General features: G+C 33.2%; 6 protein-coding genes, 5 non-coding genes and 1 pseudogene across 11 annotated transcripts; 5 read left to right on the top strand and 7 right to left on the bottom strand.

The window, feature by feature from the left end:
- Positions 1-5,181: 5,181 nt before the first annotated feature.
- LOC142606701 (putative polyamine transporter At3g13620) lies at positions 5,182-7,196 on the bottom strand. Its single transcript, XM_075778036.1, has one exon. The coding sequence runs from the start codon at positions 7,054-7,056 to the stop codon at positions 5,611-5,613; it is 1,446 nt and encodes a 481-aa protein (XP_075634151.1). The 5' UTR covers positions 7,057-7,196; the 3' UTR covers positions 5,182-5,610.
- Positions 7,197-15,340: 8,144 nt separating this feature from the next.
- TRNAG-UCC (transfer RNA glycine (anticodon UCC)) lies at positions 15,341-15,412 on the bottom strand. Its single transcript has one exon. It is a non-coding gene; the product is annotated as a tRNA-Gly (tRNA).
- A 95-nt stretch (positions 15,413-15,507) lies between these two features.
- Positions 15,508-15,579, bottom strand: TRNAG-UCC (transfer RNA glycine (anticodon UCC)). Its single transcript has one exon. It is a non-coding gene; the product is annotated as a tRNA-Gly (tRNA).
- Positions 15,580-19,528: 3,949 nt separating this feature from the next.
- On the bottom strand, positions 19,529-19,600 carry TRNAG-UCC (transfer RNA glycine (anticodon UCC)). The gene has a single exon. It is a non-coding gene; the product is annotated as a tRNA-Gly (tRNA).
- An 81-nt stretch (positions 19,601-19,681) lies between these two features.
- On the top strand, positions 19,682-23,422 carry LOC142607687 (uncharacterized). Its single transcript, XM_075779275.1, has 3 exons — positions 19,682-19,861; positions 21,653-22,036; positions 22,418-23,422. Exons 1-3 carry the CDS (start codon positions 19,732-19,734, stop codon positions 23,140-23,142), a joined length of 1,239 nt encoding a protein of 412 aa, XP_075635390.1. The 5' UTR covers positions 19,682-19,731; the 3' UTR covers positions 23,143-23,422.
- A 633-nt stretch (positions 23,423-24,055) lies between these two features.
- On the bottom strand, positions 24,056-24,127 carry TRNAG-UCC (transfer RNA glycine (anticodon UCC)). Its single transcript has one exon. It is a non-coding gene; the product is annotated as a tRNA-Gly (tRNA).
- A 6,020-nt stretch (positions 24,128-30,147) lies between these two features.
- On the top strand, positions 30,148-30,218 carry TRNAG-CCC (transfer RNA glycine (anticodon CCC)). The gene has a single exon. It is a non-coding gene; the product is annotated as a tRNA-Gly (tRNA).
- A 1,736-nt stretch (positions 30,219-31,954) lies between these two features.
- Positions 31,955-38,765, bottom strand: LOC142606476 (alkaline/neutral invertase CINV2-like; annotated as a pseudogene).
- Positions 38,766-39,881: 1,116 nt separating this feature from the next.
- LOC142607934 (LEAF RUST 10 DISEASE-RESISTANCE LOCUS RECEPTOR-LIKE PROTEIN KINASE-like 2.4) lies at positions 39,882-43,270 on the top strand. The gene is made up of 4 exons (XM_075779619.1): positions 39,882-40,755; positions 41,152-41,187; positions 41,711-41,740; positions 42,010-43,270. The coding sequence occupies exons 1-4, from the start codon at positions 39,978-39,980 to the stop codon at positions 43,140-43,142; spliced, it is 1,977 nt and encodes a 658-aa protein (XP_075635734.1). The 5' UTR covers positions 39,882-39,977; the 3' UTR covers positions 43,143-43,270.
- A 5,704-nt stretch (positions 43,271-48,974) lies between these two features.
- On the bottom strand, positions 48,975-50,422 carry LOC142608243 (putative alkaline/neutral invertase D). The gene is made up of 2 exons (XM_075779983.1): positions 49,869-50,422; positions 48,975-49,396 (listed from the first exon to the last, which is right to left on the bottom strand). Exons 1-2 carry the CDS (start codon positions 50,149-50,151, stop codon positions 49,272-49,274), a joined length of 408 nt encoding a protein of 135 aa, XP_075636098.1. The 5' UTR covers positions 50,152-50,422; the 3' UTR covers positions 48,975-49,271.
- Positions 50,423-57,223: 6,801 nt separating this feature from the next.
- LOC142606477 (uncharacterized) lies at positions 57,224-58,478 on the top strand. Its single transcript, XM_075777819.1, has 2 exons — positions 57,224-57,533; positions 57,676-58,478. Exons 1-2 carry the CDS (start codon positions 57,224-57,226, stop codon positions 58,476-58,478), a joined length of 1,113 nt encoding a protein of 370 aa, XP_075633934.1.
- Positions 58,479-64,692: 6,214 nt separating this feature from the next.
- Positions 64,693-67,651, top strand: LOC142606478 (LEAF RUST 10 DISEASE-RESISTANCE LOCUS RECEPTOR-LIKE PROTEIN KINASE-like 2.2). Its single transcript, XM_075777821.1, has 4 exons — positions 64,693-65,474; positions 65,562-65,572; positions 65,970-65,999; positions 66,389-67,651. Exons 1-4 carry the CDS (start codon positions 64,693-64,695, stop codon positions 67,519-67,521), a joined length of 1,956 nt encoding a protein of 651 aa, XP_075633936.1. The 3' UTR covers positions 67,522-67,651.
- The last annotated feature ends 4,438 nt before the right edge of the window (positions 67,652-72,089 follow it).

The following is a 72,089-nucleotide window of genomic DNA, read 5'->3' on the forward strand; positions in this document are numbered from 1 at the left end:
CGTTGTGAAAAAAAAGGAGAATCATCATGCAATAGGAGTAAGTGTAGTCTGAAAGCAAGAGCTACGGCAATAGAGAAAGGAAAAAACCAAAATAGGAGCTTTGTTAAAAAGTCAACAAAAGTGGCTCCTGACAACTTTTTTTTTTAATATATCTTTTATATATCTATTTTTAGTCATCCCGTGGTCAGTCATAATTGGGCCAAAAGCACAAAATAACATCCAATTAAAAAGCTTTAGGTCAATCCTAGGAAGTTGGCTAGCTCAAGTTTTTTTTTTTTTTTTTTGTAAAATATCATTTTCGTCCCAAAACTTTTATAAAAGTTTGTTTTTGTCCTTGAACTTTCAAAAATTCATTTTTTATCTCTAAATTTTACAAAAATTTTTCTTTTCTTCCTTCCATCTACGTCTGTTAGTTTATGTCCTATGTGACATAACAGAGTGATGATGTGATGTCTAACTTAGACCAAATTATTTCATTTATAAAATTATGGACACATGGCAAAGAGTTATGTTCACACATGGATTAAAAATAATAATAATAATAATAATAATAATAGTAGTAGTAGTAGTAGTAGTAGGTCAGATTTTTATGTAAGAATTTATCAAGAATTAAAATAAAAATTTAAAACACCAAAATCTCTAATTTAAGCCGACTATTCATTTCCTCCAATCTCTCGTTGTCTGCACCACCCACCCATGTCCTCATCAGTTTCATTTCAATCAATCCAAACGTTCATCTTTTTTGCCATGATGACGAGCACTAGAGAAACAAGAAGGACAACACTAGAGAAAGAAGGAGATGATGACAATGACAACAAAGTAGTGGGTTTCTTAGCAACCAATAAATAGTGGCCTTCACAAATTACAAAGACTTTCATCCTTGTCCATAAAAATCTGCCCTCACTTGTACACCAGTCTATGCTACAAGAAGATCAAGTTTTTTCTCAAAAAAATAGAAGAAAGATCTGGGAAGTTTTGGTTGAATGTCATTGGAGATGGACTGCTTGAACTGGATTTTTTTTTATTATTTATTTATGTTTTGGTGTTTTAAGTTTTTGTTTTAAATCCTAATAAATTCTTAACATAAATATGAGCTGGAATTTATTTATTTTAGATGCCTCGTCAGTTTGTAGGGATGTCATGTCATAAAATATTTAATCCATGTGTGCCAATAACTCTTTGTCATATGTCCATAATTTTATAAATAAAATTGTGGGGGTACAAGCAGGGGTGGCGCCATGTATAATTGAGGGTGGTCACAGGACCACCCTCAACTTGGAAAAAAAATAAATTTTATACTTTAAAAAAATGAAATTCTAAATTAATATGGGTTGTGGAAAAAAAAACTTGACCACCCTAAAAAAAACTTGAGCATCCTAATTAAAAATTTGCCCATTATAAATAAAATTTCACTTCTCCAAACTTTTGGTCCATTGAAGATTGAACCAAAAAAATTGCGAGAAATGCTTTTTTCACAACATGTCCTCAAAAATTGTCAAAACAAACAAATTTTAAAATTCTCAAAAATTGTCTAAACAAACAAATTAGCCTAAAAGCCCAAATCAAATGTTTAATTGTGATATTTTAAATTGTGTTTTCAAAAGACATATTATAAAATTGCTATTTTTTTAATAAATAAATGCATATTTTCCAATAACTAGTCAGTTAGTGCTTGCTTTAGTCTTTAGCAGAATTTATTGGATTTATGTGATACATCTTGTACATACACATATGCACTAAAATAATACCTCAATACTTTATTGAACATGATTAATGTAACGGTTTAATGCCTAAGTTGAATATGATGAATGAACTTGTAGCTTACCCTTTATTTTTTTGTTAGCACTATGGACAAATTTCTTACAAGGAAATCACTTTTTATTGTAAAATTTATCTTCTAAGCAAATTCGTATTCACTTGAATAATCTTTTTTTAGATCCTAGGCTATGAGAAAAAGTCTCATCATTTCATCCTAATGATCGAGAGAAAAGAAAAAGAGCATATTTACAAAGATGTTCTTGTCAAACTCTTAGCCATGATTACCCTAAATTAGAAATTAGTGGAGCATTGCATTGATTTAATCCTGATTAGTTTCAAGAATACAAAATATTGGTTGGAACATATCATAAAAAAGGATGATGCATTTTGTTTATATTGTTAGTTATGCAGGCAAGAAGTTGGTAATTGAAAGGGAAATTAGTAGTTTAATGATTACTTGGTTGATTATATTGAAAAAATGTGGCTGATAGCATTATTAATGACGCTATCATACAACAATTTCAAATATGAAAAACTTGTAGAAGGAAAATTTAAAACTTTATGTATATGCGACCGTTTTTTTATGTTAATATATTCAAGTTTTATTTTATTTAAATTTTGTTTAATTTAAATTTTTTAATGACCACCCTGAGCAAAATTTCTGGAGCCGCCACTGGGTACAAGGATCCAAAAATAGGTAAACAGGTAGTCAAGGTTATCTCTGAGGAGCTAAAATCTGACAATTGATCTAGGGCAATGATCTCATGGTTTGAAATAGATTGGGGTAACATACCCAATGAAGATTCTGAGGACATACCTCAAACCTCAGAGAGACGAGCACTAGTTATATGAAAGGCATATAGCTAAACAGCTAGAAAGGAAAGAAAACTGACTTGGCACGGAATAGGAGAAGGATGAAGAAAGAAGGGTATAAAAGTCATCCCCTTCGCATAAAATACAAAACAACCACTTCTTTGGCTACATTAATGAGGAAGTGACCATGAACAGTGATAGCACAGCTAAGATTTTAGTGTAAAGCTTGTTGATATGTTCCAGATGGGACAAGAGTCCTAGGAGTGCGATCCCAGGCCTCCAAATGTAGGATCCAGATGCGTTGAAGCTAGATATATAAAGCAAGAAAAAGATCTGGATGGGGGGAGGGGGGGGGGGGACAGAAAAAAGAGTGCAAAAAAGAAAGAAAGAGAGTTCATCCATCTTGTAACCTCTTCCTCGGAATAGACCCGAGGACCAACACTAGTGTTTTTTCCTTACTCAACTTACAAACTAAACATCATTGAAATAAATACCATTTCTCATTCAATTCTGGGACATAAGCCTTCGTAGTCTTTGTATTGGATATCATAAAACAGACTTAACTTCCCATCTCTAAAGAAATTAATTGTGATGGCAAATAGTAAAATCATCATTTAAGATATAAAGTTGATCTTTCACTTTTTGCCTGCCACAAAAATCATTTGGTCCAAGTCAGATACCATGTCATCATTCTATTAGGCCACATAGGACATAAATTAACGAACATAGACGGAATGATGAAAAGTAAAACGTTTTGTAAAGTTTAAGGACGAAAAACGAACTTTTGATAGTTTAGAGACGAAAAACAAACTTTTATGAAAGTTTAGGGATGAAAATGATATTTTACCCTTTTTCTTTTTTTTTAAGTCTAACCAGAATCAAAGATTCACATCACATTGCGAAGAAGGGAACTCATCTTATAGCAAACTTTGTATTAATGATTTGTGTCACATCTGTATCGATGGGAAGCAAAATTAGTAAATTGGAAACCTTTAAGTGAAAATTAGTGTATGAAAAATCGTTAGAATGGTTAGAATTGTATAAATATTTATAAGTATAAACTGTAAACGAAGATATTCAAGTGAATCATAGAGTTTAGAAGCTAACAAAGTGAGTGATTTTATGCCTCTTTCCCACATGCTGTTGGTTTATTTTATTTTATTTTTTTATTTGATAGTGACAACAGTGGGGATGGGAGATTTAAATCATAACCTTCCTTGTCAGTAAGTTACAAGGCTTTTAATGATGTTGCACGTTAATATATGGAACTCCAATGTCCTAACTTGAAAGTTAGCTCTTTTCAATTTTATTGTGGCTGAGCTTCTTTTTCTTTATAAGTTAGTTGTAACTTGTAAATTTGGTTCCTTTCCTTAGCAGGCAGATGCTTCTATGGTAATGATCAGACAAAGTCTTAGTCCTCTACCTTTTTTTTGAAATTGAAAAACTTTTCAGTTTTCACATATAATTTGAGGAGGCACTCAAATATTTATGTTCTACCTTCAAGAGAAAATTATTTGCACAAAGTTCCTCAAATAGATTAGAAGAATCAGTCTTAAAAGAATCTAGAAAAGAATAAAGGAAAGGAGACAAATCACAGGAATATGAAGGACTGATTATTGAACAAAATTAATATCAAGTATCAACCTTGAAGTAAAGATGAAGGAGACTTTATGCCAAATACTTATGTTAAGGGCATATTTCTATCTTCAACTCAGCTATTATTCCTTTTCTTTTTAAGTATTGTTTAGGAGAAGCAAATTTGGAGGTAATCTTCAATTTATGTAATCAATAATACAGTCAACTCAACATGGAATCTTTTGCTAATTTGTTAAACACTCCGACTTCACTCTAATGGAATATATCATTTGTGTACACATCACACACACACAACTATAGAAGGCAAGGATATTGCGGAGAAATTATTATTTACACTGAGAGGACTGTTGATGTGGTTTTTACTAATAAGATAATGTCATCTATGCAAATGTATGTGTGAGCTTCCTAATCAGCACAAGAAATAAAAAATAAAAATTACCAGATAATGTCACATTTGCATAAATAACAGCATTTTATTAGTTGAGAGGACCATGTCAACAGTCCTCCTGGTAGACTTAATAATTTCTCAATATTGTGGCTCAGAATAGTCTAAGTACATTGTAACCTTCATTTTCTTTTTAATATATAAATCCAACCTCTATTTCATTCAAATCTAAATGTAATTTTCAATGCTCTATATGATACAGTTTTGGGGAATTTTTTTCAAGCTGACGTGAATTGGTGAAAGCTTCACAAGGCAATCAGATTCGAGAATCCAGCTAGGAATTCAATTATTCTATTGTTATTCAAAGTTGGCTTCCATACATTTTGTCCAACTCCCATGACCAATGCATATGATGTTGACCAATACTTAACAATCTAAAAAGATTTTTGTTGCCTCAAACTGCACTGCATGTCCAATAATTGATCAATTAATCAGGTTTAAATTATAGCCACAGTTTCCACAGTATCTGCATCGTCAAATGTGAAATATCATTCCATTCTATATGGCTTTGTGTGGACGCATGAATTAAATAATTGCAGTTGTAACTGGACGGCTACTTATGCAGACAATTTGCCCCAAAAAGAAAGCACAAATTTTTATACAAGAGAACACAAATTTTACAACAATGAGTCAATTTACCTCAACCTTTTTTTCTTTATCTTACTTTACTAACTCACACAAGTTACTTCTCAAAAAAAAAAAAAAATCACAAAAGTAAATCCAGGTTTCCTTATAATTGCTGCTACCAAATTACATATGGACTGAAGGCTCAATACCTGCAAAGATAGCAAGAGAGTACTAACACTCGTGATGACACAATTTTTTTTTACATATAACCTGCAAGTAGAATCATTCAATTGTGGATCTCAAATTTGCATACTCAAATCCAAGTGTGTGCCCACACTATTAGTTGAATGTTGCATTCAAAAAAGCTTCAATCCCAGACTTCAGACTTTCAGTTCTTTCTAGTGGAATGCACGCCGTAAGTGTCAAGTTTGTCATAAATGACCAACCACCCTATCCTGGTCGTTTTCTACTGCACCAAGTTCACCATCAATGTTGAATTTTAGCCACTTCTTTGACTTGCAAAGTTTCATCAAGAAGTACCATCCAATACCAGCAACAGTCATTATACCACTCACCAAATAAACTTTTTTTGTAGCAACAGCCATTATCACCACTAGAAAAGCACATGGTACCAAGCACATAAACACCAGCATCGGCAGCCTCAATGGGACCCGGTAAGGCCTCTTCAACATTGGGAACTTCCTTCTCAACCATACAAATGAAGAAAACTCTAATAACATGCTTAAACTGTACAAGAAATTGGCTGAGGATATAATGTCTGTGAAATTCATGTATGAAACCCCTAGTGAAATTGAAGTTGATAACAAAATTCCAACCCAAGGGGTATTGAACCATGTAGACCTTAGACCAAAAAACTTAGGCAAAGATCCAATATCAGCCATACCCAAAAGTTGGAAAGCACTGCTGCTTAACTGGGCTTCAAAAAGCCCAATTGCTGATAACACAGCACCAACTTCAAGAAAGATTTTCAACCATTTTCCAGCAATCAATTCTGCAGCCTGGGCCATAAACCCGGCTTCCCATTCAGTTTGATCCACAGAAAGAGCCCCAGTGACAGCCAAAAGTGGAAACAAGTAAGCCAAGCAGGTGAAAATCACAGAAATAAAAAGAGCTTTTGGAAAAGTTTTCTGGGGGTGATCAACTTCTCCAGCCAAAGTACTAACATTGTCCCAGAAATTCAAATTCCAAAAAAGGGTGTTGAAGAACAAGTTCCAATCTTTCTTAACACCCTGCTGTCCCAAACTGAGCCACCTATGAGGCCTAATCTTTGGGAGTGCAATCAAGGTGATGAGTATAAATGGCAAAAGTGAAATAGCAGCAAGTGCCACAGCAGCATAACCAACAATTGTCAAACCAGTATAGTTAAGAAACGAAAGGCCTAAAGTTGAACCAAAAATTGCAAGGTACCTAGGCAAGCCAGACTCAAGAGCAGGAATAAGCTGCTTCATATAGTCTATGCAAAGAACAGGGAAAGCAGCAACATTGATAACACCACTGAGGAATTTCCATGTGCCCATAAGTGAACCCCAGAACGGACCAAAGGCACGGTCTGCCCATATAACAAAGCCACCGTTTCCAGGATAAGCGGTGGAGAGCTCTGCAGTGACAAGAGCTTCAGGGACACTCCATATGAATGGAAACACCATGAAACCAATGATAGCCAAAAGGGGTCCCGCTGCTTGAACTGCTGGCTCCTCTCCATAAGGCCCGCCTGCTACTTCAAAGTAGATGAGAAATATGAGTGGAATCAAAGTTAGCTTCTTTGCGTTTGGGACCGTGGCTCTCGCTGTGGCTGTGGCGGTTGTGACAGGGAGTTCTTGAGCCATGTCTTGTGATTTTGAGGATGTTTTTTGCATTGTAAAATGACTTCTTCTTCTTTTTGGTTGGTTTGTGTTGAAAAACTGTAAACCTGGTTTTGATGTGTCTGTTTGTGGTTGTGTTTGTGCGTATCTCTGAGTTCTCAAAGATTATATATAACTGATGTTTTGTGAAACGGCATGTGAGACAGCTGTTTCTGCGAGGCAATGCAAATATGGTATTTATTATACACAAATTCACTATTTTATTTTTAATCGTTTTAATTAAATAAATATTATATCAAACTACACTATTAATAACATAATTCTTTGCTTAAGTTTCATTATTTTGCTTACTAAAATATCTTCACACAAATTCTTAAACTCTAAAAAATACCCATATTCTTTAGTTAAATAATTTTAAATTTAAAAATACAACCTGGTTAATAGAGTAATTTACTATTTTAAAAAAAATCATAAGTTTTAGATTCTTTCTTTTATCTTCTCTTATGAATTACCACTTTTTATTTTAAAATTCAAAATTTTAATGAGGCTATTATAATTAATAACAAGATTTTGTTTCCAAGTGGTTCCAGTTAGCTCAATTGGTAAAGTCTTTAATGGTTGTATAAGAGATTTGGAGTTCAATCTCCGCCTACACCAAAAACTGATTGGTATCTTGATCTGATGATAAAGAGTTATCATCAGGAGCGGACGCCATAAATTAAAATTCTCTATAAAAAAAAAAGATTATGTTTCCAAAAAAAAAAAAAAAAAAAAGAAGAAGAGATTCTCTATTTGGGTTTCAACATTTTGAATACTAAAATATCCTCAACACAAATTCTTAAATACTCTAAAATACCCTTATCTTTTAGTTAAATAATTTTAAATTAAAAAGTTTTAGACTTTTTCATTTATCTTCTTTATTTGACCTAAAACTTAAGACACTATTTCTGATTCTCTATTTTATTTTTAGATATTATTCGGGCATTACTTTCATAAAAAAAATCACAAAATTATTTATATATCACTTTTAAACCTTATAACTATAAATAAAATAAATAAAAAATTGCATTATTACATGTGCAAACATGTGTAATAAGTTTTATTATTTTATATGTTTTTATAAATAAATGGTAAAAGAACTTTAGCCCTACTCAAAGGGGTGTGACTAGTCAAAATAGTCGGTGCTCGTATTTCCTAACACGTTCACATAGCATCTATATATTTTTCAAATATCTAATATATAGCAATTAGCATGTGGCTACCCTCTTAATTGATATTTATATTTCTAATTACAAATATCAGTGGGTAGATAGAGGAGGGAATTTTTTAATATATTTATTTTGTTTCTTTTTTTTTTTTTTTTTAATATTGTCCCATGAGTAACATATGATATATATGCGTAACTATTGCAAAATAGTTGACGTTAAAACGGCATGGGACTAGGTATTTGTAGATTTGTGACAAGAGACTAAAAGAATGGCGAGGATTGAATTATCGTTAGGAATGGAGTCAGGACTTGAAGTTAGGGAGGGCAGTTTCGCTGTTGGTTACATGCAGTGGCTCTAGCTTCCGGCTCAGTTGTTTAACAGTTAATGATTTTTTTTTTTTTTGTGTTTTTTATGTGTGCATCTAGGTATGGACAAAATTATTTTGTTTAAAATTTTTTAAAGGGTCACGTTGTTTGTTTTGCGTAAAATTGGTTAATTGAGTTTAATTTTTTTTAACTTTATTATTAGTAATTTTTGTTGTCGAATAATTTTTTTGGGCTTGTTTATTTTGCCTTCAATTTTAGATCTGGCATTTTAAAATGAGGAAAATGCTAGAATTAAATTTTTTTTTTTTTTTTTACAAATTATTAATGTGGCGAGTGATTATTAGTAAGTAAAAATGTGATGTAAGTAATTGGCCTAGATGAAAACCAATAAAATTTTACTACCTCAACAATTTGTAAAAATATTATAGAAAAGTTTGTGGCTAGAGTAGTACTCTTAAAAAAATCAATAATAATATTAAGGGGGCAAGGTGTGATTTTATAGAACAAAATTGATGTGCGTGTGTGTGTGTGTATATATATATATATATATATATATATATTAATTTTAAAAAAAAATTAGGGGGGACCATTGCTTCCCCTATTCCAAGTCTCCCTCCATCCCTATTTGTGGTGATGATAAGTTGTTAACAAATGAAGATTATATGCAATTTTTTTTTGTAAAATTGTATGTTAATTTATTTTATATATATATATATATATAATTATTTAATTTGTTTCTAATAACTCTTCATTAAACAAAAAATTGGTTTTAAAAGTTGTGATTACGTCATATGATCATCTTCTATTTGGAACAAGTGACTACACAACCTTTAGTTATTACAACTTTGTTGCTTAAATTTTCAAAAAAAAATTATAAATTCTAGTTCAACTATGATTATAATAGTTTGATTTAGGTAAAACTCTGTTATCAAAGTTTCAAGAAATTTAAAATAAAATTTAAAGCTTCTTTTAATTATTTTAATCGTCTAAGTCTAACATAATTTTTTTTTCTTTTTTAATACTCAGTAGAATAAGACTTGTACACCACATGTTCTTCCTAAGTCAAGTGGTTCAATATATGAATGTATGATTGATGTTAGTTAATTTAGAGTTTCGAAAGTCATTGATTCTTATGAATTAAACATATAAAGAGAACAAAAGCTCTTGATCAAACTTTAAAGTTTAGCAATTTGAGAGATTCTATGCTGAATGCCTTCTTCATTGTTCTTTTTAGTGTGATGTATAAAATTCACCAAGAAGAAGGGAAAAAGAAAAAGGAATATTAAGCTCTCTTCAACCAAAATATTATTCCTCTTTTATTTTCACTTTAATAGTTCAGGAGAACCAAATCGGAGATAATTATTAAGTTTATTTATATGATATGATCAAGAATAAAATCAATGTGTAATATTTTACTGAATTATTAGACATGTGGACTTCACGCAGAATATATACCATATAGTTTGTAGACACAGGGCTAGTCAACTGTGATATAGAACTACAGAAGAAGTACTCTCAACTATGGAACTTTTCTTTTTCTTCTTCTTTTTTTTCTCTCCCTAAAGTTTTTCTTATTTCTGATTTTTTTTTTTTTTGAAGTTTTTTTCACAAGTTTGACTTCAGAAGTTCAGCCTTTGAGGTCAATGAGATTCGAGGGAAAAATTATTAAGTACTCTTGGAGTACCATAAATGCATAGTCACTCTTCTCACATGAATAGTGAGTTCCGGCAATTAAATTTATAGTGGAACTTACTATTCATGTGAAAGAATGGAGTATACATTTATGATAATATTGGAGTACACAATAATTTTCAGATTCGAGGAGCCAACTGAGAAAGTTGTAATTAATTGCGTATTCAAATTGTTGGCTTACAAGTAAAGGGAGTATTTATTATTGGAGTTGCCTATTTATCTAATTACGGTACAATTAATATACATTTTCCTCTTAAAAAAAAGGTGCAATATACATTTTCCTATAAAATTTAAGAACTACTCTGCTGACAATTTTTAGTATTACATATTGACCTTCCTAATGAAATTTTAATAAGGTACTAATAAGGATTTTTTTTCAAAAAAAAATAAAATGGTCCTCTGTATAGATTTTTTTTTTAAAATGATATCAATATATTAGTATATCACTTTAATCAGTAAAGTCTCTATTAGTTGAATAAGAAATTTGTGATTCAATTATCACTTAAACCAAAAAATGGAATAAACAATCTGAAGTTCAATTCTTATTTATACCAAAAAATCGATTGATGTGTTTATCGCGTAAGATTGATGTGGGCTCATGATTAAGGTGAAAGTGTTTTGAATCTAGGAATTTTCATCTTTTTGAGGCATTGATGCCCACAGACATATTCTCTAGATTGCATAGTGGGGGTTCTTGCCTTCTGGCTCCTGGTATTGTACTATTGTGTCATTGAGTGATTGGATTTGAAGATGCAAAATTATTAGTATAGGACAGAATGGCCAGAGCCAAAATGTCTCTATAATGTTTCATTATTATATCGACTTAATGAAAAAAAGCCAAAGAGGTCACATCGAAATAGTGATTGAAAGAGAGTTTATTGTAATGTTATTACGGTAAAGATAGGGAGTGATTTACTACTATTATTTTGCGTGTATGTATGGCGCTAAAGGTGAGAACAATTACATTGCTCCAAACTTTGTGTTTACATTTGATTTATATCAAAATTAAGGAATTTAATGAATAATTATTATTTTCATAATTTTAATTATATATATATATATTTTCTCTCTAGTTTGGGTTTGACCCCTTATTAATAATCCATATTCAGCCCCTATGGTGTGAAAGTGTATCTACCTGACATGATGCTTATAAAAGCGTGGTGATTCGTGTCACATGCTTCAGCGAAAAAATGTTGTACTGTGATGTGTGAGTACCTAAGGGTTCTCCTCACCATGTTGAATTCGAATTTAAATTGTCAAGGTTAATGACCACATCCACTGATACACGCAACAGCGACATTCCTTTTTTTTTTTTTCCATAAAAATGGGAAATTTGTACGTTAGAAGGAGTTAAAAACAAACAGAACACCAGAATCAAAGGGTAATGAAAAAGTGGTGATACCTAGTGCCAAAGAGACTTTGGCATTTTTTTGGCGGTTTCTTTTGAACCCGTTAACGCAACGCAAACATACCCCCAAAAAAAAAAAAAATTCCATTTCCTTGTTAAGTTTTTCTTTTTATCAACTTGTCATAAAAAGAAATAAACAAAGTGTACGTTTTGTGTTTGAAGATTTATTAGATCTCTTCCTACAAACTTTGGAGTTTGGAGAAGTTATAATAATATTTTGCTCAAATAGATGGAGACAAAGTCTTACCGACACATTGTCCATTTTTTTAATTAGGAAAGCATGGAAGTGTAGAAACTTTCCGACTAATATGGACTACATATTATTTTATCAGTCATACATTTTCTATTGAAGGATGGGGCAGTGTGTACATGCGTGTTTCTTCTTCTTCTTCTTCTTTTTTTGGATCTATTCTCATTATCAAGGACCCAACAGAAGATAGAAATTGGCCCAAAAGTCAATCAAACAAAAGCCCAATTAGAAACAGTTATTGACAAAATAATTTAGAGGCCTCCACACTTGAACAAAAAAGTCAAATGATGAGTAATTGTTTAGAATCGCCGGATTAGGGCATATTAAATAGATTATAGAAAACACAGTAATGTAATAGCTATTCACTAGTTTTGTTATGTTTTTATTATAGGGAATAGTCATTCCTTATAAATAGTTATTCTTTAAAATGAAGAATAACTATTTCTCTCTAAAATGGTTATAATAGCCATTCCTTAGTGTTTGTAATAATTTTTAAAATTAATATATTTCCAAATAAACAAACTTTCCATATACTCATAATAATTATGGAAATAAAAAATTATCAAAAAATAAATCATCTCTCTCAAATTTAAAAACATATTATTTTCTTGGAAGTATAATTATTTGAGTAAAATATATCCTAATTAAAACAAATCTTAAGTTTTATTCTAATGTTACACCTCACAACCAAACTTATGAATAGGTTTAGTTATTCCATTACAATACATTTTATTCCTAGTAATAAATATTACATTTCTAATGTGGATTCTAGTTAGCTCAACTGGTAAAGTCTCTAATGGTTAAATAAGAGATCTGGAGTTCAATCCCCACCTACACCAAAAACAAAGTGGTGTCTTGATATGATGATAAAAAGATATCATCAGGAGCGAACGTCATAGATTGAAACTCTCAAAAAAAAAAAATACATTTCCAATCGTAATCTCCATTCAATGTACCAAACATGTCCTAACTCTTCTTAGATAAATTATGGATTTTACTAATTAAATTTATGGTGAAACTTACTATTCAAATGAGAGAAGGAACTGGAATTCTAATAAAAATTCTAAATATTTTTCCTTAAAGAGTACAAACTTGAACAACAAAAGCTTAATATATATATATATATATATATATATATATATATATATATATATATATATATGCAATTAAACTATCTATATAGCTCATAGCGCAAAGCGCAACAAATTCTTTAGATTTCTTAGAATACGTTTGGTACACTGAATGAAAATTACAACGAGAATCATTATCTTTATTACTAGGAATAGAATGTGTTGTAATATAAAAACTACACATATTCATAAGTTTAGTTGTGAGTTATAACATTAGAATAAAACTAGACATGGCAAAATGGGTCAGAATTTTCTGACCCGACTCGCTTGACCCGTTTTGACCTACGACCCAATTGACCCAACTCGCAAACCTGATTGACCCGCCCATTTTGCCATGTCTACCAACGTTGAGCAGATTGAGATTGAGATTGAGATGTAATTCTTATAAAATATTTACTTATTCTTCTTTACTTAATATGTTATGTACTCCATTATAATTTGTCATTCTTTACTTGCCACCTTTATTTTCTCTTCCTACTTTAAACAAATCGAAGATTATACTAAGATTAATTTCTAGAAAGCTGGAACAAAAGTTGCACCAAATTTGGGTATCAAGTGTTTAATGGTAATTGATAAGTGGTAATAGTATCACCAGTGAGAATCTAATCACAGTTAAGGAACTCATAAACAATTGACAGATTGCATCTATTAAAAAAAAAAAAAACTTGTTTGAAAAATACGGGTAAACTTGACCCGACTCGACCTGCGACCCGATTGACCCACAACTCGATTGACCCGACACGACCCTAACCTAACCGTTTTGCCACATCTAAATAAAACTTAAGATTTATTTTAAGAAATATCTTACTCATACAATTATATCTCCTTAAAAATTGTTATTTTTTAAATTTAAGAGAGATATGTGTTATTTTTTTATGAAATTTTATTTTTATAATTGTTAAATGTATATGGAAAGTTTGCTTATTTGGAAATATATTAAGTTTTGAAATTATTGCACTTACCAAAGAATATCTAATACAACCTTTTTAAAGAGGAAATAATTATTCTTTATTTTGAAGAATAGCTATTTATAAGAAATAACTATTCCTTTATTTTTTGAGAAGCCATCCCTAGAAGAGGGAGAAGGAATAAATATTCCTTGTAATAAAAATATAACCAAACTAAAGAATAACTAAATCATAGGAATAACTATTATATTACAATACCTATTACAATATACCAAATATACCCTTAATCGCTTAAATTGGGAAGAAAAAGTGTTGTTAATCTTTGCTGTTATTTTGTTTGGTTTTGGATTTGAATTTTCAACTAGGGCTGAGTTCCTTTTACTCTGCTATATCTCATCACAAAAAATAGCAAAGAGCAAAGAAGAAGAATATTCTTCATTTATATCAATGCCTAAAAATCTTTTGGGATAAAAAGAAACAGTCTTACCCAATCATGTATTGGTCTTGAGCTCATACATGCAAAATTAAAAGGCCAAAGCTGACAGAGAGTCAGAGACCATGATATAAAATTATATAAAAAAAAGTGTATACTAATAATTTCAGGATTGGTAAGTGATATATATATATATATATATATATATATATATATATATATATATATTTATATATATTCAAGTAGCTAGAAACTTTAAAAAATGATCCAAATAAAATTCTAATTTCACTATAATTTATGTACCATCCTTCTAATTTAAAACTGTTTTTAGTCCATTAATGGACTAAAAGTAGAATATTCTACTTTTAAACCGTTTTAAGTTAGTAATTTTAACACTATTTTTTTTTTTCAATGAACGAGCAGATTTTTATTTTCAAAAAATAGTCATACAATCAGTTCAAGACTCAACCCAAATAGGACAACACCTGTACAGCTACAGGTCTACAGCGCTAGAAATACAGCACTAAGATAACAATAACACCAAAAGGCTACAAAACCAGGTCAGCTAAAATAAAATCAGAACACAAAGATCTCAGAAGTCAGAACTTAAGAGTCTTAGACACATTACCAAAATTTAGTATCAATTCAATGTACAATTGAAAGAGCTAAGTTGAAAGGTGTTATCTTGGGGATGGTGTGCTGGTGTAAATTGAAAGAGCTAAATAAATTGTTCCTTCCTGATTTTTGTCAAAGGCTTAGACAATATGAGCACGAAGACAAAATGAACACGACTACAGAATTCTACAAGTATAGATAAAGGCTCAATGAGGGTTTTTTTTTTTTTTTTTTGAGAAACAACTCAATGAGGTTAATATTAAAGTGTTCAAGCTCACCAGCTATGCCCAAAAGACCAAATAAAAAGAAAACAATAACAAAATTCTAATTTTCATTAAAAAAACAAAAATGCATATAGTGTTATTATATGCGTTTGCCGGGAGTCGAACCCGGGTCTATTGCTTGGAAGGCAATTATCCTAACCGTTGGACTACAAACGCACATGTGGGCTCTAGGAACTAATAAAATAATTTGGTCACTAGTGTGTCATTTCCAAATTTGCCCTTCAAAATTATATTTATAAATAAAATAAAAATGCGTTTGCCGGGAGTCGAACCCGGGTCTATTGCTTGGAAGGCAATTATCCTAACCGTTGGACTACAAACGCCCCTTAACGACAATGTTATACATAATATATGGATTAAGTTAAATTTGTCTGTAAAGAATATTCTTCTATGGTTTTTTTTTTTTTGGGCTGAATAATTGTCTTTCTTTCATGCAGGCTGCAGCTATGAAGTTGCTTCCTCTAACGCAAATTATTTCAGCAACCCATCGAAGTTTCCAAAGGAGAAGAATCTCATCTATGGCTGTTCATGAATCGAGTCGAATCAGGTTTTTGTTTGACCCGAACCTGACCCGATTGGATCAGGTGAACCAAAAATAGACCCATAACTGCCTAAACATTTGGTCGGGCCCGGTAGCTCGGGTCATCAGATGAACGGGTTAGAGCCATCGGGTGATTTAAGGTCTAAAGCAAGAACAAGAACACAGAAAATCTGAAGAACACAGTTACACAGAAATCAAAACCCAGACCCATCAAAAATCAACCCAAAGAACATAGAGATTTAAAATAATAATAATCAAAGAACATAAGGAGAAATCAAAAACCCAAAGGACAAAAATCATAATCCAAACCTACAGAAATCAAATAACACACCACAAAACCCAGATATATAAGATTGAAACAAAGAGAAAGAAAACACTAAATCGGTACCACCACCACTCCATCGCCCACCATCATCACATCCATCACAAGATCAATGCAAAATCTATTTTTAAAAAACAATATTTTGACCCACCATCAAATGCACAAGATCAGAACCTCAAATGGTTGATCAGAGGAGGCTTCAAAAGAGAGGGATTTGAGCAAGACCAAACCTAGGACGGCGGTGAGTCAATGGCAGCGGTAGAACGATCAACTTGACAACGACGACAGAAATAAGGGGGCTAGGGTTAGGGATTTGAGAGAGCAAGGGAGAGAGGCTGAACGTGAAATAGAAAAAATACAGAGTCTAAAACGTTGAGTGAGAGAGACTGAGATGTGAAAAACTAAAAATTCATTCTTTTTCTTTTTAAGTTTCTAATGGGTCAGGTTGGTTTCTACGGGTTAGTAAATGTGGAATCCGAACTCGAATCGAAAACCAAATTTTTAACACTAATGGACTTGCACCTGACCCGTCTGGGCATTTAGATCTGCCCATGGGCCTTCGGGTCAGACGGGTGGGTCGGGCCTGACGGGTTGATGGACAACCCTAATCCCAACAAACCCAATTTACATTTCACACACACTAGGTGATTTTACTTTGGTATATATTATATCCAAAAGGTCTTATTTACAAGGTAAAAATAGTAAAAAAAATTTCCATGGAAAAGAAAAAAATAATTGTTTGTTTTCTTTTATTTCCTTTGTGAGGACTCGAAGACTAAAGATTGAAAGCATCACTGTAGCCTCTAGTTGTTCTTCATGAAGAAGCATCTATAGTCTGATGAGGGAGGTGGCCCGAGTAGAGAATGGGAAGTGACAAAGCGTCCCTTGGGAGTATAAAAGGTGAAGGTGGGCGCTTTAAGGGATAAACAAGATATTTGTGGGAGGTTTCTTGTAAATTCTCATCTACTCCTCCGCATTAAATGACTGGCAATAGCTTTATCAGCTGCATTAATGAGGAAGTAACCTAAATAATAGATCTATAACTCAGCGGCTCCTTCCATCACCTTCACCAGAGTCTAATAGGACAAGTGTCCTAAGGAGATTTATGAGGATTGAAAATGGAAGGTTAAGATGCAAGAAGCCATGGGGTATATAAAGGAAAGGGACTCTTAGATAACAGGGACCTGAAAATAATCAAGAAAAAATATCAGAGATAGAAACTGAGAGAAAAAGAGTGAACAGTGTATGTAACAAGCAGGAACATTGTCCTTGGGCAATTTTGTAAAGATCCATCTATACATTAAATCTTAGGCCTCTAATTCCTCATTCTCTATCTGTGTCCTCGGGGGAAATCCAAATTTGTTCATCCCACTCTCTTTACAAATATCTATTGATTTGAGCCAAGTTTAGGAACATCAATCTCATTATTCTAAGTAGGCTTGGGGCACCAAAATATTATGCCCTTACATCCTCTATTCTGAGGAGGGTAAGCAGGATACATATTTTTGTGAAGTGGCTTATTTGACAGAGATATGAATATTGTTTGTTTAGAAACATATGTATATATTAGTAGTAAAGTAGATATTTTAATATAGTTACCTGAGATGTATGTAGTGCTAATTGATAAAATAATAGAGTAATAATAATATGATTTTTGGGATTTAAAAAAAAAAATCTTTTCAGGATTAATTGAGGAAATTGGATAGAAAATAAACAATTACAATAATGATATTGAGCATTGAGCTATGTCTTTAGTATGTCTCTAAATTTATGAACTGGATGAGTATGCAATTCACTTTCAGCTAACCTGAGTTGAATGCATATAAAGCTATTTAAACTTGACTCTATCACATACAAAACATATATTATACAAATAGTTCTAGTTAATCTTGTTTTGCAAATAATAAGTACTTTTGGCAATTAAGAATTAGCACTTTCAGCATCCATTGGAGGGTCATTTGGTTAAAAGACATTGTGTCTTCTGTCAGTACTTTGTAGTACTCATCTTTCTCTCACACACGTCGGCAAGGAAATGTATTAGCACGTGCTCTAGCACGATGAGCGAGATTTTCTTTTCCTGTTTTAGTTTGGAGGAACTCGATTCCCTCAGATATTTATAGGTTTTTTGTATCTGATCTTTCAGCAATAAAATGATCTTCGGCCTGGTCTGGCAGGCCAGTTTCTCAACAAAAAAAAAAAAAAAACTTGCAATAACAAGTAATATTTTTGGACCAACAGCTTAGACAGTAGGCATTTTAATTCAAAATTTTGGACCACACTTTCCCTCCCATTTTTTCTCCATTTTGGAGAGATCAAGTTTTGCTGGGCTCAAAGAGAAAACAGTTAGACCCTACTATTTTTCTCTCCCCCTCCCCCTTCAACCAAACACTAATATTAGAGTGGCCTAAGATCCAACAAACTCAATCTTATGTTAATCTAGTCCAAAAACTTTCCTTAAAGATCCCAAAAAAAAAAACCCATCATTTTAAACTTTTTTTTTAATTTTAATTTTTTTTAAAGACAAAATTTTTTTATTATTAATAAATAAGTCAACACAGTTTTTAATTAGTGCCTCCGAGGATAATCAGACTTTATGTTTTATTTCTCCTAGGTAAATAAGTATTTTATTGTGTTTCTAATTCCTAAGAATCATATTTGACTTTGGTCAAGTTAAGTGAATGTTTTAATTATTATTTTCGTTTTCCTATGCTTGGGGGGCTGTTCCAAGCTCTATTTAAGCCTTTTGGCTTAATCAAATAAAGTTTAGAGTGTATTTTCATAATTAAAAAAAATAAAGTCCGATACATCCTAATCCTTTTTTTGTTTTTTGTTTTTTGAGAATCAATACATCCTAATCCTAAGAGACACTAATTAAAGAATGTTTTGACTTCTTTATTAATAATAAAAAGGGTTTTAAATAATGGATTGTTCTTTTGATCTTCAAGGAAAGCTTTTGGGCTTGACTGATATCAGATTAGGCTTATTGGATCTTGGGACACTCCGATGTCAAATACCCATCCCACCCATTTTCTCTCCTATTTTCCACTCAACTTTTTCCATCCCCTAAAGTCATACCGAACATACCTTTCTTATGTTGTAAGCCTGTATATTATTTATTATGTGTGTTAATTAATTCAATGCATTGAGTTTTTCTTCTCTCTATAATTTTACATTACAGATGAAGTAGCTCCAAAGTTATGTTCCATGCAGCAATTAATAATTGCAAGGACTCTGAAACAATCAATTGCATGGATATCTGTACTAATTTAAGTAGTCACAGAATTCACTTGCTTGTTCTTGTTGGATATATTGGTGTGTTTAAATAAGAAGTTACAAAGATTTTTCAAAACTTGCTCTTAAAAATATAAAGAAAATAAGAAAGCTCAGGACAACAAAAACACAACATCAATGCGTTTGCCGGGAGTCGAACCCGGGTCTATTGCTTGGAAGGCAATTATCCTAACCGTTGGACTACAAACGCCCAGCTTGTCAGAAAAATGTTATGCATTTCTTTTGAGTAAGTTTTAGTTTATTAGGAAATCTACTACCTTTTTCCTCTCTCTCCTCTCTATCACTATTCACAATGGTTGTCTCTCTTTCTTTGGTGCACCCATGGAGTCTCTTTCTCTAAAACAAATTGTCTCTGTAACCCATCATAGTTTCCTCAGAAGAAGAAACCCAATCCACAAACAAACTGGGCGTTTCCACTTTAGAATTCTCTCCAAAAAATCTGATTTCCAAGGTAAAAAATAAAGATACTAACTTTGTTTTCCATAGAAAAAAAATTTTGAGTTTTGTTTACTTTCTTTTATTTCCTCTGTTCTAAGGAACCACATGGAAAGACTAAGCAGGATAGATAGAATTTTATTTTTTGGGGGTGTGTAAAGTAGAGATTTTTATATGGTTTCCTGATATGTATGTAGTGCTAATTGATAAAAATATTAGAGTAATGATAATATGGTTTTTTGGTTTATTTTTAGTGAATGAAAAAATTAATCTTTTCATTACTTAAGGAAATTGGATAGAGAGTAAAGAATTACAGTGATCATATTGAGCTATGTCTTTAGTATGTATGTCTCTAAATTTATGAATTGTAAGAGTATTCAATTCACTTTCAACTAACCTGAGTTGACTACGTATAAAGATATTTAAACTTGACTCTATCAAATACATAATATATATTATACTAATAGTGCTAGTCAATCTTGTTTTGCTAATTATATAAGTATTTTTAACTTGCAATGATAAGTGAAACTTATGGAGTACTGTCTTATGGTATTGATTTCTCTTACTGTTAAATATTACCCATCATTTTGTGTTTCAGCTGGTTTTCAAAATACTGGTGATGAATCAACATGATTTATGAAAATTGAAGTCTTATATGCATGATTTTGATACACCATTATTGCTTTTGATGGTCAAGGGTTCTTTGTAAACAAAATGGGGTAAATGACTCTTGGTGTTGGTTGGAGTGTTATTGTTGATGTGTATGGGTGGTGGTAATAGACTAATAGCTTTGTAATTGTTTGTAGCCTTGGACTCTGATATTATATGTGATCCTTATTGAGAAAACATGCATGTCTTTCCTTTTGATGAATTAACAAGGCCTTTCTTGATGTTGTAAGGGAAGATATCCAAAATTTTGTGGATTTTGATCTTTTTTTTCTCTGAAATTTTAACGTAGTCTCTGCAAAAAACTACTCTATAATTTTACATTAAAGATGAAGTAGCTCCAAAGTTATGTGTCATGCAGCAATTAATAATTTCAAGGACTCCGAAACAAGTAATTGCAAGGATATATGCCCTAAATAGTCACAGAATTCATTTGCTTGATTTAGGTTTCTTCTTCTATAGAGGCCACTGTCTAATGTGTATCGAAGAGGGAGTTTCAAGAAATACACAATATATATATATATATATATATATATATATATATATATATATATATATATGCTCATCATTTCAAAGTCTTGAACAATCCTGCCTTATATATATATAGATATGTTCATCATTTCAAAGTCTTGAACAATCCTGCCTTCTATTTTGTGCTGCCTCAGAATGATTTCCTTTGTTCATCATTTCCATGACATGGACAGTAGAAGGCATGTCAAGATTATGATTTTTGCAGCCTTCTATTTTAAGCAGCCATGTCATAAAGCCAGTTGTTTCACAATCAGTGGATCAGTAACATAGTTGTGGTCAAATATGTTAGGATTTCCATTGAATATTTTAATCCAAAACTGCTTTCAGATCAAATGTGTCAATTTGAATGCTTCCATTGATAGCTCTAGTTATTGACTGTCTTCTCTTCTCTTTATAGTTATTATCTTATACATAGGGATGGGTTCTTCTTTTCTTCCAATACTAAATCAGCATAGATAGTAGTTCTGCACATTATCATTACAGGAGCAGTAGTATCTGCATTACCATGGCACTAGGGTTAAATACTTTATTTTCTCATTCTGCTTTAACATTAGGTTGAAGCACTTTCTAGTTCTTCAATCTTCAAGTAAATTAATAGGCTTGTGTACAGATTTTCAGGGCTACGCAAAACCTTTCCGTCTCTTGCCAGCCGAAAAAGTGAAAGTCTACACAGATACCACTGCAGAAAAGATTTTTAAATCTGTGAATGAGGATGAATCTCAATGTTTATACAAGGTCAAGCTCGGTACAAGTAACCTCTATGGCTCAAGTCTGAGTGACTTAAATGCTGGGATTCTCCTATGCTTGATAGATGAAAATGGTAATACCATATTACAGAGGATACCAGCCAGTTTGATGACAGATCATTCTACAAAATCAGAGGATGTGGTTGACCCAGAGATACTCCATTTCCAAAGAGGTTCTGTTGATGAGTTCACCTTTGAGGGACCTAATCTGGGAAGAGTCAAAGCTCTTTGGATAAGTCTTGAATCAGGTTAGTCTCTGCTAGGGATACTTCAATACTTGCTGGAACAATATGCTACACTTATGTATCTCTCTTTTGCATCCCAACTGAGGAATGTAGGGAATGATTTATGGAAAAACACATAGATTTAGGCACTCAGAGCACATTTTAAAAGTTACTTCTGTCTCTTCAGTATGATGATGTAATCCAATCTCTTTTCTAGCCTATTGGTTGATTAACTCTAGGATCATAGATATCACTAACTATTTACTGAGGTTTGCTCTTTGATTACTTGTTTAACAAAGATTGGTTTCTTCTAAAACTTCAAAAGCAACATGAATTTACCTATATATGATCCATTTTTGGCCAGAAAAGATTCTAACACCTTTTCATTGCTATCTCCAAGGTCAGGTCAGTGGAGATTAGGAAGTGTGAGCTTGAAAGCAATTTGTGGGTGTCAACCTTCATTAGAAGAACAAGACGGAGATGATCATAAGTATTTTGGCTTCCAATATGATTTTCAAACCGAGGATATTTTGCTTGGGGAGGGAAGTGACGTATCCATGGTGGAACTTAGACCTCGCGTTGCTACAAAGTTTTCTGGGGTTGACTCATTTGCCTTCTTTGGCAAAAGCCTCTCCCAACAGACTTCATTCACGAGTCATGGGACATCAATCGAGGAAAGCATGAGAGAATATGCAGATTTGAAGATCTCTCTGCTACTTTATGATGCCATTCTGATCTTTGTCGGTACATTAGTTGCTTCATTCTCAGCTGGGGAAAATACTGCTTTTGCATTCCTAACTGGTGGTCTTAGTGGTTTCTTGTATCTGTTGCTATTACAGAGGTCCGTTGATGGTTTACCAGTTTCAACGGATCCAGCATCTATTTCCAGGAAGACAGAAGGGACTGATAGCATGTTTGGAGGATTCAGGGGTCCAGTATTGAGTCTAGCATTGGTGATTGGTTTTTCTTTATTCATAGTGAAGTATAGCTCTGGAGATATTCCCTTGGCATGGTCACCAAAAGAACTTGTGGTTGGTATGATGGGATTTCTTGCTTGTAAAGTCGCCGTGGTTTTGGCAGCATTGAAGCCCATGCGGGCCATGCCAATGGGTCTAAAGATAAAAAAGTGATATACTAGCTCGGTTTCCCCAAATGAGGAAGAAAGTAGAGAAAAATATAAGTGTGTTTGAAACCAATTTGAGCCACGTATCTGTATCTATTCAGGAAAACATTTATAGGCACAATTCATATTTCCTTGAAGAGAACTGATGATTGGTGACTTAACTAATAGATATATGTATATTCCATCGTGTTACCCTGTTCTTAACACTTGTATATCATTGTTTAGAACACTACAGGAGGAACAAAAAGATTGTTTATTTCTCATTAATACATGTCAATGTTTCATAACCTTTATTGTTTTCTGGAGATGCTTGATTTGGCTGATATAGTAAGCGTGGTTTTTGAAAGTAATTCTCATTTTGGATGTCAAGAAAACTGAAAGAGAAATCAAAGTTAGAGAAAAAAATTAAACACAAAATTCTTACTACAAAATTGTTAAGAAGGCCCTGGCAAACGAACATTAGTGGAAAGCAATTTCAGTGTAATTACTGCTTTAAGAGTTTTGAACTACCAACATTCATGTATAGAATGAATGTGTACTTTAAACACATTTGTGTTAATGTTAGTAATAAGAACATCAAAGCACCACGTTTGATTGAAAATGAAACCAAATTTACTCTAGCTAGTCTAAGTGGCATACCTTCAGTATCTTATTTCCAGGACTCTCAAGTCCCTATGGTGATGACTGTTTACCATGTGAAGGACCCAACAAAAAGAAAAAGATAAATATTTCAAGTGGTCCAGTTTCTTCTTCCAAAAGTGAGGTCTTCAATAGTTCTCAAAAAATATATATAATGTGTACTTATTTTCTATTTCTTTTGTTGCAACTAGGAATGTCCTTTTCCATTGGATGTCAATTGTCCTAGTTACAATCGAGAGGACATTACTGCAAAACAATAAACAAAAAAACAAATCTATGTCTGCGTTTGCCGGGAGTCGAACCCGGGTCTATTGCTTGGAAGGCAATTATCCTAACCGTTGGACTACAAACGCCCATGTGGCTGTGTGCACCAATAAAAGATTTTGTTCGCTAGTATCTCATTTCCAAATTTGGAGGATGGAAGAGAAATACATACAATTTGTAGTTTACATGCAAATTATATGATAGTTGTCACTTTATAGTTTTTACTATTTCAAAATTAAACCCACTTAAATCTTAAGCAAAACAAACTAAAAAGTATTAATAATTATAATAGGGAGAGATTAAGTCCATTAAGAAGCTAGCTTGAGGTGTTCAAACTTCAAAGGTGATTCGTGGAAAATGACATAGCAATTCATGTACCATTGTCTTTTTTCTTTTTTTTCTTTTCCCTTTTGTATTTAGCTAGAACTTTGCATTCTTATCTACAATCTCACATATATAGTTAATTGCCAATTGGACAGAAACTTCAGGACTTAAGAATCTAATCATGACTCAAAGACAAAGACATGGGAAATGAACTTTAGGGTTTGAAGGGGGTATCATTGGGTAATAAAAGATTCTAAAGCAAGGTTGCACAAGGAGATAGATGTTCCAACAAAGCTTGGTTCGTTGAGTACAAGACAATTACACAGCATCTTTGTAAAACACATGATTCCCTTGCATCAATATATGTCTTTATTGGTATATAACTTACATTGCAGACTTGCAGTATCCACCGTATGTACATGTTGGACAATAATATATAGAAAAATTGTAGCCATCCATTTTAATTAATTCTACAATCCTCTAATTTTGTCTGATTACATTAAATTATCATACTTCCTAGTGTCTTTATTTGTTGTGACATATTGTCAAATATATTATTGCTTCTGAATTCGCAATGTTTCAAACTCATTCGTAAGAAAATGGAAGTAACATTTAATAGCCATATGATAAGCTAAAATATACTTCTTTCTATTCGGCTGCCTATAAGGTCAGAGAGACTTTGCACCCAAGAAAATGCCAAGATTTGAATCATTATATCCTTGATAGTACTTTGTAGTGGAGTTACTTTTTTAGTACTATGATAGTTTTTTCGTATCAGACAAATCCGGTGTCATTGTAAAACACATCTTTCCCTTAGCACGCCAAAGGTGTATATAATATGGTCTTAGGATACAAAGTACAAAAATGACAGCACATTGCACAAACTGCCATATGAACATATCAACGATCATGAGGCAAATACATTAAATATTCTCAACCATTCATTTTCTAGATGAACTTCCTAATTTGACAAATATACAATTTACTGGAGCTTATGCAAAATGATTTTTTATTATTTCTTTTCGTTTTCTGAGAGTGAAAAAAAAGAGTGGATAGTAATTGTTATGTGTGAAGACTGAAGAGAGAAATATGATTAAAAATAAAATAAAAAATATATATTTTAATTAAATAGATAATCATATGCGAGTGTTTTGAAAAAATGTTAGCTAAAATAGAAAGAGTAGATTTTACTCTAAAATAAACAATAATTTTTGTATAAATTGATGCAATGCATATGTGATTTGCATTTTTGTCCAAAAAGCTTGACGACTGCTTTATTGAAAATATCTTAAGAAACATACCCCTGCCATCAATATATATATATATATATATATATATATATATATATATATATATATATATATATATATAAATAATTTAAACTTATGCATATTTACTTTATTCTTTCTTATTTTAAAAATTTATATCTTAAAAGATACAGAATATAGCAGCCAAAATTTAATCATGTATATGGAGCTTGTTCACTGCTTACTCCATATTGAGTTACATGGACTTCCATAAAATGATCCAACAGAAAGATAGAAAAGGAAATCAATGCTACATAGTTCAAAATGGAGCTTTTTCTTCTCTGGATCAAATGCAAATCTTGCATCATCCAATAACAAAAAATCAAAAAATATATATTAATAAGTTCTTAAAATATATAGACGATGCACCAAGCAAAGCAAGCACTCATCCTTAATATTGACTTTGAAACAATTATCAATGAAGAAAAGGAAATTTCAAAATCTTTCACATGAACTCCAAGCATTAGTTAAAGATGAACATTCCAATAGTGAATTAGAATAAAATCGTACAACAGAGGTACTCTTGCTTTGCACTAGGGCCTCATTTCATGTTAAGTCACGTCCTAGGCATGTATTTTGGTATCCATAAACACTGGAATGTGGGTAAATGCATTAGAAATAATTACTGAGTGGTACTAAGGTTGAATAAATGAAACAGAATTGGATATATAAAGAGAATAAAGAAAAAAAAAAAACCTTAAGACCACACTCTTTTGTGCCACAATTTTACCACAACTCTGATGTAGCAAGTTGTGATAAGTGGAGAAAAAATGATGGATCAATATAAAAGTGACAAATAGCTAGTTGCAATGTGTTATATAAGATAATTGTGGAAAATAGTGTGATCTTAGATTTACTCTCATAAATAAAATGGACTAAACTTGTAGAGATAATATATCATTTACTCATCATTTTAGTTAAAAAGAAGTATTTTTCAATAGTTGGTGCTTAAATTCCATGCTCTATATTTTCTTGACTTGAATGACTGAAATTTATAAAGAAGACATTCAAAACCATTAGGTGCATTACAATTCACAATTACTGTCAGATTTTTCCCAATGACATTTATCAATAACACCAAAATGAATGCCATTGAATTAAATTTTTGGTCAGTTGTTTATAATGCTCTAATTTGTGCCTAGTAGCATTGTCACTTGTCAAGAGCTTTGTAGTTCGATTGACACCTAGTGTTTTTAACAAAGGTATTCAAAGTTCAAATTTCCCCTCGCTCCATGTAACTATCAAATTATCAATCAGAAACATAGATAAAGGCATTGTCACTAGCATCAAAACATCAAGACAACTCAATAAATAAATAAAAAGTAGATAGGTGATGATAGATCTATTATCATGTGTTTGTGTTGTGTATATATTTATATAATTTAATGGTAGAAATGGATGCATCATAATTATGATATGCATATCCCTTCGCAGAATTTCAGTATGGCATTCAAACCCTTTGAGATGTCTTAATTTATTAAAAATCACCATATATACTTTTATATTTTCTTTGGGAGAGTTGTTATATTAGGTCTGTGGAATAATGAGCTTAAATTTTGTTTATATAGATCCCTTAAATTTTACAACATTTACTATGCGTCTGTAGTCTAGCATTTTCAAAGGAACAAAGTTTCTCTCCAAACTAGTTTGGAGAGAAACTCTTCAAACTTCTTATATATTTCATTTTTTGGTGTGAATTTTGAGAATCTAACCGTTGAATTTCATGATCCTTATGTTCTTAACATACGTATCAAATTTCGTTCAAATTGGATATTATTTACTATTTGATCAATTAACTTATTTTTTACATACAACTTTAAATCACAAAAACTTGAAATTGTAACATTTATTTGATGACATAGCAATTGATCTTTGATCTTCTTGAAATTTTGTAAGCATTAAGAATGTAATAAGAACATGTAATCTAACGGTTAGATTTTCAAAATTCATATTCAATATAAATATATATGATGAGTTTGTAGGATTTCTCTCCAAACTAGTTTGGAGAGAAACTTTGTTCTTTTCAAAGTGGTTTGTTTGCATCCTGCAGCTAATGAGCTAGAAATGGGAGATCTCAAGATTTTAGGACAATTATGGAACAACAATTTTTACTGTATAAATACTGAAAACTGTTGTTTAAGTAGTAGTACCAAACACCCTCTTGACTTTTTTCTTCTTTTTTTTTTTTTTTGTTTTCTTTCTAAAAGCATTGGATATAACAAAAATAGTTTCTTCTTTCTCATTTTCTATTTTATATTTTGGGTTAAATTTGTTTTTCTTATTTTTTTTAAAGGCAAAATGGAAAGGTAACAAAGCTTACAATACGAGGACTGCAAACCTTTAACGAAGGCTAGGCCATCCAAATAGGTGTATGTTGCTGTCAATAAATTTGACTGGGACTGTCTAGACTCTAAACACTCTGAGAAAATCTATCATGTATTCACCCTCTCATATGGGGGTAAATCATACATCTACACAAACATGGGTTAAAGTCGGCTCAAGTTTGAGATTAACCCGGCAATTGAATTTATAACCAAGTTACTCAAGTGAATGATAGCTTTTTTTTTTAGAGAGAGAGAGGACTAAATATTGAATTTGAAAATGAAAAGGAAAAAAAAAAGATGGGAAGTGATTGAGTTTTGATCCAATCAATGAGTGAATGGCACCCAATCTCTAAATATGGCCGAATTGTTATGTTATTTTCAATCAAGTCGGTTTGGGCGAGTGAGAAATCACCCAAATTGATACCTGAATCGAGAATCATTGGTTTTAAGTGTCAAAGACCGTGATCAACTATCCCGCCATTCAAAACCATCCATGAGTCTTTGGGTCAGATTGGATCAGATGGGCGAGTTGAGTTTAATAGGTCTTTGGATAGCCCTAACCCTAGGGATATCAAAAAATCTCAACACCGCTTGACCCATCTTGCTTTGTGCGAGTTTTTCTTGTTCCAAAGAGATGACAAAATGGAGACGGGTTTTGCTTGCCCAACCTTATCTCACCTCTGTGTGTGTGTATAAATTATTTTTATATAGAATTTAATCGTTATTACACAAATCTAATTTATAATATGTTTTTGTTGTACATATTTTATTACCATACTCCAAAACTTGCTTTCTCTCCCATTTAACATTCTCAGAGCATCCACAGCAGTGGAGCTAAAAATTTAGCAATTTAGCTCCACTAAAAGTTACTTTATCTATTTTACCTACACACATGCTGCAGCAGTGGATCTATTTTAGCTTTCAACACAATAAAATAATATAAACATCACAATAAAATAATATATCTACCACAATAAAATAATACATCTCACTACAATAAAAACACCACAATAAAAAAGGTAATGTGAACACAAAATAAAAAATTAATTTTTTTTTTAGCTCTCATGAATAGTGCACATCTATCTATAGATGTGCACTGTAGCAATGAGCTAAAAAAATATAGATTTAGCTCCACTGTTGCATGCTTCTTTTTGGTGTTTTGGTGGAGCTAAAATAGCTATATAGCTATTTAGCTCCACTGCTGCAAGTGCTCTATAACCCCATTCCTAGTGACATCTCTGCCAAAACTTGGCAAAGATCTCTTCACCTCTCTTGACACTTAATGGCTCAGATTCGTGCTATTATTGCCAAATCTGCAACCATCATTCACCCCTAACTGGTTTCATGAATTTCATTTGACCTGCTTCCGTGGACTTCCAAATGGTCAAGATAACGTTTCTACTTGATCAATAATGGTTTCCGTCCTCCCCTAGCCAACATGGTCATGTTGAATGATAGACTAAGCCTCAAATCAACTTGACTTGACCTAGACACCCCCTAAAAATGGAAAGTAATATTGTTGATTGATGTTCACAGTAGGTGATTTGTATCCTCATCAACTAAGCCACAAAGTTCTTAGAGATTATGATATATTGGAGCAACACTATCTACTTAAAATAAGACACCGAGAAATATTCTTAGAGAACGATATAGGATAGGTGCTGTGAAATTATTTTCTTCATGTCAAATAACATTTTTTGGTATTTCAATGGAAATATTCGGATTCAAATCTCCCTCCCTACTTAAAAGTGTATAAAACATAATCCTTCCCTAATTATATTGACTAAGAAATTGACATTATCAGCTCCAATCCAAATGATTATGTTACTAGTTTTATACACACAATCTCTTTACTTTTTATACTACTGATTTTACTTGTATCAAATACTAATTTTACTCACATGTGCTAAGAGTTTAGTAACTCAACCATCATCTTTTAATGTTTTTGAAGATGTCAAGACTCAAGGGTTCAAATCCTCCCTCCTCCAATCTGAGAAGTGTCATGAAAAATTCACCCCAATAGGAATCATTTATTGCAATAACTTGTTCTCTTGCTTTTCAAGATTCCAGACAATAATGTTCTTTTAGACTCTTAAAAGTATGGTATACTTTACTATTAATTAGTTAATGAAAATCCAAATGTGCAAGTAAGAAGCGCATCTGGTGTAGTGGTATCATAGTACCCTCCCACGGTACTGACCAGGGTTCGATTCCCTGGATGCGCATACACTTTGTTATTACTTTTTTTTATAATTTTTTTTTAATATCTCCAAACCTAGCAATCTCGCATACACTGTGGTATTACCTTTTTTTTTTTAAAAAAAAAAATTTATATTCCCAATCCCAACAATCATTCATATGGCGAATTTGCATGAAATGAAAGTAGAATAAATGACATAATAAAAATCATGATCTATCTTTTCTTAATAATATGATGAACATCTAACTAAATATCGGCCATTGTGCAAGTGACTATGACATTTGACATTTCACATGTGGGGGGTGTGAGATGTTTAAGCACTGGAGTCTTTAACTTCCTAAAGTCCTAACCAACAACAAAAAACGCCATGATGAAAATTACTACTAACGAATTTTTGGTTAGGAAAGAAGGACTTGAGCCTAATTCAAAGCACAACTTAATGCTCATCAATGGTGTTATGAGATCAGGGCTAGCTAACCGGCTAAAAGTATTTAGTCACAGGAATGTCGAGTTGTAACAGTTTGTATTTGCAATGCATCAAGCAATGATATACACTTTTAACGGTTTGTTTTAAAAGTACTTGTCACTTGTAGAAAATAATATATCTCATCCAAAAACTTGGGGAAAACATATTCGGTTCTAGGCCTGATACTAACACTAACTGAATCTAGAAAATGTCTAAATGAAACCTAGTCAAACATGAACATTAATGAGTTATTCTACCATCTATTTATTGTTTGATTAACTAACTAACCAACTCCTTAAAACTTCTTGAGTTTGATTTAGAAAATCTGCAGACTAATTAATATCGGCCAGCAAGTGACACCAAGTTAATGTCAATTGTTGACAACAAAGAGCCTCCTGTTAGCCACAAAAATCATAAAGTACTAGCAATTATGCCATAGATCTCCTACAACTCTGTTAGTTCAAAATGATCTTAAATTATGCTTTTATATTCAAAGCGATTCGTTTGGATTCAGGAGGCATAAGAAATGGCCTAATAGGATTAATAGAGCATAAAACGTTGTTGTGCACTTAATAGGCAAGAAGTTAAGCTGTACAGAGCTAAGGAAACTAACTAATTTTATCCTGAAAATCCATTGCAGACATTCCCCAATCCAAAGCAGAAAACCAAAAAAGAAAGAAAGAAGAAAACTAATCTGGTCATTCCTTCTTCACATGCAAAATCTATGGCCATCTGAAACATAAATGATTCCAAAACAAATCCAAGAATTATCCACTGGTACTCAACTTTGAGTCATACCTCACAAATATGAGGCATAAAAAAGGATAAAGTTTTGCTCCTAGCCTCAAACCAATTACATGCCAATCTATAAACCATTCATATGTATTATTTAAACAAGTCACATAACTCATTAAATAGACCATGTAGTGTGTTGAAGGAATTTTTCTCAAAACCAGTTTGGAGATTAACTTTCCTTAAAAAATAGGTAGATCTTCTAATTACACACTACATGTGCATTGGATGATCATGAATTTTTCTATATCAGTTGGAATATTATAAACAGATATGTTAGATATTGTCAATTCTAAATAGTGAGATAAAAGTTCTGATTGCAGAATCCAGTTTAATGGTCTACAACCTACAAGATGCCTGATTTTAGGGCCCAAAACTGAGTCATATTTTAGATATATTTGTCCAAAGAAATAGAGAATGGAATTTATCTAAGGAAAATAAAGGCCATATTAATTTGAAGTATTAATTTAAATTATGGTATCAATTCACATCCAATGTCATAATCATGGATATTCACATATTAAATACCCTCCTCTCAAGGGCAAGAAATCAAACACCCAATCAGGGATAAACTTTGGGATGACATTAAATTTATTGACAGCAGTGTGGGAGTACTCCTCCATTTTGTACCGGTATATTATATTTAACTGTGTAAAGTCGAGCCAGTAGTACTGCTGTATGTGAAAGCTGAGAGCTGTGATCAGCTTATCAATTCGCTCCATTAATTTCTTATCATCATGCTCTGGTTTCAGCATCTGCCCTGCACATCTTATTGCAAAATAAAAGAGGGCTCGGATCTCAATTGGATATCCATATATTTCCTGTTTCAAAAGTATGCCAAATTGTTATCATTCAATGGGACTGAAAAGTTAACATCCTTGGATTGAATGGCAGGAAAGTTTCCATATTGTTTGAAAATTCATACTTAAAAATATATTATACAGATACTACCATTATTGAAAACAAGAGACTTGCCATACTCCTGTCAATCATGCTACACCCATCTGCACATAGAAGTGTTGGGAAAGTTTCAAAGCCATCCGAGAGGTGAAGATTGAGTATTAATTTCATTCTCCTCTGCACTTCAGGTCGCTCTGCCAGCGCATAATCACGTGTATGCTTGCTATATGCCCTTAGAAGTATAATCCACCAGAACCCAGAATCAATTGGTCCAACTCTTCCAATTGCTCTGCCTCCAAAATCTGCAACACAAATGTCCTTCTGAAGTTGCGTCAAACTGAACTTTGAAACTTGCAGGCATTGCACCTTCTCCAAGAGTATAGTTGCCAATCTTTTTCTCCCAACCTTGGAATTGGAGGGTCTTTAATTGGAAGTTTTTTACTATCTCAGGTTCTGCAGTTTCTTTCATCAAGCAAGCTATGCTGGTAGGAACAAAATCTCTCACAAAAACCTGCAAGTTTAGATAATAAATAATATTATGGAACAAATGCAGGTAGACAAATTGGGGATCTTCTCTGCAACACTTTGTGTGTATAAGAATATCTGCATTTTACACATGATCTAATAAGGGCCATTAGGATATTAGAATGCAGTAGGTGCAAAGTGTCATGGGACAAGAAGTCCAGATATATTTCAATCATCCAAAAAGGGTCTTGAAAGTCAATCCCACTCCATCACAGACTAGTTCTCTACTCACACCAACATTTAAAAAAGCTTCAGAAGGTAGGTCCCTCTAGATAATCAAGTACTTGAAAGTCAGATTTATAGTTCTCCAAAAAGGTTTCCTTAGTTCATTCAGCAGTCCACATTTCCAAAGAAAATTTTATTAGGAAACAAATCAAGCTGCAAATTAACATATTTGATCCCTTAGAAATGAATGAACCATAAATACTCTCTCAGTTATGTCAGACCTGCTCTACTTCATGAAACATTAGAACTGTGAGAATGGCAAACAAAGTGATAAATTAGCCTCCTTCCTACGTTTAATACATTATTCTAATTCACAGTGAATTCAACATAATTAAAAGAACCAATCTTTAAACTTTTATTGAATTTTGATGCATTTTTCTCAAAATTCTCTTCTAAGCTCTCTTCTTACAAATGTTGTAGATGTAGCAGGACTCCAAAAATAATTATGTCCCCTCAAACATAATTTTTAACCCCTTAAACAAAAACAAAAATTAAAAAAAAAACAAAAAAAAAAAACCCTTAAATGAAAACAACAAAAATAACCCAAATAACAACAAAAATAACCCAAACAGAAATCAGACTAGACCAAACAACAGTAATTGAATAAATTATTCAACAGAAAGCCTATTCAAAAAAAAAAATAATAATAATAATCATTCAAATTTGTAACTCTTTCAATAATTATTTAAAAACAATCCATAATTTCATTTTTTATTGAAAAAAAGACTCAAGAAAATATTGTAGTTATGAATTCCCCTTAATAGTGCCGACAGTTATGCTTTTTTTGGCTCTGCAATCACAATATTGACCTCAAATTTCTCACATGTATAACTTTTTTCATGCAGGTCAATCTACTCATGAGAACTCCTCAGATATCAATTGGACCATTCAGCCCAAGCAGAAAATTTTTCTGGTTTGTGACTTTCTTTTGGCTAAAATATATGTAAAACCTACCATCTAAGTTTCACCAAAAAATTTTTCAATCTTCTAATTTTGTGTTCGTTTACTTAAGTCTTCTAAGTTTCAAGTTTATTCAATTAAGACATTTCTGTGAACTTTCATTAACTTTTTTTTTTTAATTCTATAAATATTTTTCAACCCTAAATTGTATTTTTTTAATTTAAAATTTTGAAAAAAAAAATAATTTGGACAATTACCACAACATTTAACAAAGGAAATACGTTAATTGAATAAACTTGAAATTTAAAAAACTTAAATTAACAAAAGAAAAGTTAAAAGACTTAAATAAATTATGGATTTTAGCATTTTATTTTATACTCGGAATGTAAACTTTCTTTGCTCACAATCTTGTCATGGGCTACTTTTTATAAGTCAGATGGACCGATTTTGTAAGTATATGGCTTTTAGCACAGAAAAAGAATAGTGATTGAGCCATCAAGCTCCCTTTCTTCTTGATTTATTTAATAATAAAAATAAAAATGGCAATCACTCAGTAGCAGCATCAATATCAAATATATATATATATATATATATATATATATATATATAAGCAGAGATCTTATGTGGCAGAGCATGAGGTTTTGTCAAGTGGCACATCCTTTGCAATAGTCTTTCTACAATTTCCACACATAGTTGTCAAAAGAGATTCTCTCCAAGACATTGATCATTAATTTAGCATGTTAGTTTTCTTCATTGTTATCCTTTTTTTCTTTTCTTTTTTTTTCATACCTATTTGTGAAGGGTTTTCTCATCCATTGTCTTTCCACCTTCTCTCAACTCTTCATCTCCCCCCACCATCAAACCCAATTGGCTAACATTCTATTGCCACCATATTGGAATTAAAACCCAATTGCTCACATTCAATGATTCTCAATGTTTTTGACTTCTCAAGTTAATTTAGTTCACTATTGCTACTATCTTCTCCACTTTACTCTCATCTTAACCTTCAGTTGCTGCTGCCTTGGAATTTTCTGAACTAAGTTTGAGACAGTCCTGAAAGACACATGAACGAAATGGTCTACACATCACCATCAACTTTTGTCTATTGGAACAATTCCTCTTTGTGTAGTCCATCTCATATGTCATATTTAAGAATCGACTCAGGAGTGATTAGGAAAGCAGTGAATTTTTATTTTTTTTCTTAATTTAGCCAATGATTTGGTGAGATTCATCTTTTTATTTAATCCATTGTATAGGTAGCAATCGGTTATGAAGACTGATTACAGATATTGCTTTTTTAATTTTTGTTTTTGTTAATTTAATTGTGGGAGTACAATGCTTTTGTTGGTCTTCGATTAATAAACTTCAAGTTTTTTTTTTATTTTTTATTTTTTTTAATAACTATAAACTTGAAGTTGGTAAATAATTAATGAAAACCTTCTTCCTGTTAATAATATTCCTTTACATGAATATTGATAGTATTTGAATATCAAATTGAGTTAGCTAACTTAGTGTATAAGGTTTGATCCAGTAGAAGTTTCACTCTTGAATAAAAATAAAAATAAAAACACCAAAATTTTTGAAATCAAATCCGTGGTGATTATATTGATAAGGAGGAATTACACTTTACCCACCTATGATTTGCCTCAAATTTAACTTACCCACTTATGCTTTACTCCGTTACTATTCCATTACCCACCTCCCTGTCAGACGTTACTCTAACATATTTTTTTATCAAAAACAAAACCAAGTCAAATCAAACACTTCTCTCTCCCTATACACTCCCATCCACGCGTACTCACCAAATTAAGGTCCTACATGCTACAAGGTAGAGAGTTTGAGATAATAGACCGAGAACCATCTAGGTTTTGATCGTGCAAGTAAACCGAGGAAGAATGAGACACCAATTCTGGGTTTATCTGAGGCAAACTTGTATTTTTGATTATTGGGTCTTGATCCATTCGCTTTCTCTTTATTGGGTGAGTTCCTAACTTTTTGAGCTTCAAGTTTTGTTTTTCTTTTACTTTCATATGCTCTGTTCATCTGATTCTAGGCAAAGACCATGATGTTGCTGAGCTTTTTCCATTAAGCCAATATTTTGGATGGTGTGGCCTGTGCCCGTGATTTCATTGGCTTCAAAAAAATTATTTCCATTCCAATGCAAGATTAGTGTGACTTATCTAATATAAGATTTGACTCAATAGAATAAGTTTACATTTTGCTCTTACTCTAACTAGAATTTTCTATGAAGTGAGAGATTTTGATATTGTGTTGGTTCTGCAGATAACTTCCAATGGGGAGTCTTTGCTAAGGTACTGATTTGGTTCCACCTGTTTGAAAATTCTCTTATTGCAGTGAGTCCATAAACTCCAAATTCTAAATGCAAAGAACTGGTTCCATCGTAGACACACTTCACTAGTACTCTGTTCTGAACACAGGTTTCTCTTCAACCAGCAACAAATATCATAATTAAAAAACACAATATCACAACTAGTGTAACCCAAGTGTAACAAAAAATCTTTGGCAAAACTACAATTACGCAAAACATGAATTGTGATCTCACTCTCTCTACCACAAGTTTCACAGATGCAATCTTCAGAAATACCTCTACTCCAAATCATATCTTTGATAGGGAGACTATGTAAATAGCATTTCCACACAAAGATTTGAATTTTTGGAACTGTATCAAGTTTCCATATCCATTGCCCAAAAAAATTGATAGGACACTCCAACCCAATAAAGAGAAAACGAACTGATCAAGACCCAATAATCAAAAATACAAGTTTGCCTAAGATAAACCCAAAAATCGGTGTCTCGTTCTTTCTCGATTTACTTGCACGATCAAAACCCAGATGGTTCTCGGTCTATTATCTCAAGCTCTCTGCCTTGTAGCATCTTGGATCTTAGTTTGGTGAGCACACGTGAATGGGAATGTGTTTTGGGAGAGAGGAGTGTTTGATCTGATTTAGGTTTTGTTTTTGATAAAAAAAAAAATGTGTTAAGAGCTAGTAACGTCTGATAAAGAGGTGAGTAACGGAATAGTAACGGAGTAAAGCGCAAGTGGGTTAAGTGTAAAAAATGAAACCACAAGTGAGTAAGTTATATTTAAGGCGAACCACATGTGAGTAAAGTGTAATTACCCCTATTGATAATTATGTTCTCAATTAAAATTCAGTAATTAAATTGGATTTTATTTTATTAGGGGATTTATTTTCTTCAAATTTTTTAGATTTGCCGTGCTTTTGTAGTTTCCATAGGTGAATAATGTAAAAGTAGATCCAATTGTTGTGCAAATTGATAGGCTTGATTTGGTTCTACAGGAGAACTCTGATTTGAATGCATATGAGACTCTGGTCAGGTATTGATTATATTATTAGTAATCTTAATTTAGGTTTCACACGAAAACACTTTCTATATGTATTAGTACAATATATCATGGTTACATTTTTTTTTTACATAGATCTTGTCTGTAACTATACATGGCGTTCTTATATATTCAAGCATCCCACACTTTGGGATTTGTTGTGGACAAGTTATTCTATGAATGTCAATTTGCTTCCACTTTGCATACATAATATTTTGATTAAAAAGTATTAAAGATTTTTCTTTATTTGTAAATTTTAATCAAGGAAAATTAACAATTTGGAGGCTCTATATGGTATGTGCCGGATTTTCCTAAAATCTATGTCAAGAAATGTGTTGTTGCTTTAGATTGAGAACGAAGATGCGGGTGTTTCTCCCTTGACTTTTATTTCAGTGAAATCTTTTTTTCCTTCATTTTTTTTTTTTTTTTTTGTATTGCGTTTAAAATATATTTTTCTCTTGAAAAGTTGGGACTTTAATACATCTCATTTCTTCTATTTCAAAGGCTTCATCGAAATCTTGGTAAGAGAGAAAAAAGAAGGGGCTATATAGAAATCTATCAAAGAATTCGGAGGTGGTAAGTAATATGTGAAAGGCTACGGAAAAGAATAGAAGTTTTGTAGCAGAATAGTTTCATAAACACTCCATGGTAATGCTGGTAAGTGATATAAAAGTTCAACATGTACTAAACTTCTCTTTTCTTTATCCTTGTGTCTCTCTCATTTTCTCATGTTTTCTTGCATTCTTCACCAGGACCTACGTGGACTCAAAACCCAAAAGACCAGGACCCTTTTCCTCCTCAACCCCATGTCAAACTTAACCTCTCGCTCGCCCCTAGGATAAATGTTATGTTAATGGAAAATTGTATTGATGCAACATGTTATTGATTCGTGAATGATATGATTTGATAAAATGGTATTACTTAATGTTATTACTTTTAACATATGTTCAACATTCTACTTAATCTTCTCATATGGTAACTTACAACAACATCCGCATCGCACAAGGCCCTCGACTAGTTAATATTTAATTTGAGCTACTATTTGGTGACATTCCTATGGTTGACAAACAAAGAATTTGATCAATTTTTCTTATGCATGGTATGACCATAAGAAGCTATTTGATTTATCATGCTGCGATGACAAGTTGTGTTTTCATTAATGTTCCAGTGAGAAAGCAATAAAGATAAGGGGATAGAGATGACACTACTTGCAAAAGTCATTTTCAAGTTTGTATGGACGGGAACCCCACAGCTCCATGGAAGCTATTTGTTGACTAATGAGCCATGGCTTCTATTGGATATGAAGGTGCATACATTCATACCAAACTTGTCCATATTGTCGGTACTTACCTTCCAATAGGGTCTTTTAAGTTTACCCGCTGAACAATTTCTTGTTTCATTTTTATTGGTTAAAGAATAAAGGATATGGAAGAATTGATAAAATTATCAATTCATATAAAATAAAATAAAAAATTGTAACTTTTTTCAAGAGTAAGAATGTGGATAGTGGACAGTGGATACTTATCTTTTAAAAAGGGAATCAACATTTCTTAAAAGATGGATTGATTGGGGAATTTAAATACCCACAAGTACCTATTACTTGTGTGGTTTACAATCAAAGGTAAAAATATTAGAAAATCTCTCAATATTTTCAAGAATCCAAAAATGTTACTCTATACCAAACACCTTCAAAAATATTTAAAATACAACTTCTTTTAACCTTGAACTCATTTCATGAAAAGACTAAACCCACTAAACCAGTACAATATGTGCTAACATGTTATTGATACTATGCGCTAAGAGCAATAGTATTGGATGTGTTAAATAAACACCAAAAAACAATCTATATTAAATGTACCAAATGCCAAAAAAATAGCATTGTTCTACCATGCCCTTCTACCTGTAGAAGTGTCCTTAAGCATATACTACTTTCTTACTTAGTGTTCGTCTAAGATCCGCTTATTTTACTGAAATTTAAACTTTTAACTAAAAGTATTGTAGATAAAGGTAAAAATTAGCTGAAATAGTATAGTGAGACTAATAAATAGTACCAAATAATGCAGTGAGACCCATAAATAGTAATAAAAATAAACTTGATAGAAAAATAAATTGGCAAAAAATAATTCATGCCAAACGCACACTTAGTTTTTTATTATATTTTCTTTCTTTCTCTCTCCTCATTAGTTCTTTTTCCCTAGACTTCCTCTCTTTCCCCTACTTCTATCATTCTCTCTTTCCTCTACTTGGTGGCGAGTGATTTGTTTTGTTATTTTTAATATTTTATAATGATAAAATAAAAAAATAAGATGCAACATGTATTATTAAATATTACATTAAAAATAAATAAAATAATTTTTGTGCGTTTTAAAGTAGCATATTTTTTTTGACCCATTGCTAGTGCGTTCTAAAGTGTGCTAGTGCGGGTTTAATCTAAGTAAACAAAATTATCGATGTTGAAACTATCCCACTACCACCAACTTATATTCATTTTTTTGACTTTTCATTGGAAACTACTTGTTACTTTCTTGTAGCAGACTGAAGATACTTTCCAAGACTACAAAAAATAAATTTGTATTATCTTCATCAACAGCTGTAGAAGTTTTCCAGTATCAATGGCGAGAGGATTGACGTTCACTGCAGGAGTACTCACGGCCCTTATTGCTGTTGTACTAGTCCAAGAAACTTGCAGTGATACTGCTGAGGTTAATGATCATCACTGTCCCCCTTCTTCCTGTGGCAATATCCACAACATAAGCTATCCGTTTCGATTGAAGAGCGATCCAGAAATCTGCGGGGACTCAAGGTATGAACTGTCGTGTGAGAACAATCGAACTACTGTGTTACACTTATTTGCTCGAAAATACCATGTACAGGAAATCTATTACAATAACTACACAATCTGGGTCGTGGACTCAGGTATATGGAAGGATAATTACTTCTCCTTCCCAGGTTATTCTTTAAATCGCTATAATTTCAGTCAATATCGCTCTGCATATACCACGTATCTGCCGAAGAGGACAGAGGATACCGAACTATCAAGGAGTGTGGTTTTGATGAGCTGTGAAAAACCAGTGAATTCTCTATTCTATTTGGACGCTTCTACTTGTAATACCGACAGTGGAGAGGATTTCAAGAAGAGGTATAGATACGTTAAAGTTGGTAGAACGAATGCAAGCGATGTGGAGGACTCGTGCAAAGTAGAGAAGATGTTCCTGACATCGTGGCCAGCAAGTGATGACCCAATTAATACTTCCTGTACAGACGTCCACAATGAATTGTTATATGGTTTTGAGCTCTCATGGCTACAAGTTCCTTGTGGAAGTCTTTGTGTACACACCCTTATTAGTAATTATTGCTACCTTGATGACGCGAACCTTGTTCAATGCATAGGTTAATTTTCATGGCACAAAGATATTTGTAAATTATGCGAGAAATTTAGGTCATAGTACACTTGCCATTTTCTAATTAAATACTACTTGCATGTATTATTGATTTAAATAAAAATTATACTCTAATTTAATCTAAGTGTATATGTGTGTGAAACTCCTTTCTCAAAACTTAAACTCGACTATTGCCTCCCACACCACACAAGTACTTATACTTATGGAGTGACCATTACACAAATGGTGTGCGGTGGTATATACATTATTGATTTTTAATTTCCTTTTGTACGTTTCTTTCTTTCCGACATGCTAGGTATATTTATTGTAGTTTAATATTATAATCACTTGATTTTTAATTTTGAGGTTCCAAACGTTGATGTTATTCTTTTCTTTGTCAAAACAGGAAGATTCTCTCTCTCAATCCCAATGATTTTCGAAGGTGAGGTTTCTATTTGTCTAAACAGACAGATAATCTAGAAATGAGTTGTTGTGCCTAGTGATGGCATGCATGTAGAGCAATAACCATGTATGTAGAGCAATAACCATGTACTTAATTTCCTACTTGGACAACCGGTTGATCTCATACCGTTTTTTTTTTTTTAGCATAATCTAAATGTATATGTGTATGAAACTCCCTCTTGGAGACTTGAACCTTGGTCTTTGCCCCCCACATCCCACAAGCACTTATACTTGTGGAATGACCATTGCACCAAAGGAATGTGGTGGTGATCTCATACTTTTTAATAAGAATAAAGGGAAAAGTTGTTAATGAATTAATGCTGATTTACTGTTTCACAAAAATAATAATAATAATAATAATAATAATAATAATAATAATAATAATAATGATTTACCATGCCCTGGACTTTTCAACTTATTTATGTCACTTACTTCATTGTTTAATTTATTTAATTTTTGTTAGAATAAAAAAGAATAATTCATCTTTCTTGTATATCTTGCAGCTTCTTTGGAACAAATAGGGGTTTTCATAGGTATGAACCTGTGTCTCTTTCTTTGATCTACTTTATTTTAATTCTTTTTATCAATAAAGTTTGCCCAAACAGGCCATAAGACTTTGAGTTTGAAATGAAAGTGACATTTACATGAAATATACAACACAAATTGTGCTTGATTATTATGATTCATGAATGCGGTTAGTTAACTATAATTTTAACCAAAAATTAGAAGTTAATGATGAGAGCATTTAACTATGGGAACTAATTTGTTTTCTTATAATTATTTTTGTGATGTTCCGGCACAGGGCTACATTTTGCAGCAAAAATTTTGTTGGGGAGTCCATGTGTCATTGCGTTTTTTATATATAAGTGGCATAGAAGGCATTTATCAATGTGTGACGCAGTTGAAAATTTTTTGCAAAGCCATAATAACCTCATGCCAATTAGGTACTCTTACTCACAAATTAAGAAGATGACTAAATGTTTCAAGGACAAATTGGGTGAAGGAGGTTATGGCTCTGTATATAAAGGAAAGCTTCAAAGTGGCCATCTGGTAGCTATAAAGATGTTAGGTAAGTCCAAAGGAAATGGTCAAGATTTTATCAATGAAGTTGCCACAATTGGAAGGATTCACCACGAGAATGTGGTACAACTTATTGGCTACTGTGTTGAGGGACTAAAGCGTGCCCTTATATACGAATTCATGCCTAATGGTTCTCTTGACAAATACATTTTTTCTCAAGAAGGAAATATCCCCTTAAGTATTGAGAAAACATACAATATTTCTCTTGGAGTTGCTCGTGGAATTGAATATTTGCATCGAGGATGTGACATGCAAATTTTACATTTTGATATCAAGCCCCATAACATTCTTCTTGATGAGAACTTCACCCCAAAAGTGTCAGATTTTGGACTTGCAAAACTTTATCCAATTGATGAAAGCATAGTGTCTTTGACTGCTGCAAGGGGAACACTAGGATATATAGCTCCAGAGTTGTTCTATAAAAACATTGGAGGGGTCTCCTACAAAGCTGATGTTTATAGTTTCGGCATGTTATTGTTGGAAACGGCAAGTAAAAGAAAGAACTTGAATGCATTTGTAGAACATTCAAGCCAAATTTACTTCCCAACTTGGGTTTATGGCCAATTTAACGAAGGAAATGACATAGAAATGGAAGATGCCACAGAGGAGGAAAAGAAAACTGTTAAGAAGATGATCATAGTCGCATTATGGTGTATACAAATGAAGCCTAGTGATCGTCCCCCAATGAACAAAGTTGTAGAAATGCTTGAAGGAGAAGTTGAATGTTTACAAATGCCTTCCAAGCCTTTCCTATTATCATCACCAAAGAGGCCAATAGCAGATGTCGAAGACAACTTAAATTCAACTAGCTCATCAATTCAATCAGGTGAATCAAGTCAATTAACTCAAAACTAGTTGATATTTAAATCTGTTGATTTACATGGGAAAGCTAACATTTCCACTAAATGAGAGCAATTAGTGATTTACAAAGATGCTTCATATTTATGTGAAACAAATAATTGTTCCCTTGATTTATTATAGCTCTCTTTTAAGTCTTAACGTACATTGCTGCTGTTGTTGTTGTTGTTGTTTTTTTTTTTTTTTTTAGCTTATAAATTATGTCAGCTCGTACTTAAAATTAACAAATCAAGGTTCAACTTGATAAAGTATGGAGCTGTACTACAATCTTCACTAGCCATGGGCATATTAAATTGCACCAATCTTCAGCACTCACAGATAATTATTACTATTCACTAGGCCCAAGCCTACCTTCAAGGCCACTATAATCGAATTATCATTCTGCCAAGCGGCATATTTTATGCAAAAATAATTGAAATATTCTCAAATGTCACATTAGAAATAAAAATAAATTAAATATTTATTTTTTGTTTCATTTGGTTCAATGTTTCAAGACTTTTCTAACTAAAAAATAAATATTCTTTGTATCTTTTGGTTCAATATTTCAGACTTTTCATCCCTCATACATACACACAAAACTCTTTGCATTTTAATTCACCATTTTCACTTCTTGCACTTCTACCCCTTTGTATATATACCTACATATATCCCTTTATGTCATCCCATATTAAACACACATAGACCAAAAATGATGTCATATACCTTCAATCTTTCAACGACACCTACCTAGCTCTAACATTGTTGTTTCATCTAATTTTAACATGTATGAGTTGGCTAAAACCAAGGAAGGGGAGCTTACATTTTCTATTGAATGGCAACAAAAATTACGATTTTTATCTTAAGGTCGGACGTTGTGGATTCGTGAATTTTGTAAATGTTGTGATTGACTGTGGTTGTTTGAAATGTATATTTTGTTTTAGAATTAAGGAAAATGAGAAAGATACATTTTGTATCAACTTTTATTCTATAATAATATTCCTCCAAAGTTGTATTTTTTTTTTTTTATATTTCTCGTTCCTTTAATTGAATAATTATAATGGATATGTGTGAAATAGCATTGGATATATAAAGAGAATAAACCAAATAAAAAATAAAAACTTAAGGCCACACTCTTTTGTGTCACAACCTTACCACAACTCTGACGTGGTAGGTTGTGATAAGTGGAGAAAAAATGATGGGTTCATGTGAAAGTAACAAGTAACCAATTACAATCTGTTATATAAGAAAGTTTTAGAAAATGGTATGGTCTTAAAAATTACTCTCGTAAATAAAAATGGGCTAAACCAAGAGGAGAGAATATATCAATTACCCAAAATTTTAGTTTAAAAAAAAAAGTACTTTTCAATAGTTGGTGCTTAAATTCCATGCTCTATATTTTCATGACTTGAATTTATAAAGAAGCTTAGACATAAAAAACCATCAGGAGCATTAAAATTCACAATTGCTGTTAAATTTTCACCAATGACATGTTTCGGTAACACCAAAATGAATGCCATTTAATTGAATTTTTGGTCAGTTGTTTACAACACTCCAATATGTGCCAAGTAGCATTGTCATCTATCAAGAACTAAGTAGTTCAATTGACACGTCCTAATGTTTTCAACGAAAATGTTTAAAGTTCAAATCTCCTCTAACTCCACAAGTATAAGTGACTGTGGAATGCAGGGGCAATGGTCAGAGTTCAAGTCTCCAGGAGTCTCTAGCAGAGAGCTTCACACACATATACATTTAGATTAGGCTATAGTAAAATTTCTATCTTGTATTAAAAAAAAAAATCCCCTCTAAGAGCATCAGCAATGGGCTTGCTATATGCCAAATGCAAGGAGAATTTGGTATTTCAAGCCTCAAAGTGCTCAACATCTGGGAATGCAAAACCCAAGTATTGCAAATTTTTTTCAATATTGCTACAGTGCAATTCTACATGTAGAATTGCACTGTAGCACAATTGCAAAAGAAAATATTAATATTTTATCTCTGTCTCTCCGTCGCTGAAACTTCACCAAACCACAACACACAACACAGCCAACCCACCAATGTCCCATGGCCACACCGACAATGACACCCACAACCCATGGCCAAACCGACAATGACGCCATTGAGCACGGCCAAACCAACAAATCTGACCCCTATAACCAACAAAAACCCACTGGACCACAACCAACAAAAACCCACCGCCGGAAAAACCCCCCGCCGGAGCACAACTAACAAAAACCCACCGGAGCACAACAACCAACAAAAACCCACCGGATCACAACCAACAAAAACCCATATCATGAATTCATGATCCACGACTCACGATCCACAACCAAAGCACAGACCCATGATCCACAACCGAAGCACAAACCGGAGCACAATCAAACCCAAATAAGTAACAGAGAAGTCAGACAGGAGAGAGAGAGGAAGTGAGCATAGATTGGAGCACAATAAAACCAAAAAAATATTTTTTATGTTTGCTTCTGGACTTAAAAAATAATATTTTAATAAAATGGTAAAATAATAGAGTTTTGGAATGTTAAATGTGTTGTAAAATGGTATGATATAATGATAACGTAGTTTTTTAAAATGGTAAAATAGAGTAGAATTGGAATTTCGAGATGCTAATGCTCTAACTAACTATAACTACTATCAACCAGAAAAATAAATAAAAATAAACAAAGGCATTGTCACTCGAATCAACGCATCAACTCAATAAAAAAGTAGATTGGTGATGATAGATCTATTATTATGTGTGTGTACATATATAATTTAATGGTAGGAATGGATACATAATAAATATGATATGCTTTTATGCATATCCCTTCCCATAATTGCAGTACTTTCATATTTTCTTTCGGGGGTGTTGTTTCATTAAGAGCCCATTTGGTACATGTATTTAAATACATGTTTTCAATTTTTAAACATTACACGTATTTCTACATTTTTTCACCCACACGTATTTCCAAAAAATACAAACAACGTTAGTAGAATAACATTACCAAACGGGCCCTAAGGCTGTGGAATAATGAGCTTAAATTTTGCTTATATAGATTCCTTAAATTTTCACAACATTTACTATGCATCTATAGTCCGGCATTTTCAAAGTGCTTTGTTTGCTTCCAGCAGCTAATGAGCTAGAAATGGGAGAAGATTTTAGGGCAATTAAATTTCTGCATGTGGATACATTTTATATAGGTATCCATGATAGGTAAAATCACAAATTGCATCTGGTAAATATAGGAATAAAAAATGACAAAAACTAGAATAACAGAAAGCAACTATTTTTAGAAAGTTCAATTGAAAGTGCTAAAAATTAAAAATTAAAATTAAAAATAAAAGCGCCTACAAAAATAATAATAATAAAAATTAAAACTAACTCACACTAACATCAAAAAATTATAAAAGCACCCATTATAAGAAAAGTCTACTCATTATTCCTCTACAGGCCCCCAACCAAAAGCCACCATCCTACAGAAAAGAGGACAAAAAATAAAAGGGAAATCAGTGCTAAGAAATAAAAGATGCCACATCGTTCGCAGGAAATGGTACATAAGCTGCTACATCGTTGCCAGATCTGCTGCTTCCTCTCTGGAAACTGAAAGCATAAGTAATCGAAGTTCCACCGGCCCAGTTTACATAATTGTCACCACCCAATCACTGCTATAGCAAAGTTATAAACTTTAAAATCTGAATACAAGTCCTCAACATGTAAACCAGCTAGTAAGCACTAGCTAATGCAAATTCAGCAACTAATTGACAGCTGCATCATAGGAAGTAATCGGGTGTTCTCCGTGTTACATCAGGACAGCGATAACAATAATTCGGTGCACTGAAAATGGTCACCACTTTTTGTTCCTGTCACAGGGAATGAACGTTAGCTACACAAACTGACCATCCCTAACAAAGCCTCAAAACAAGGCTAAGTACTTACGTGACCCCAGTTATATCCTTCCATAACCAGCTGATGAGCGCTAGCAATCAGCTTTAAGTTATTAGTATGGTTAAACTGCTCAGATATCTCCTGTAAAAAGTACAAGCCAACAGATCAACAAAGCTTGGCATGATATGATGAACATCTAGCGAGTGAAAGAAGACAAAATTGATGAAACGACTTTGATTTGTAGCCATTGCGCAAGTAACTATGACATTTGACATTTCACAAGTGGGGTGTGAGATGTTTAAGCATTGGAGTCTTAACTTCCTAAAGTCCTCATCAATGGTGTTATGAGATCAGAGCTAGATAACCGGCTAAAAGTATTTGCAATGCATCAAGCAATGATATACACTTTTAACAGTTTGTTTTAAACGAAGTACTTATCAATTTTAAATATTAATATCTCATCCAAAAACTTGGGGAAAACATATTCGGTTCTAGGCCAAATACTAACACTAACTGAATCTAGAAAATGTCTAAATGAAACCTTTTGTCAAACATGAACATTAATGAGTTATTCTACCAGCTATTTATTGTTTGATTAACTAATTAACCAACTCCTTCAAACTTCTTGGGCTTGATTTAGAAAATCTGCAGACTAAGTAAATATTGGCCAGCATGTGACACCAAGTTAATGTCAATTGTCAAAAACAGAGAGCCTCCTGTTAGCCACAAAAATCATAACGTACTAGCAATTATGCCATAGATCTCCTGCAACTCCGTTAGTTCAAAATGATCTTAAATTATGCTTATATTCAAAGCAATTCGTTTGGATTCAGGAGGCATAAGAAATGGCCTAATAGGATTAACAGAGCATAAAACATTGTTGTGCTCTTAATAGGCAAGAAGTTAAGCTGTACCTGTACAGAGTTAAGGAAACTAACTAATTTTAGCCTGGAAATCTTTTACAGACATTCCCCAATCCAAAACAGAATACCAAAAAAGAAAGAAATAAGAAAATTAATCTGGTCGTTCCTTCTTCACATGCAAAATCTATGGCCATCTGAAACATAAATTATTCCAAAATAAATCCAAGAATTATCCACTAGTACTCAACTTTGAGTCATACCTCACAAATATGAGGCATAAAAACAGACAAAGTTTTGCTCCAAGCCTCCAACCAATTACATGCCAATCTATAAATCATTCATGTGTATTATTTAAACAAGTCACATAGCTCATTAAACAAACCATGTAGTGTGTTGGAGGAATTTTTTTTAAAACCAGTTTGGAGATTAACTTTCCTTAAAAAATAGGTAGATCTTCTAATTACATACTACATGTGCATTGGAAAATCATGTATTTTTCTAAATCATCTGGAATATTATATACAGTATGTTAGATATTGTCAATTCTGAATAGCAAGACAAAAGTTCTGATTGCGGAATCCAGTTTAATGGTCTATAACCTACAAGGCGCCAATTTTAGGGCCCAAAACTGAGTCATATTTTTTATATATTTGTCCAAAGAAATAGAGAATGGAATGTATCTAAGAAAAATAAAGGCCATATTAATATGAAGTATTAATTTAAATTATGGTATCAATTCACATCCAATGTCATAATCATGGATATTCACATATTGGGGTTCAAATGTATCAAGCACACATTCTGACATTCTCTGAACAAGTAAAGAGCAATATATTTGTTCCTATATCATAAGTATGTTTAGTTAGCTAAAGGTTTAAGAAAAGGCTTGGACATAATTTATATAGCTAAGATTTAGAAATAAGGCTTGGGTATAATATTCGTAACTTATTCTTTTCCCCCTTAAATACCCAAATTATTCAATCAACAGAAAAAGAACAAAGCATTTCTACCCAAGGAATGAAACTTTAAGATCATATCCAACAAGTAATAGCAACTAATCAAGAAAACTATTTCCAATTTTCAACAAATGGACAGTTTCAGCCACCATTCACAAAAAATAGAAGATAGTGGGGATACTGAGATTCCATCCAACCATGAATAAAGTTATACATTTGTGATAACCGATCCCTGTCATTGACTTGTTGCAATTCAACCTCAATCTCATCTCTATGGTGGAAATGAAGCAGAGCGGGTAAGCCTTGTATTTGCTATCCTCTTATCCTCTCCAAGAGAGATCATAACAAGATTGGAAGGGTTCTCAATCATCATTTTAGCAATAAGGTAGCCAGAAATGCTCCATGTCTGGTACTTCCTGGCTTGCTTTCCAATGTAACGCCAGTCTTACCATCATAAATCACAATACTCCGGCCAGCCATCCTTGGAAAGCCGTTGCTCTACCAGTTCAATTGCCCGCTTTGTGATTTGAGGCCTTCCAGTCATGATGCATGCTGCTTTAAGTAGCCACACCAGAACTACAAAAGCATCCCCGACCACCAAATCAGCACAAAACTTGTTACACAATATGAATAGATATTTCTCGCTTATCAAAATGCAGTTTATTTCTTAGCTGATGGTTTCTAAATTGATGCGTTGTCTTTGAAGGGCTTAAACAACTAGGAAAAGTGTTAGGAATTTAAATTCCATATATCTAAACCAAAAAAGTCAGACATATCAAATGCTCTTATAAGTCAACCATTGGCTATCGATTAGAAAATTTTGGGTAGCAGGACACTTATTGAAGATTGTTGTGAGTAGTTGATTATATAAAATCCATTCATGATGTTTATTTACTAGAAAGACTACAAAGTAACACAGCATGAGATCAGAATCTAAAATACAGTAAGGTTCCGAAGTGTTGGTATATCTGAAACATAATTTTTCATTAACATAGATTCCAAGCAGCAATGCAATTTACATTCTGAGCTTTGTGTTCGTGGTTTTCACCTGGCCAAGAGCCACCACTATGGTAACTCCACCGTGTGTTCTTTGGATCAACACCAGTCAAAGTCCTCCAGTCACGTCCCTCCAGTGCTGGGTAAACAATCTTCAAAGGCAACTCCCCAACCAAGTCCTCCCAGTGCTCCTCAACAAGATCCATTATCACTGTAGCCTGTGCACCTGTGGCTAGACAGCTCAATGTGGTGATGCAATTCCCAAGTAAGAACAACTGGAAGTCCATGCGAGCTGGGCTGACATTGCCAATTAAATACCCTCCTCTCAAGGGCATGAAATCAAACACCCAATCAGTGATAGACTCTGGGATGACATTAAATTTATTGACAGTAGTGTGGGAGTACTCCTCCGTTTTGTACTAGTATATTTTATTTAACTGTGTAAAGTCGAGCCAGTAGTACTGCTGTATTTGAAAGCTGAGAGCTGTGATCCGCTTATCAATTCACTCCACTAATTTCTTATCATCATGCTCTGGTTTCAGCATCTGCCCTGAACATCTTATTGCAAAATAAAAGAGGGCATGGATCTCAATTGGATATCCATATCTTCCCTGTTTCGAAAGTATGCCGAAGTGTTATCATTCAATGGGACTGAAAAGTTAACATCCTTGGATTGAATGGCAGGAAAGTTTCCATATTGTTTGAGAATTCATACTGATAAATATATTATACAGATACTACCATTATTGAAAATGAGAGACTCGCCATACTCCTGTCAATCATGCTACCATCTGAACATAGAAGTGTTGGGAAAGTTTCAAAGCCATCCGAGAGGCGAAGATTGAGTATTGACTTCATTCTCCTCTGCACCTTCAGGATGCTCTGCCAGTGCATAATCACTTGTATGCTTGGTATATGCCCTTAGAAGTATAATCTACCAGAACCCAGAATCAACTGGTGCAACTCTTCCAATTGCTCTGCCTCCAAAATCTGCAACACAAATGTCCTTCTGAAGTTGTGTCAAACTGAACCTTGAAACTTGCAGGTATTGCACCTTCTCCAAGAGTATTGTTGTCAATCTTTTTCTCCCAGCCTTGGAATTGGAGGGTCTTTAATAGGAAGTTTTTTACTATCTCAGGTTCTGCAGTTTCTTTCATCAGGCAAGCTAAGCCAGTAGGATCAAAATCTCTCACAAAAACCTGCAAGTTTAGATAATAAATAATATTATGGAACAAATGCAGGTAGACAAATTGGGGATCTTCTCTGCAACACTTTGTGTGTATAAGAATATCTGCATTTTACACATTATCTAATACGGGCCATTAGGATATTAGAATGCAATAGGTGCAAAGTGTCATGGGACAAGAAGTCCAGATATATTTCGATCATCCAGAAAGGGTCTTGAAAGTCAATCCCACTCCATCACAGACTAGTTCTCTGCTCACACCAACATCAAAAAATGATTCAGGAGGTCGGTCCCTCTAGATAATCAGGTACTTGAAAGTCAGATTTATAGTTCTCCAAAAAGGTTTCCTTAGTTCATTCAGCAGTCCACATTTCCAAAGAAAATTTTATTAGGAAACAAATCAAGCTGCAAATTAACATATTTGATCCCTTAGAAATGAATGAACCATAAATACTCTCTCAATTATGTCAGACCTGCTCTACTTCATGAAACATTAGAACTGTGCGAATGGCAAACAAAGTGATAAATTAGCCTCCTTTCCTATGTTTAATACATTATTCTAATTCACAGTGAATTCAACATAATTAAAAGAACCAATCTTTAAGCTTTTATTGAATTTTGCTTTTAATCTCCTAATATATATACTAAGCAACCGTGTACTCAAAGGCTCGTCATGAAGGTTGATGCATTTTTCTCAAAATTCTCTTCTAAGCTCTCTTCTTAATCTCACATTCTTCTTCCTTTTCTTGGAGCATAAATACCCCAATATAAGTCAATATTGGAAGAAATTTTAGGGACAAGATTAAAAATATACCGAACTTAGAGGATTTGATTTGTAATTTAACATTTTTAATGATCAATCAATGGAAAGAAAGCTCAAAAAAGTTGCAGAAATGCCAAATTCTTTGAAAGGGAATTTTTTTTTTTCTCTTTCTTATATATCTTGCAGCATTTTTTGAGCTAATCATCGGTAGTAATCTGTCTCTCTCGTTTGAAGCATGAAAGTAGTTTAACAGTATAAAATGGTGAGGAACAATTAATATGATAAATATAATACATTCAGGCTACTTGTTTTATTTTTCGTACACTAACTTAGATTTGAATTCAAGTATATTTATTACTCATGAATTTTATCAAAATTTTATTGTTCAAGTTTTCGTTCCTCAAAGACAAATCCCTACTTCCATCGTTAGTTTTCTCTATATTTTCCTTTATTTTTAATTATTGGATGAAAAAACATTCGGGCTCATGTGAAAAGAAAAAAGAAACACCTAAATTTTTTTAATCAAATCGATGGTGATTATATTGATAATTATGGTTTCAATTAAAATTCAGTAATTAAATTGGATTTGATTTTATTAGGGGTTTCATTTTCTTCGAATTTTTTGGATTTGCCATGCTTTTGTAGTTGCCGTAGGTGAATAATGTAAAAGTAGATCCAATTGTTGTGCAAATTGATAGGCTTGATTTGGTTCTACAGGAGAACTCTGATTTGGATGCATATGAGACTCTGGTCAAGTATTGATTATATTGTTAGTAATCTAAATTTAGGTTTCACACGAAAACATTTTCTATATGTATTAGTACAATATATCATGGTTACATTTAAAAAAAAAAAAAATAGAGTTTGTGTGTAATTATACATGGCGTTCTTATACATTCAAGCATCTCACACTTTGGGATTTGTTGTGGACAAATTATTCTATGAATATCAATTTGCTTCCACTTTGCATACATAATGTATTGATTAAAAAGCATTAAAGATTTTTCTTTATTTGTAAATTTTAATCAAGGAAAATTAATAATTTGGAGGCTCTATATGGTACATGCCGGATTTTCCTAAAATCTATGTCAAGAAATGTGTTGTTGCTTTAGATTGAGAAGGAAGAAGATACGGGATTTTCTCCCTTGACTTTTATTTCAATGAAATATTTTTTTCCCTTCATTGTTTTGTTTTGTATTTAAACTGTATTTTTCTCTTGAAAAGGACTTTAATACATCTCATTTCTTCTATTTCAAAGGCTTCATCAGAATCTTGGTAAGAAAAAAAGAAAAAGAAAAAAGAAGAGGCTAAATAGAAATCTATCAAAGAGTTTGGAGGTGGTAAGTAATATGTGAAAGGCAACGGAAAAGAATACATGTTTTGTAGCAGAAGAGTTTCATAAACACTCCGTGGTAATGCTAGTAAGTGATATAAAAGTTCAACATGTACTATACTTCTCTTTTCTTTATCCTTATGTCTCTCTCATTTTCTCGCGTTTTCATGCATTCGTCACCAGGACCTACGTAGACTCAAAACCCAAAAGACTAGGACCCTTTTCCTCCTCAGCCCCATGTCAAACTCAACCTCTCGCTCACCCCAAGGATAAATGTTATGTTAATGGAAAATCGGATTGATGCAACATACTATTGATTATTGAATGATATGATTTGATAAAATTGTATTACTTAATGTTATTACTTTTAACATATATATGTTCAACATTCTACTTAATCTTGTCATTAGTAACTTACAACAACATCCGCATTGCACAGGGCCCTCAACTATTTAATATTTAATATGAGCTACTATTTGGTGACATTCCTCTAGTTGACAAACAAAGAATTTGATCAACTTTTCTTACGCATGGTATGACCATTAGAAGCTATTTGATATATCATACTGGGATGACAAGTTGTGTTTTCATTAATGTTCTAGAGAGAAGGAATAAAGATAAGGGAATAGGGATGACACTACTTGCAAAAATCATTTTCAAGTTTGTATGGAAGGAAACCCCACAGCTCCATAGAAGCTATTTGTTGACTAATGAGTCATGGTTTCTATTGGATATGAAGGTGCATACATAGCATTCATACCAAACTTGTCCATATTGTCAGCGCCTACCTTCCTATAAGGTCTTTTAAGTTTACCCGTTGAACAATTTCTTGTTTTATTTTTATTGGTTAAAGAATAAAGGATATGGAAGAATTGATAAAATTGTCAATTTATATATTCTCAAAAGTAAGAATGTGAATAGTGGATAGTGGATACTTATCTTTTAAAAAGGGAATCAACATTTCTTAAAAGATGGATTGAGTGGGGAATTTAAATACCCACAAGTATCTATTTACCTGTGCGGTTTACAATCAAAGGTAAAAATATTTAAAAATCTCTCAATATTTTCAAGAATCCAAAAACGTTATTCTATACCAAACACATTCAAAAATATTTAAAACACAACCTTTTTAACCTTGAACTCATCTCATGAAAAGATTAAACCCACTTGTAACACACCGTATTTTTTTTTATACCAATTTAATTATTATACTTAAATTATAAAGAGGCCTACAATTAAATAGATTAAATTGATCTGGGCATAAGATATTAAAAGTGAGATATATACTTTGGAATATGAAGCCCAAGTGAGGTGACATAAGTATATATATATATATATATATATATATATATATATATATATATATATGGGCTTTGTTAAGCTTTAAAAAAAATAATTAAATAAATAAAACCCTAGCTTTCTTCCTCTTTGGTCACACATGTATTTCCTTTTGCTTCAGCCGACTATTGAACTCTGCTTTCTTCACTGTGGCATTGAGTTGGAGTCTACAGGTATGATTTTCTAATGCTCTAGATTTAAGAAGTTGGAATAGTCATAGGTAGAAATTGTTATGAACTTAGACTATCTCTATACTAAAAGAAAAGAGTGTAGCCTCCATTGTTGACCGAATCAACCATCACCTTTTTGTTATTGGCTAAAACAAGTCCAACGGCATCATGGGAATTATAGGCTACTAGATTGATAGTTAAGGCTTCTACATGGCTTCCTATATTTGATTGAATAGATATATTAATAATAATCTTTTACTATGGAGATTTAAAGCTTTTAAAAGGGAGTTTTGGCTTCTCTAGCAGACCATGATGATTATTGTAGTAGGAATTATATATATATAGTCGTATGGTCACCATAGACTTTGAAATTGAACAAATAGAGTAATAGGCTTGGACTTTGTGACTATGTTAAAGGGATAAGGGTGCTTGTGTTAGTATGTATTCACACATAGCCTCCACTATTGACCAAATCAACTATCACCCTTTTATTGTTTTCTAAAACTTGTCCAACAGCTTTGATGGGGAATAGGCAACTAGATGAATGAATTAAGGCTTGTACGCGGGAGCCATGTTAGATTGAATATATATATATATATATATATATATATATATATATATATATATATATAATGTTAGAGTCAATAGATATCCCACTTGATGTATATATATAATATTAGAGTCAATACCCAGCAGCATCAAGTGGGAATGCTAAGCAACTAGATGGATAAATTAAGGCTATACGTGGCTTCCAATATTAAATTGGATAGTTAAGTAAATAAATAGAGGATTTTGGATATAACAATTTTGTCTAGGATAAAACCGTTTAAGTGTGAAAATAGATTTTTAAGTGGGAAATTGTGTATTGATGAACCTATTTTTGGTGTTGATAGGTTCTAATTCTACAGATTTTTTGTGATTCAAGGGAGGTTGATTTCCTTTATTTTTGCAACTAAGAGGTAAGTGGTGTTTGCTAATTTTGGGGATTTTCTTAAAACAGTGTTTGATTATTAAACTATTCTATATCAAATATATATGTTGATATTATATATAAATTGATACTTTATAAATGCTTGATGTGCACGTTGAATATTCATTTTACGAAAAACATGTGGGACAACCTAAATTTATTTAAACTTATATGTGTGAATATATATTGATATTTTGAGAATTATGAATAGATTATTTATGTGAGCATCTTGAATATGTTTTGAAAACCTATGGCAAGTCGTGATTAAAAAACTCAGTATTGTGTTAGTCCTTAGCAAGGAACAATCATACTGCAGCTAGTCCTTAGCAAGGGACAGTCCTAGAAAATGAGACAGTGCACATTTGGTAGCTCCTTAACAAGGGAGTATACTATTGAGGATCCAAAAAAGAAGCTCCTTAGCAAGGGACTGCATCTTTAGGTTCCAAAGGAACCATCTTTAAGAAAGGGAATGAAAATGAGGTTCCAGTCCCAGAAAAGGGGATAGCACAACCCTGTCAACGGGGCGTAAACGTTGACCACGAGTAAAGCCTAGGAAATTGTGTTTGTGATGATATACATACATACATACATACATACATACATACATACATATATATATATATATATATATATATATATATATATATACACTATGATGGCTCACTATATAAAGATTATTATTTCTTTTATATGAAATATTTGATGATAAAATATTGATGAGGTATGAGTGATGAATTGTTTGTAAGAATTATTTTTTTAAAGGTTGTTCCCATACCCCAATATTAGTGAATTCCACTTATCGAGTTATCTCACCCCCTCCCCCCTTTATTTCCCCTTACAAATACATTAGATGGATTATTGGAGGAGAGATTCCTAGAAGTCAGCAGTTACAAATTATTGTGTGGGATTGAAGATTTTATTTTTACTTTTATGATATTAAACATTGTACTGGAGAATTTTTTTTAGGATGTTTTAATTTTTGGTGGATTAGAGCTCTGACATTTGTGATGAAATTTTTAGGTTGCTGGATTCCTTAATTTAATATTTTTATGGATTTTTAAGATTAAATAGAATTTTATTACTTATGATTTTTGGGGCGTTACAATTGTGGTATCAAAGCTTAGGATATGATTTTGTAGACACTTGAAAACTAGGTTATGATTCTATAGACACTTGAAAACTAGGTTATGATTCTATAGGCTTGAAAATCAGGATATGATTCTACAGACACTTGAAAACTAGGTTATGATCTTGATTTTTTTTCAAAGCATTGGTATCTAGGTTATGTTTGATGAGATATTTTAAATAATTTTGGCAATGTTACTTCTTATGTTTAGTAGTAATAATTGTTGCACCATCTATATTTCTTGATTTCTTTGTTAACTAGGTATCATGCCACCCAAAAAGAAGAGAGTAGCTAATTCCAATAGTGAGGAACCTATCGTTAATTTGCGAAGACCAACCAAAGCAAGGGTTGGTACTGAGGCTGAAGTCACTCAAAACGTGAGAGATAATGAACATCCTAGGGTGACACGCATTGATCCTTTGGATGAAGCTACTGCACGATTGTTGGACAGGTTGACCTAGGTTGCTAGTAGAGGTGTAGGTAGGGTAGAGGCAAGGGCTGGTTGCTCTTTTGAGACTTTTATGAAGCAGAATCCCCCTTCCTTTGATGGGAAGCCAAATCCTACAGAAGTTGAGAACTGGTTCTTGCAAATGGAGAAATTGTTAGAAGCTTTAGATTGCACTGACTCTCAAAAGGTGCGGTTTGCAACTTTCAAATTGATTGGAGAAGCTGAGCGTTGGTGGAGATCCACTAAAGCCATTTTGGAGGGAATGGACACTGAGAGAAACCCCATCACTTGGGAGAAATTTAAAGGGATTTTCTATGATAACTACTTCCCTGAAGTGGTTCGGGAACGAAAAGAGAGGGAATTTGCTGATTTGGTGCAAGGAAGTATGACTGTTGAGCAATATGCAGCTAAATTCATTGAGTTATCTCGCTTAGGACCCCCACTTAATCCTTACTGAGGCAAAGAAAGCAAGCAGATTTCAAAAGGGGTTGAATGAGAGACTTCAACACCATTTGATTGCATCAGGGGTTGATAATTATGGAGAGTCAGTTAAGAAAGCCATGAGACTGGAGGAAGATTTCAAGAACAATGTTAGGAATGAGAACCCACCTAGAAACATTGGACAGACAGGCTTTCGACAAGGCAATGCTCAAGGTCATTGGAACAAGAAAGGATCTGTTGGGAGGTCTGGGAGTAATTCATCATCAAATAGGCCAGAAAATAAGAATAAACCCCAGAATGCTCAAGGTAGAAGTTTGACTTGCCCTACATGTGGAAGGTTCCATGGAGATAAGCCATGTTTCTTTGAAGGAAAGGCTTGCTATAATTGTGGGAAGACAGGACACTTAGCTAGAAGCTATACATCTCCTCAACAAAACTCAATGGCACAACCTAGAAAGGATGATCAGAGGAGGAAGGCACAAGGGAGAGTGTTTGCACTCACACCACAGGATGTTCAAGCTTCAGATACTGTGGTTGCAGGTATCCTCCCATTATTCTCAAACTTTGCTAAAACTCTATTTGATTCTAGATCTACACACTCTTTTATCTCCACTCGATATGCTAAGTTATGTGATAAGAAACCTGGACATATGGATTATGACTTGTCTGTGGCCACACCTATAGGTGATTCCTTAGTGTGTAATTATATGCTTAAGTCTTGTGTTATTCAAATTGAGGATAGGGAAATGTTAGCAGACTTGATTTTGATGGACATGTATGACTATGATGTAATTTTGGGAATGGACTGGTTGGTAACTTATCATGCTCGTGTAGATTGCTTTAGAAAAGAGGTGGTGTTTCGGCCTCTAGGAGAGCCAGAATTTTGATTTAAGGGCTCTAGGATGCATGCCTTACCCAGGGTGATATCAGCCCTTCGGGCTCAGCGTCTATTACGAAAAGGATGCCAAGGGTACCTAGCTCATGTGGTGGACACTAGGAAAGAGGAATTGAAGTTGGATGATATCCCTGTTGTGAAGGAGTTTCCTGATGTCTTTCCTGAAGACTTACCAAGGATACCTATAGATAGAGAGATTGAATTCTCCATTGATTTGCTCCCTGGAACTTCTCCTATATCAAAGGCACCATATCGGATGGCACGCATTGAACTTAAGGAACAGTTACAAGAACTTCTAGACAAGGGGTTCATCAGACCAAGTGCATCTCCTTGGGGTGCACCAGTTTTATTTGTGAAAAAGAAGGATAGGACTATGAGGTTGTACATTGACTACCGTGAGTTAAACCGGGTTACTGTGTGAAACAAATACCCTCTCCCTCGTATTGATGACTTATTTGATCAATTGCAAAGGGCATGAGTCTTCTCTAAGATTGACCTTCGTTTTAGGTATCACCAGTTGAAAATCAAGAGTGAAGACATACCTAAGACAGCTTTCAGGACGAGGTATGGGCACTATGAATTCTTGGTAATGCCTTTTGGTTTGACCAATGCTCCTGCTGCATTTATGGACTTGATGAATATGGTGTTTCATGAGTACTTAGACCACTTTGTTATTGTCTTTATTGATGACATTCTAATCTTCTCCAAAAGCGTGGAAGAACATGAAGAGCACTTGAGAATTGTTTTTCAAATTTTGAGGGAGAAGAAGTTTTATGCAAAGTTTAAGAAGTGTGAATTTTGGCTTGATCAAATGGTGTTCCTAGGGCATGTGATATCTGAGGCAGGGATTTCTATAGACCCTAGTAAGGTTGAAGCTGTGGTTGATTGGGTAAGACCGACAAATGTGAGTGAGATCAGAAGCTTTTTGGGCCTTGCTGGCTATTATAGGAGGTTTGTGGAGGGATTTATCCGTATTGCAGCCCCATTGACTCATCTAACTCGTAAGAATGCCAAGTTTGTGTGGACAGAAGAGTGTGAAAAGAGTTTTCAAGAACTTAAGCAAAGGTTGGTCACTGCACCAGTACTAACCATCCCTAGCAACTTGGGAGGTTTTGTCATTTATAGTGATCCTTCAAGAAAAGGGTTTGGTTGTGTGTTGATACAACATGGTAAAGTCATAGCTTATGCTTCCCGCCAATTAAAGAGTTATGAACAAAATTATCCCACTCATGATTTGGAGCTGGCTACAGTGGTGTTTGCATTGAAGATTTGGAGACACTATTTGTATGGTGAAAGGTGTGAAATTTATACAGATCATAAGAGCTTGAAGTACTTCTTTACTCAGAAAGAATTGAATATGAGGCAACGAAGGTGGCTTGAGTTGATTAATGATTTTGATTGCTCAATCAATTACCATCCAAGCAAGGCTAATGTGGTAGCTGATGCACTTAGTCAGAAGTCTTCTGGTTTCTCAGCTGCCTTATTAACTACTCAAAAGGAGATTATTAATGACTTGGAGAGGATGGGAATTGAAATTGTCATGGGTGACTCCCAAGTCTTTATGGCCAGTTTAACAATACAACCCACTTTGATTGAGAAGATTAAGAGGTCACAGGTCGAGGATGCACAAATTGTAAAGATCATGGGAGAAGGACAAGAAGGGAAGAGACCAGAATTTAATGTGTCTAATGATGGTGTTTTGAGATTTGGAAGTAGACTTTGTGTGCCAAATGATTTTGCATTAAAGAAGGTGATTTTGGAAGAAGCCCATCGTACCCCATACTCAATGCACCCTGGTAGCACTAAAATGTATTGTGATATTCGAGAAACTTATTGGTGGAATAACATGAAGAGAGAGATAGCTCAATTTGTGGAACAATGCTTGACTTGTCAACAAATTAAGGCACTACATCAGAAACCTTCAGGATTGCTGCAACCACTTCCCATTCCCGAATGGAAGTGGGAGCATATATGTATGGATTTTGTAACTGGTTTGCCAAGATCTCCTAAGGGACACAAGGCCATTTGGGTCATTATGGATAGGATGACAAAAACAGCACATTTTATTTCGGTTAAGATGACTTACTCACTTGATCAGCTAGTACAGATATATATTGATGAGATTGTGAGTCTTCATGGAGTTCCAGCATCAATTGTGTCTGATCGAGACCCAAGATTCACCTCAAAGTTTTGGGAAAGCCTACATAAAGCTTTGGGTACTAATCTTAGCTTTAGCACAACCTTCCACCCACAAACAGATGGACTATCAAAAAGGACTATTCGTACTTTGGAGGATATGTTAAGGGCTTGTGTATTGGATTTCAAAGGAAGTTAGGAAAAGTACTTGTCTTTAGTGGAGTTTTCCTATAATAATAGCTACCACTCTAGTATTGAGATGGCTCCCTATGAGGCTTTGTATGGTAGAAAATGCAAGTCCCCATTGTGTTGGGAAGAGGTTGGTGAGAGAAAATTGTTAGGACCAGAAATCTTCAGATGACATCTGAGAAGATTAATCTGATTCGTAAAAGATTGCAAACAGCACCAAGTCGACAAAAGAGTTATTATGACAACTCGAGGAGGGGAGTGGAATTTGGAGTTAGAGATATGGTATTTTTGAAAGTCGCCCCAATGAAGGGTGTGATGAGATTTGGGAAGAAAGGGAAGTTGAGTCCCAAATTTGTTGGTCCATTTGAGATCCTAAAACACATTGGTAAAGTTGCCTATGAGTTGGCCTTACCGCCTACACTTACAGGAGTGCATAATGTGTTTCATGTTTCCATGTTGAGGAAGTACATCCCAGATCCTTCACATGTTTTGAACTATGAGCCACTCAAGATCAAAAACAACTTGACTTATAAGGAAGTTCCAATCCAAATTCTTGACCGTAAGGATCAAGTGCTACGCTCCAAGACCATATCATTAGTTAAGGTCCTTTGGAAGAATCACACAGTGGAGGAGGCATCTTGGGAGCGAGAAGATGAGATGAAATCAAATTATCCAGAGTTGTTTGTTAATGAAGGTATGTACAATTTCAAGGACGAAATTTTTAAGGGGGGAAGGATGTAACACCCCGTATTTTTTTTTTATACCAATTTAATTATTATACTTAAATTATAAAAGACACCTACAATTAAATGGATTAAATTGATCTGGGCCTAAGATATTAAAAGTGAGATATATACTTTGGAATCCCAAGTGAGGTGACATAAGTATATATATATGGGCCTTGTTAAGCTTTAAAAAAATAATAATTAAATAAATAAAACCTAGCTTTCTTCCTCTTTGGTCACACGTGTATCTCCTTTTGCTTCAGCCGACTATTGAACTCTGATTTCTTCATTGTGGCGTTGAGTTGGAGTCTACAAGTATGATTTTCTAATGCTCTAAATTTAAGAAGTTGAAATAGTCATAGGTAGAAATTGTTATGAACCTAGAATATCTCTATACTAATAGAAAAGAGTGCAGCCTCCATTGTTGACCGAATCAACCATCACCTTTTTGTGATAGGCTAAAACAAGTCCAACGGCATCATGGGAATTATAGGCTACTAGATTGATAGTTAAGACTTCTACATGGCTTCCTATATTGATTGAATAGATATATGTATAATAATTTTTTACTATGAAGATTTAAAGCTTTTAAAAGGGAGTTTTGGCTTCTCTAGCAAACCATGATGATTATTGTAGTAGGAATTGTATATATATAGCCGTATGGTCACCATAGACTTTGAAATTGAACAAATAGAGTAATAGGCTTGGACTTTGTGACTATGTTAAAGGGATAAGGGTGCTTGTGTTAATATGTATTCACACATAGCCTCCATTGTTGACCAAATCAACTATCACCCTTTTATTGTTTTCTAAAACTTGTCCAGCAGCTTTAATGGGGGAATAGGCAACTAGATGAATGAATTAAGGCTTGTACGTGGAAGCCATGTTAGATTGAATATATATATATATAGATAATGTTAGAGTCAATAGATATCCCACTTGGTGTATATATATAATATTAGAGTCAATACCCAGCAGCATCAAGTGAGAATGCTAAGCAACTAGATTAATAAATTAAGGCTATACGTGGCTTCCAATATTAAATTGGATAGTTAAGTGAATAAATAGAGGATTTTGGATATAACAATTTTATCTAGGATAAAACCGTTTAAGCGTGAAAATAGATTTTTAAGTGGGAAATTGTGTATTGATGAACCTATTTTTGGTGTTGCTAGGTTCTAATTCTACAGATTTTTTGTGATTCAAGGGAGGTTGATTTCTTTTGTTTTTGCAACTAAGAGGTAAGTGGTGTTTGCTAATTTTGGGTGTTTTCCCAAAACAGTGTTTGATTATTAAACTATTCTAATCAAATAAATATGTTGATATTATATATAAATTGATACTTTATAAATGCTTGATGTGCACGTTGAATATTCATTTTACGAAAAACATGTGGGACAACCTAAATTTATTTAAACTTATATGTGTGAATATATATTGATATTTTGAGAATTATGAATGGATTATTTATGTGAGCATCTTGAATCCGTTTTGAAAACTTATGGCAAGTCTTGATTAAAAAGCTCAGTATTGTGTTAATCCTTAGTAAGGGACAATCATACTGCAGCTAGTCCTTAGAAAGGGACAGTCCCAGAAAAGAGGACAGTGCATATTTGGTAGCTCCTTAACAAGGGAGTATACTATTGAGGATCCAAAAAGGAAGCTCCTTAGCAAGGGAGTGCACATTTAGGTTCCAAAGGAACCATCCTTAAGAAAGGGTATAAAAAGGAGGTTCCAGTCCCAGAAAAGAGGATAGCACAACCCTGTCAACGGGGCGTAAACGTTGACCACGAGTAAAGCCTAGGAAATTGTGTTTGTGATGGTATCGATATATATATATACTATGATGGCTCACTATATAAAGATTATTATTTCTTTTATATGAAATATTTGATGATAAAATATTGATGAGGTATGAGTAATGAATTGTTTGTAAGAATTATTTTTTAAAGGTTGTTCCCACACCCCAATGTTAGTGAATTCCACTTATTAAGTTATTTCACCCCCCCCCCCTTTATTTCCCCTTACAAATACATTAGATGGATTATTGGAGTTGAGATTCCTGGAAGTCAGCAGTTACAAATTATTTTGTGGACTAAAGATTTTATTTTTACTTTTATGATGTTAAACATTGTACTGGAGAATTTTTTTGAGGATGTTTTAATTTTTGGTGGATTAGAGCTCTAACATTTGTGATAAAATTTTTAGGTTACTGGATTCTTTTATTTAATATTTTTATGGATTTTTCACTTTAAATAAAATTTTATTGCTTATGATTTTTGGGGCGTTACACCACTAAACCAGTACAATATGTGCTACAATGTTATCGATCTATGTACTAAGAACAATAGTATTGGATGTGTTAAATAAACACCGAAAAACCATCTACATTAAATATACCAAATGCCACAAAAATAACATTGTTCTACCATGCCCTTCTACCTGTAGAAGTGTCCTTAAGCACATACTACTTTCTTACTTAGTGTCTGTTTGGGATCCGCTTATTTTACTAAAATTGAAAACTTTTAACTGAAAGTACTATAGATAAAGGTAAAAGTTAGCTGAAATAGTACAGTGAAACCAATAAATAGTATCAAATAGTGCAGTGGAATACATGAATAGTAATAAAAATAAGTTAAATAGTAAAATAAATTGGCAAAAATAATTCATGCCAAACGCACACTTAGTTTTTTATTATATTTTCTTTCTCTCTCCTCGTTAGTTCTTTTTCCCTAGGCTTCCTCTCTCTCCTCTACTTCTATCTTTCTCTCTTTCCTCTACTTGGTGGCGAGTGATTTGTTTTGTTATTTTTAATATGTTATAATGATAATATAAAAATTAAATAAGATGCAAGATGTATTAGTAAATATTACATTAAAAATAAATAAAATAATTTTTTGTGCCTTTTAAAGTAGCATCTTTTTTTTTTGACCCATTGGTTGTGCGTTTTAAAGTGTGCTAGTGCGGGTTTAATCTAAGTAAACAAAATTATCGATGTTGAAACTATCCCACTACCACCAACTTATATTCATCTTTTTGACTTTTCATTGGAAACTACTTGTTACTTTCTTGTAGCAGACTGAAGATACTTTTCAAGACTACAAAAAATAAATTTCTATTATCTTCATCAACAGCTGTAGAAGTTTTCCAGTACCAATGGCGAGAGGATTGACGTTCACTGCAGGACTCACGGCCCTTATCGCTGTTGTACTAGTCCAAGAAACTTGCAGTGATGCTGCTGAGGTTAATGATCATCACTGTCCCCCTTCTTCCTGTGGCAATATCCACAACATAAGCTATCCGTTTCGATTGAAGAGCGATCCAGAAATTTGTGGGGACTCAAGGTATGAACTGTCGTGTGAGAACAATCGAACTACTGTGTTACACTTATTTGCTCGAAAATACCATGTACAGGAAATCAATTACAATAACTACACAATCCGGGTCGTGGACTCAGGTATGTGGAAGGATAATTACTTCTCCTTCCCAGGTTATTCTTTAAATCGCTATAATTTCAGTGATTATCGCTCTGCATATACCACGTATCTGCTGAAGAGGACAGAGTATACCAAACTATCAAGGAGTGTGATTTTGATGAGCTGTGAAAAACCAGTGAATTCTCTATTCTATTTGGACGCTTCTACTTGCAGTATTGACAGTGGAGAGGATTTCAAGAAGAGGCATAGATACTTTAAAGTTGGTCGAACGAATGCAAGCGATGTGGAGGACTCGTGCAAAGTAGAGCAGATGTTCCCGACATCGTGGCCAGGAAATGATGACCCAATATTTAATACTTCCTGTACAGACGTCCACAATGAATTGTTATATGGTTTTGAGCTTTCATGGCTACCATTTAATTGCTTCCTTGATGACGCGAACCTTGTTCACTGCAGTGGTAAATTTTCATGGCACAAAGATATTTGTAAATTATGTGTAAAGTTGCCATTTTCTAATTAAATACTACCTTACGTTTATTGTTGATTTTTAATTTCCTTTTGTACGTTTCTTTCTTTCCGACATGCTAGGTATATTTATTGTAGTTTAACATTATAATGGCTTTGATTTTTAATCTTGAGGTTCCAAACGTTGATGTTATTCTTTTCTTTGTCAAAACAGGGAGCGCGATCAATTTGGGGTTGATAATTTTCGAATGTGAGGTTTCAATTTGTCTAAGCAGACAGATAATCTAGAAATGAGTTGTTGTGCCTAGTGATGACATGCATGTAGAGCAATTATTAACCATGTACTTAATTGCCTACTTGGACAACCGGTTGATCTCATACTCTTCAATAAGAATAAAAAGGGAAATGTTGCTAATGACCTAATGTTGATTTACTATGCCCTGGACTTTCAAGTTATTATGTCACTTATTTCATTGTTTAATTTTTGTTAGAATAAAAAAGAATAACTCGTCTTTCTTGTATATCTTGCAGCTTTTTTGACACAATTAGGGGCTATCATAGGTATGAACCAGTGTCTCTTTCTTTTGATTTACTTTATTTTAATTCTTTTTATCAGATCATTCATTAATGCTCTGTTTGGATTGAAGAAGAATGAGGGGATTAGAATAGGGTCGGTCCAAAATTAGCATATTTTTAGTCAACTCTACTCTACTCTCCTTTACTCCCCCCTCCTTCCCCCCTTAATCCAAACAGGCCATAAGACTTTGAGTTTGAAATGAAAGTGACATTTACATGAAATATACAACACAAATTGTGCTTGATTATTATGATTCATGAATGCAGTTAGTTAACTATAATTTCAACCAAAAATTAGAAGTTAATGATGAGAGCATTTAACTATGGGAACTAATTTGTTTTCTTATAATTATTTTTGTGATGTTTCGGCACAGGGCTACATTTTGCAGCAAAAATTTTGTTGGGGAGTCCATGTGTCATTGCGTTTCTTATATATAAGTGGCGTAGAAGGCATTTATCAATGTGTGACGCAGTTGAAAATTTTTTGCAAAGCCATAATAACCTCATGCCAATTAGGTACTCTTACTCACAAATTAAGAAGATGACTAAATGTTTCAAGGACAAATTGGGTGAAGGAGGTTATGGCTCTGTATATAAAGGAACGCTTCAAAGTGACCATCTGGTAGCTATAAAGATGTTAGGTAAGTCCAAAGGAAACGGTCAAGATTTTATCAATGAAGTTGCCACAATTGGAAGGATTCACCACGAGAATGTGGTGCAACTTATTGGCTACTGTGTTGAGGGACTCAAGCGTGCCCTTATATACGAATTCATGCCTAATGGTTCTCTTGACAAATACATTTTTTCTCAAGAAGGAAATATCCCCTTGAGTATTGAGAAAACATACAATATTTCTCTCGGAGTTGCTCGTGGAATTGAATATTTGCATCGAGGATGTGACATGCAAATTTTGCATTTTGATATCAAGCCCCATAACATTCTTCTTGATGAGAACTTCACTCCAAAAGTGGCAGATTTTGGACTTGCAAAACTTTATCCAATAAATGATAGCATAGTGTCTTTGACTGCTGCAAGAGGAACACTAGGGTATATAGCTCCAGAATTGTTCTATAAAAACATTGGAGGGGTCTCCTATAAAGCTGATGTTTATAGTTTCGGCATGTTATTGCTGGAAACGGCAAGTAAAAGAAAAAACTTGAATGCATTTGCAGAACATTCAAGCCAAATTTACTTCCCAACTTGGGTCTATGGCCAATTTAACGAAGGAAATGACATAGAAATGGAAGATGCCACAGAGGAGGAAAAGAAAACTGTTAAGAAGATGATCATAGTCGCATTATGGTGTATACAAATGAAGCCTAGTGATCGTCCTTCAATGAACAAAGTTGTAGAAATGCTTGAAGGAGAAGTTGAATGCTTACAAATGCCTTCCAAGCCTTTCCTATTATCATCACCAAAGAGGCCAATAGGGGATGTCGAAGACAACTTAAATTCAACTAGCTCATCAATTCAATCAGGTGAATCAAGTCAATTAACTCAAAACTAGTTGATATTTCAATCTGTTGATTTACACGAGAAAGCTAACATTTCCACTAAATGAGAGCAATTAGTGATTTACAAAGATGCTTCATATTTATGTGAAACAAATAATTGTTCCCTTGATTTATTATAGCTCTCTTTTAAGTCTTAACGTATATTGCTGATGTTGTTGTTGTTTTTTTTTTTTTAAAACTTATAAATTATGTCTACTCGTACTTAAAATTAACAAATTAAGGTTCAACTTGATAAAGTATGGAGCTGTACTACAATCTTCACTAGCCATGGGCATATTAAATTGCACCAATCTTCGGCACTCACAGATAATTATTACTATTCACTACCTAGCTTCAGGGCCACTATAATCGAATTATCATTCTGCCAAGTGGCATATTCTATGCAAAAATAATTGAAATATTCTCAAATGTCACATTAGAAATAAAAATAAATTAGATATTGATTTTTTGTTTCATTGGTTCAATGTTTCAAGACTTTTCTAACTAAAAAATAAATATTCTTTGTATCTTTTGGTTCAATATTTCAGACTTTTCATCCCCCATACATACACACAAAACTATTTGCATTTTAATTCACCATTTTCACTTCTTGCACTTCTACCCTTTTATATATATACCTACATATATCCCTTTATGTCATCCCATATTAAACACACATAGACCAAAAATGATGCCATATATCTTCAATCTTTCAACGACACCTACCTAGCTCTAACATTATTGTTTCATCTAATTTTAACCCGTATGAGTTGGCTAAAACCGAGGAAGGGAAGCTTACATTTTATATTGAATGGCAACAAAAATTACGATTTTTATCTTAAGGTTGGACGTTGTGGATTCGTGAATTTTGTAAATGATGTGATTGATTGTGGTTGTTTGAAATGTATATTTTGTTTTAGAATTAAGGAAAATGAGAAAGATACATTCTATATCAACTTTTATTCTATAATAATATTCCTCCAAAGTTGTATTTTTTTTTTCTTGTTCCTTCAATTGAATAATTATAATGGATATGTGTGAAATAGTATTGGATATATAAAGAGAATAAACCAAATAAAAAATAAAAACTTAAGGCCACACTCTTTTGTGTCACAACCTTACCACAACTCTAATGTGGTAGGTTGTGATAAGTGGAGAAAAATGATGGGTTCATGTGAAAGTGACAAGTAACCAATTACAATCTGTTATTTATGATAGTTTTAGAAAATGGTATGGTCTTAAAAATTACTCTCGTAAATAAAAATGGGCTAAACCAAGAGGAGAGAATATATCATTTACCCAAAATTTTAGTTAAAAAAAAAAGTATTTTTCAATAGTTGGTGCTTAAATTCCATGCTCTATATTTTCATGACTTGAACTTATAAAGAAGCTTAGACATAAAAAACCATCAGGAGCCTTAAAATTCATAATTGCTGTCAGATCTTCACCAATGACATGTTTCGGTAACACCAAAATGAATGCCATTTAATTGAATTTTTGGTCAGTTGTTTACAACACTCCAACATGTGCCAAGTAGCATTGTCATCTATCAAGAACTAAGTAGTTCAATTGACACGTCTTAATGTTTTCAACAAAAATGTTTAAAGTTCAAATCTCCTCTAACTCCACAAGTATAAGTGATTGTGGGATGCAAGGGCAAGGGTCAAAGTTCAAGTCTCCAGGAGAGAGCTTCACACACATATACACTTAGATTAGGCTATAGTAAAATTTCTATCTTGTATTAAATAAATAAAAAATCCCCTCTAAGAGCATCAGCAATGGGCTTGCTATATGCCAAATGCAAGGAGAATTTGGTATTTCAAGCCTCATAGTGCTCAACATCTGGGAATGCAAAACCCAAGTATTTCAAATTTTTTTCAATACTGCTACAGTGATATTCTACATGTAGAATTGCACTATAGCACAATTGCAAAAGAAAATATTAATATTTTATCTCTGTGTCTCTCATCTTTGTCTCTCCGGCGCTAAAGCTTCACCAAACCGCAACCCATAGCACAACCAACCCACCTATGGCCCATGGCCACACCGACAGTGACACCCAAAACCCATGGCCAAACCGACGGCGACGCCATCGAGCACGGCCAAACTAACAAATCTAACCCCCATAACCAACAAAAACCCATTGGACCACAACCAACAAAAACCCACCGCCGGAAAAACCCACCCCCGGAGCACAACTAACAAAAACCCACCGAAACACAACAACCAACAAAAACCCACCGGATCACAACCAACAAAAACCCATATCATGAATTCACGATCCACAACTCACGATCCACAACCAAAGCACAGACCCAAGATCCACAACCGAAGCACAAACCGAAGCACAATCAAACCCAAATAAGTAACAGAGAAGTGAGACATGAGAGAGAGAGGAAGTGAGCACAGACCGGAGCACAATAAAACCAAAAAAATATTTTTTATGTTTGCTTCTAGACTTAAAAAATAATATTTTAATAAAATGGTAAAATAATAGAGTTTTGGGATGCTGAATGTGTTGTAAAATGGTATGATATAATGATAACGTAGTTTTTTGAAATGGTAAAATAGAGTAGAATTGGAATTTCGGGATGCTAATGCTCTAAGAGCACTTGCAGCAGTGGAGCTAAATAGCTATATAGCTATTTTAGCTCCACCAAAACACCAAAAAGAAACATGCAGCAGTGGAGCTAAATCTATATTTTTTTAGCTCATTGCTATAGTGCACATCTATAGATAGATGTGCACTGTTCATGAGAGCTAAAAAAAAATTTAATTTTTTATTTTGTGTTCACATTACCTTTTTATTGTGGTGTTTTTATTGTAGTGAGATGTATTATTTTATTGTGGTAGATATATTATTTTATTGTGATGTTTATATTATTTTATTGTGATGTTTATATTATTTTATTGTGTTGAAAGCTCAAATAGATCCACTGCTGCAGCATGTGTGTAGGTAAAATAGATAAAGTAACTTTTGGTGGAGCTAAATTGTTAAATTTTTAGCCCCACTGCTGTGGATGCTCTAACTAACTATAACTACTATCAACCAGAAAATTAAATAAAAATAAACAAAGGCATTGTCACTCGAATCAATGCATCAAAACAACTCAATAAAAAAGTAGATTGGTGATGATAGATCTATTATTATGTGTGTGTACATATATAATTTAATGGTAGGAATCGATACATAATAAATATGATATGCTTTTATGCATATCCCTTCCCATAATTGCAGTACTTTCATATTTTCTTTGGGGGGTGTTGTTTCATTAAGAGCTCATTTGGTACATGTATTTAAACACATGTTTTCAATTTTTAAACATTACACGTATTTCTACAATTTTTCACCCACACGTATTTCTAAAAAATACAAACAACGTTAGTAGAATAACATTACCAAACGGCCCTAAGGCTGTGGAATAATGAGCTTAAATTTTGCTTATATAGATTCCTTAAATTTTCACAACATTTACTATGCATCTATAGTCCGGCATTTTCAAAGTGCTTTGTTTGCTTCCAGCAGCTAAGGAGCTAGAAATGGGAGAAGATTTTAGGGCAATTAAATTTCTGCATGTGGATACATTTTATATAGGTATCCATGATAGGTAAAATCACAAATTGCATCTGGTAAATATAGGAATAAAAAATGACAAAAACTAGAATAACAGAAAGCAACTATTTTTAGAAAGTTCAATTGAAAGTGCTAAAAATTAAAAATTAAAATTAAAAATAAAAGCGCCTACAAAAATAATAATAATAAAAATTAAAACTAACTCAGACTAACATCAAAAAATTATAAAAGCACCCATTATAAGAAAAGTTTACTCATCATTCCTCTACAGAACCCCAACCAAAAGCCACCATCCTATAGAAAAGAGGACAAAAAATAAAAGGGAAATCAGTGCTAAGAAATAAAAGATGCTACATCGTTCGCAGGAAATGGTACATAAGCTGCTACATCGTTGCCAGATCTGCTGCTTCCTCTCTGGAAACTGAAAGCATAAGTAATCGAAGTTCCACCGGCCCAGTTTACATAATTGTCACCACCCAACCACTGCTATAGCAAAGTTATAAACTTTAAAATCTGAATACAAGCCCTCAACATGTAAACCAGCTAGTAAGCACTAGCTAATGCAAATTCAGCAACTAATTGACAGCTGCATCATAGGAAGTAATCGGGTGTTCTCCGTGTTACATCAGGACAGCGATAACAATAATTCGGTGCACTGAAAATGGTCACCACTTTTTGTTCCTGTCACAGGGAATGAACGTTAGCTACACAAACTGACCATCCCTAACAAAGCCTCAAAACAAGGCTGAGTACTTACGTGACCCCAGTTATATCCTTCCATAACCAGCTGATGAGCTCTAGCAATCAGCTTTAAGTTATTAGTATGGTTAAACTGCTCAGACATGTCCTGTAAAAAGTACAAGCAAACAGATCAACAAAGCTTGGCATAATATGATGAACATCTAGAGAGTCAAAGAAAACAAAATTGATGAAACGACTGTGATTTGTAGCCATTGCGCAAGTAACTATGACATTTGACATTTCACAAGTGGGGTGTGAGATGTTTTA

Source organism: Castanea sativa, chromosome 8 (genome assembly GCF_040712315.1).
Source record: "Castanea sativa cultivar Marrone di Chiusa Pesio chromosome 8, ASM4071231v1".
In the NCBI taxonomy this organism is placed as follows: domain Eukaryota; kingdom Viridiplantae; phylum Streptophyta; class Magnoliopsida; order Fagales; family Fagaceae; genus Castanea; species Castanea sativa.

What these genes read in the sequence shown, in the direction of transcription:
- LOC142606701 (XM_075778036.1), bottom strand. Translation starts at nt 7,056, where the DNA reads ATGCAAAAAACATCCTCAAAATCACAAGACATGGCTCAAGAACTCCCT.
- LOC142606478 (XM_075777821.1), top strand. Translation starts at nt 64,693, where the DNA reads ATGGCGAGAGGATTGACGTTCACTGCAGGACTCACGGCCCTTATCGCT. An exon ending in ACAATTAGGGGCTATCATAG is followed by an intron (nt 66,000 to 66,388) that starts GTATGAACCAGT and finishes GTTTCGGCACAG; the next exon opens with GGCTACATTTTGCAGCAAAA.
- LOC142607934 (XM_075779619.1), top strand. Translation starts at nt 39,978, where the DNA reads ATGGCGAGAGGATTGACGTTCACTGCAGGAGTACTCACGGCCCTTATT. An exon ending in GAACCTTGTTCAATGCATAG is followed by an intron (nt 40,756 to 41,151) that starts GTTAATTTTCAT and finishes TTGTCAAAACAG; the next exon opens with GAAGATTCTCTCTCTCAATC. An exon ending in ACAAATAGGGGTTTTCATAG is followed by an intron (nt 41,741 to 42,009) that starts GTATGAACCTGT and finishes GTTCCGGCACAG; the next exon opens with GGCTACATTTTGCAGCAAAA.
- LOC142606477 (XM_075777819.1), top strand. Translation starts at nt 57,224, where the DNA reads ATGAAGCAGAATCCCCCTTCCTTTGATGGGAAGCCAAATCCTACAGAA. An exon ending in TGCTGATTTGGTGCAAGGAA is followed by an intron (nt 57,534 to 57,675) that starts GTATGACTGTTG and finishes TGATTGCATCAG; the next exon opens with GGGTTGATAATTATGGAGAG.
- LOC142607687 (XM_075779275.1), top strand. Translation starts at nt 19,732, where the DNA reads ATGGAGTCTCTTTCTCTAAAACAAATTGTCTCTGTAACCCATCATAGT. An exon ending in CAAAAAATCTGATTTCCAAG is followed by an intron (nt 19,862 to 21,652) that starts GTAAAAAATAAA and finishes GCTTGTGTACAG; the next exon opens with ATTTTCAGGGCTACGCAAAA. An exon ending in TTGGATAAGTCTTGAATCAG is followed by an intron (nt 22,037 to 22,417) that starts GTTAGTCTCTGC and finishes CTCCAAGGTCAG; the next exon opens with GTCAGTGGAGATTAGGAAGT.
- LOC142608243 (XM_075779983.1), bottom strand. Translation starts at nt 50,151, where the DNA reads ATGCCCTTGAGAGGAGGGTATTTAATTGGCAATGTCAGCCCAGCTCGC. An exon ending in TAGTGGTGGCTCTTGGCCAG is followed by an intron (nt 49,397 to 49,868) that starts GTGAAAACCACG and finishes ATGCTTTTGTAG; the next exon opens with TTCTGGTGTGGCTACTTAAA.